Source organism: Hibiscus syriacus, unplaced genomic scaffold (assembly GCF_006381635.1).
Source record: "Hibiscus syriacus cultivar Baekdansim isolate YM2019G1 unplaced genomic scaffold, ASM638163v2 tig00111614_pilon, whole genome shotgun sequence".
NCBI classification, from domain to species: Eukaryota; Viridiplantae; Streptophyta; class Magnoliopsida; order Malvales; family Malvaceae; genus Hibiscus; species Hibiscus syriacus.
This window is the reverse complement of record NW_024063134.1, coordinates 799814-870910: the sequence shown is the minus strand read 5'-3', so window position 1 is coordinate 870910 and position 71097 is coordinate 799814. Positions and strand designations below refer to the sequence as shown.

The following is a 71097-nucleotide window of genomic DNA, read 5'->3' as shown; positions in this document are numbered from 1 at the left end:
TATATTACAATTGATTGGGGGAATTTTGATGCCTGATAAATCCGGTAGTTATGTTCACACTCAGTATCTTCTTTTTTTTTAACAAATTTTGAGAATTGTAGGCAATATAGCTGGGGTTCGGCGATATTGGCGTTCTTGTATTGTGAGATGTGCAAGGCGTCATTAGTCGTGAATGATAATAATACAGTAGAAATCGGTGGATGTCTGTTGCTGCTACAATCATGGGCTTGGCATAGACTTCCGTTTTTGACACCGATTAGTCGGACTGCGGTTGACTTTCCACTTGCCGGAAGGTAATATGAATCCTCTATTTTAATATAAAATATTAATTAAAAAATATTTATTTTGATTAAAATTATTGAACAAAATGTCTCTATTTTTGTTTTGATTGATATACAGATGGAGGCATAAAATTGAAGGCACAGGGTTGGTGCATAACAACATTAAAGAGTTCAGGTTGAAGATCGACATTAAGGCCAAAAAGGAGGTATGCATAATCTGTATTTTTTAATTATTATTTAAATTAACTATATTATTTGATTTAAATCAATTTTATTGTTTTTGTAATTTTACAGTTTAATTGGAGACCATACATGAATGAAGAATTATTTGCGTTGATACCGCACGATATTTTAGATGGGTTTCAATATTGGTGTGCTGTTACACCATTGATCAATTTTGCTTTTGTTGAGATCCAATTTGGGGATAGAGTGCTGAGGCAATTCCACTTCCACCAACCTATTCCGCGGAGTCCATGGGATCATGACCTCCTCCAAAACTTAGATGGTCGTCGTCCAGTGAATTGGGTTGAGACGCATGACGACCTGCACAGATTTGATGGTCGTCGTAAAGAAAGCGTTAATTGGGTTGAGAAGCATGCAACCTACATTAATGCTTGGAACAATAGGGCTTCATTCATGCCAACTCTTGACGCCATTCAAGACGACGACTTTAATTTTGAGATTTCGGCTTACCTTGCTTATTTTTTGGATAATGGAAAGCCATTCCTCACAACAATAGTAGAGAGGCGACAATTTTTGAGGTTTAAGAAAAGATTTGGTAAAGCTGAATACTCTCTACCGAGTGGGAGTGGGAGTTCATCTCTACAACCTGAAGCGGAAATGACCGATGTGGATAATAGCGCACCATAATCGTTGCATCACGCAGTTGATGATTCTACTGTCCCGGCATACATACCAGAGTTTGTGCAGCCTGAGGCACCCATCTATTCTCCTACGTTTTCGTCGACGTATGACTTTGAACACATGACAGTTCAAATACCCCCAATGAATGAGGGGGATGGGTACAATACTCCTGAGCCACAACGGCCACAACGTATCAGACGTCCGCCCGACATTATCATTCAACAACACCCCAGCATCGACAACAATTGTAAACTCGTTTGCTATTTATTACAAATTATTTATTGAAATTAGACTAGTTTTTTTAACCTTAACAATGATTTTTAGTATCAAATCATTACTAGTATCAAATAATTAAATATTTAGTAAATCAACTATTTTAAATCATTAGTATCAAATAATTAAATATTAACAATAAATCCTTATTAATAATAATTAGTAAATCATTAGTATCAAATCATTAAATATTTAAAAATCATTAATAAATTCGACTATGTATAAATTTAAACTCAGTAATCCACACTTGTACACTCATTTGTTAGTATTTTATAATTATTAGTAATAATTATTAAATCATTAGTATTAAATCATTATTATAAATAATTACTAAATAATAACTAAATAATTATTATAAAATCATTATTATAATGATTATTATCAAATCATTACTAAATCATCAAATCATTAAATATTTAAAACATTATTAAATCATTTTTATAATGATTATTACTAAATCATTATTATAATGATTATTATCAAATCATTACTATAATGATTATTATCAAATCATTACTAAATCATCAAATCATTAAATATTTAAATCATTATTAAATCATTTTTATAATGATTATTACTAAATCATTATTATAATGATTATTATCAAATCATTACTATAATGATTATTATCAAATCATTACTAAATCATCAAATCATTAAATATTTAAATCATTATTAAATCATTTTTATAATGATTAATAAATACATAGAAATACATATATAATTACTAATGATGAGGCCTATATCTTGGTAAATTAGGACAATTGTTTTTTGAATGGCCTTCACCCTACATAATCCGCATCTCTTTGCTTGACCTCTCTCTATAGCATGGAAATCCATACTGGTATGAATTCGAGTGGACTCAGGTCGACCCTTTGGACTTCTGCGAAGCATTGGATTTGGTAGCCATTCATCATGATCCTTTTTGGGCCAATATGATTTATTCGGGATCTGTCTGAACACATAGCTGTAGACATTTAATATCCTACGTATGTGGAAGCATTCATCAACATAAGTGTATGCGCTTACACCAGCATACATACATGCAGCGACTGCATGAGCACATGGATATTTCCATGCCTGAAAACGACCACAATCACACCATTTGTGTCGTAAATCAACTCTAAATGTTTGGTCTTCTCCTCCGACGTTACGACGTATGCACGACACGACAAAAGTATGACCAACTCGGTCGAAATTATGAACAACCATTGATGTTGCCAATCGCTCATTTGCTTCCATTGATTCCACCACTGTAGGAGCCCAAGTTTTACCTCTATTTATGAGACTCTCAATTTCCTTGCCTTTGTCCGACCAAACTTTACCCAGTCTAAAGTACGTCTCTTTCACCACACTCGCTATTGGGAGATGGCGTGTACCTTTTAGTACCGAATTAATGGCCTCAACAAGGTTTGTGGTCATATGTCCGTATCTCCGACCTTCATCGTATGCTTGCGACCATTTTTCCCGCGGTATTTTTGAAGCCCACTTCCAAACACGCTGATCATCATAAAATACCTTCAAATTCTCCAATCTCTTGTCAAAATTTGGTCGACGTAGTTCGTATCCTGTTCCATAATATATTATGTTAAACCGCAATTAAAAAAATCACGTAAAAAATACACAAATATTGAAAATAAAACTTACCCATGTTGACTATCTCGCTACGAATATGTGCGTTATGAAACTGGTCGATACTATTCTTGCCAATATGACGGATACAAAATGTCGGATATGCATACGGAGGTATCCAACGACTTCCTGGTCGTTCAATTGCCGCCAAAATACCCGTTCCTCTATCGGATATCAAGCAAACTCCATCTTCACGAACGACATATTGACGTAGATTGGTCAGAAAGAAATCCCAAGCCTCTGTTGTCTCTCCCTCAACAATGGCGAATGCAATTGGGAAGATATTTCGCATACCATCTTGAGCAACTGCCATCAAAAGTACATGCCTATATTGACCATACAACCACATACCATCTACTTGGATCATACGTTTGCAAAATGGAAATCCTTCAATACATGCCTTGAATGCCCAAAATAGTCTATGAATTTTTTTTCCCTGGCAGAAGTTGACCTTCTTCGTCATATGCGGGCATGGTTTGAGACTTCACTATAGTTCCTGGGATAAATCGCTTCATTGCTTGTAGCAAATGTGGTAGCTCATTGTACGATGTATCCCAATCTCCATACGTCAACTTCATTGCCTTCATTTTCGCATTCCACACCTTGCCATATTTTACTTGATATCCAAATTGGCTTCGAATAGATGCAGCTAACACTGAACAAGATATCCTTGGATCCTTTTCAACCATCGCCTTCACGTATTCACATATTACATCGGAGTCCAATAGTCGGTGGTCTTGTTCGATGGAGTTTCGCAAACATGTGTGCGAACCATTGTACCTCGTGATGACCCAAATATCGTGCATTTGATTTTTCGACACTCTGATCTTCCACTTGCACTCTGGGCCATATTTTACACACTTTGCGTATAGGGTTTTCTGGTTGGACTCTGCAACATGGACATCAACATGGCATTTGATGCAGTACTCTTTAATCGCCAGCGTAGCTTCATTTTTTCCTCTGAATTGCACCCCAACTGAAAATTCACCAGAATTATCGAATGATTCAGTCATTTGGTACGGAGGTAAATGTGGCATGTCTGGGAATTCAGGTGCCCTCATTGCATCATAGTCTATCTCGTACATGTGAGGAGTAGCTTCATACGGTGTCGGAACTTCATCAATTGCACCTCCACCAAAAATATTTTCGTCGCCGCCCAAAACGGGTTCTTCAGTTTCTTCATCTTCGCTTGAATCATCATGAATTTCTCCCCATCGATTTTCAGCGTCAATATCAACAACAAATTCCGGTATGTTTCTCGTCTCATACTCTGCTGCTGTAGATGTCCCCCCGACTTCATTTACACTTTCCAATAGTGCCATAAAACTGTTCGGGAACCTGTATGTCGGCTCCTCAAACTGACTATATAAAGCCATTTCAGATGGATTTTGAGCCACACCTCTTGATGACCCAGGAACATCACATATGTTACGCACATCAACAAATAATTCAATAACTGCTATATTGGTTGACTCATGTAATCCAACCATGATTCCAATATCATCATCTTCTTCAAGTGGAACTGCAGCATATCTGACTGGGTTAGAGCATATCATAAACCTATACCTCAAACCATCAACTGCAGCTCGAATTTTTCTTTCTATCTTATGCTTCATTTCTATAAATGTGATGTATTTTTTGAACATCATATTTATTGGTTTTTCAGACTAAAAAACTACTCCGACCTCATTTTCCATAATCTGTCCATTATAATGGACAATCGTGAAAAGTTGTTGCTCATTTTCTCTACAAATAAAAAATAAATTAATTTAGATTAAAAAATTAGATAAGATAATTTCATAAATTATTAAATATAATAATATACTATTATATTAATGATCAAATAAAATTTATTATTTAACTTGATTGATTGCTTACTAATAAACCTAATAATGATTTGATAATTACTATTAATCTAATGATTTGATATTTAATGATTTAATAATAATATGATTTAGTCATAATCACTAATAATTATTTATTATAAATATTTAATGATTTAGATTTGATACTAATCATTTAGTAATTATTACTAATAATAATGATTAGTTTGATAATATTTTTTATTTTTTAAAAATATCAAACAAATTTGTTAGGCAAAACTGTCGAGATAATGTTCTCGAAATAATTATTTCGCGAGATAATGCGTTGTCCGGATTATTTCATTCAATTAATTTTTACTTCTTACTAATATACACATACAATGTAAATTAAACAAAATATTTTTAAAACAACACTAAATATTTTAAACACAATATTTTTTAAAACGGAAATTATCTCACACAAATTAGTTTATATAATCTAATATAAACTTACTAACTAACTAATTTACACATACACAACAACAAAAAATGGACAACAAAAAATAATAAATTACTCACGTCTTTATGCCTTCTTCCTTTACTTTCTTTTCCTGCCTTGTTTCTTTCTTCGAATCAATCTGTACGTGGGCAAATGTTGTGAAATAATGTCCTGTATGTGTAAACAAAATATTTATTTAAACAACAATAGCTCCCACAAAATAATTTTATATAATCTAATATATTATAATATACCTTAAACTAATAAACTATTTCTTTATTATAATATAACTTAGTTAAAATAACAAACTAATTAAGCACTGATTAATTTTTTTATAATATAACTTCAACTTCAACGAACAACCTAATATACGTTTAAAGACACTAACAAATTAATTAATATTTTTTTTATATTTAATAACTTAAACTAAGAAACTAATTAACTAATTTTTTATATAATATAATATATAACTTAAACTAATAAACTAATATAATATAACTTAAACTAACAAACTAATAATTTATACTAACAAACTAATTAACTAGATTTTAGTTTTACCCTAAACCCGAAACTAACAAACTAATAATTTCATATAATAAACTAAATTAAACAATAAAAAAATTACCTCACGAACTATGTTTGAGCCTTTATCTTCTTTTCTTCTTCTTCCTTTTCTTTCTCTCGGCAAAGTTTATATGTGCTTATGCTTCTGGTTCTGCTTGTGCTTCTACCCTAAACCCCATATCCTTTATATAAAGCAACTGAGCGTTGGACAGAGTCATTAAATTTGACTGTTGAAGCAAATAATATTAGCATTGCATCGTATAACTATTGAGCATTGAAAGGCTGCAATTGAACAATAATATTTGCTGCATTTGGCAGCTAAATTAACGCTGCAATAACGCAACTATAGATGCAACACATGCAGCTACGGTTGCAGGAATCTCTCAGCTATGATGCAACGCATGCATGCAGCTACAGGAATCTCCCAGAGCTTGGTCGCCGAGACTCCATGGCGACCTATCTACCACGCCGTGACTCAATGGCGACCTACACCGTTCGACGTGCATGGCCCATGCACAGTTCCAACGTCCCATGCACAGCATGCATCCCACAACTCCCCCATGCATTCCCACGTCCCATGCACAGCATGCATCCCACAACTCCCCCATGCATGCTCCAATACTATTTGATTGCATGGCGACCTACACCTGCTCCTTTGCAAAACACCACACAGGTCGCTCGGATGCCATGGCGACCTCCAAGGTCGCCCGGATGCCATGACGACCTCCAAGGTCGCCCGGATGCCATGGCGACCTCCAAGGTCGCTGTAGAATTCACCCCATTTTAGCAATTAATCTGGGATGTGCATTATATCGTGAATAAAAAAGTTCGAGAACATTATCTCGTGAATTCACCCTATAAATAGGTGTATTTTCATTTAAATAATAGAGTTTAAAAAGAGGACGAAACGAGAGAAATATCAACTCCTTTATTTGAGAAAACACTAAAAAAAAGAAGAGGAAATAGAATAAAAAAATAATTTCTATTAGTTGGAAAGTGGTTGAGGGTACAATGGAAATATAAGAGGATAACTTGAGCTTTGCAAATTCTATGGACTTATCCATATTATGTATATAACTTACAAAATCTCTTTATTAGAAAATGAAAAGTATTGGTTTCTAGGTTTGAGCCGAAATCGTTCACATACGTTTTATTATTTTATTATTATTGTAATTTTTTTCAATCTATGGTTAGTTTTTTAAACATAGGGTTAGTTTGTTTATAATTTATTTAATAATATATTCAATACAGCACTAACCGAATGACCTCGGTAGTAAAAGAATTGTTGTTATTGTTATTTTTGGAAGTCACGAACAGAAATATCAGGGATTTGAGAGTTCAATACCAAATGATTAAGAGTTATCTTTGAATAGATATTGCCTCGTAAGATTAATAATAAAAAAAGTAATATATTTGTTTTTTTGAAAGATTTTCATGTTATTAGATAAAGTTATTTAAAAGTGTGTAGCCATTCAATTATCCTTATTGTTAGTGACAAATAGATTAAAAGTGGTGTAAGATAAAATATTGAATTTGAGCAAAGAGGAGGGATTATTTTCCTTCATGGATGGAATCCAATGATGGGTCAAATTGGAGATACACCGAAGAGGGGTCATGGAGCTTTCCAAAGTATTGGTTGCAACTGAATTCATTGTAGAATTTAAAGTTAAGATGATCGAGTCTTCCAAGCCAAAGCTAAAATCCAAGGAAAATATGTGGAAACTAGGTGTTTAAACCAGATTCTCAGTTTTGAGTAATTTATATATCTATTGATAAATGTGGTTCTTGCTTATAGATTATAAAGAGAATCTAATTTATGAAAATATACACAAAATCAACATCTACATTATAATAAATTCTCTAAAAGTCAGTAGCTATAAATTAGGGAATTATATTCCCAGATTTTAGCAATTTGTTCCAATTTACAGCCTACAACCTACACTTTCCCTCAAGCTAGTGAGTATATGTTGTAGAGTCCCATCTTTATTATACTTTCATCAAAAGTAACTCCAGGGAGGGCCTTGGTGAGAACATCGACTAGTTGATACTTGGTAGAGACAAACTTGAGTTCAACAACTACATTGTTCACTTTCTCAGAGATAAAGAGTCTATCTATCTCAACATGTTTAATTATGTCATGATACACATGTTTTTTTTTCTATGCAAATGGTTTATTTACTATCAGATTGTAGCTCAAAATGTTTGGAACCATCTAGTCTCAATTTTGTTAGAAATATTTGTAGCCAAATTCTTTCACAGATTCTTAGTGCAAGTGCCTTGTATCATGCCTTAGAACTACTCCTTATTACAATCAATTGTTCCTTACTTCTTCAAGTTACTAAGTTTCTCCACATAAATGAGCAATAACCACTTGTTGATTACCTCTTACCTGTTAGCTCTCCTGTCCACAACTTGAATCAGTGAAAATTTTAATTATTTTATCTTTATTTTTCTTGAAAAACAAATCATGTCCAGGAGTAAACTTAAGGTATCTCAAGATTCTTTTAACTGCTTCAAGATGTTCTTCTCTAACATCACATATGTGTTGGCTCACAGTACTAACTGAGAAACCTTTAACTGTTCTATCTTCATTTTTCAAGATATTATTCTTGAAAAATAAGATGATATAAATATCAATATTGATTATTACATAGACATTATTATAATGACAAATGTAGATTTACGTTAGCAATTGTGAGATTGCTACTTACAAAATCAAATAACAAAAATTATCTATTTTTTCACAATCTAATATAAAAAATCCAATTTATTTATTGATCTTAAAAATAAAAAAAAAGTATTATTTTCTTCTGAGGTCTTTAGTTAAAGTAACTATATATGTACATGGTATGTGAACGTTGTAAGACACGAAGGAAAGTTTGAACATATATTACCTTGTAACAATGACGAAACTATAAATATTTTAAAATTAAACACGCTTCTATTTATATATACTACCTTATAATAATAGATACATTTATCATTATCATGTAATTACTTCAGGAAACTATATCTTTTCAACGTAATCTTGATTTTGAACATTATAAAATTACCTCTCTTTTTAAAAACACGAGTTTGGGATATGAAAGTGGACTTCATGTTCACGTGAAAAAACAAACTTATTTTAATTTTCTAGAACAGCCTAAATAAAAGTCATGACTCGAATAGAAGCCTCCACGTTTCTTTTTGAATGAATTAGAAACTTCCTTTGGACCGTCTCATATAGCAATATTGGTCAATATATGATTAGAAACTTCATTTGAGAGAGTGGTTATTCCGAGTCCAAGTAATTATCATTTAAAATAAAATTTGATAGATTTTTAATAAATTTAATGCCAAATTGACTTATTACGAGTTAAACAATCATTTTATCTAGTTTTCCTTTTTAATAATCTGGGGTAAGTATAAGAAAATATGTGTTCAAAAATAACTCTTAATCATTCAACATTGAATGTTCACATTCCTGATCCTCGGGAATAACAACAATTCATTTACCAAGAAAACTACTTGATTTGTGCCATTTTATTTAGTATAAATTAGAATAAACATAATACTTAGGGTAATAAGTAAACTTTAAAAATTTAAATACAAATTATTTTAAAATTCGAAAGAAAAATATTTATATCTCTCACCTTATACAAAAATTAAGTTATCTTTATATTATCTTACTCAACTTATAATATTAAATTTAAGGAGATAATATTAAATCTAATGAGATAGAAACCATTGAGTGGTCTTAATGGTTAAAGGGAGTGTTATTCTTCTTTAAGATTTTGGGTTCGAGCAGTTATATTTGTAGGATGTGTGCGTTGTCAATAGGTAAGAAACTTTTTGAACATATACTACCTTATAATCACTTCAGGATATTAAAAAATCTAATGATATAATTTAGTGTCGAAAGAATCCAGCATATTAAATCTGGATCATATTTACCCAAAAATTCAAATGTTATAAAAATAATTAATGAATATTAAATTTTATAGAAAAATATTTGAGTATTTATAAATGTATATTTGTTTTTCAATTCCGTTAAAAGAATGATCACTTACTAAAGTTAAATTAGAAAAATAGGATAACTCGAAATATATTTTAAAAAATATGAAATTTATTTTAATAATTATTAAAATTATATGTAATTAAGTAAATATTAATGAAGATTATAGTTGTCGATATCTTTGACAAGAATCAAATAGAAGAAAAAAATTACAAATAGTGTAATGATAAATTATATAAATTAGTCTATAAAAACGCATGTTATGAATTATCCAAAAAAAAAAAAAACAAATGGATGTTATGTGGTGTAGCACATACTAATATGAGCCCAAATTAGGACAACGAAAAATATTTTTTAATCTTTTTTCTTTTTGAAAATTTAGTTTTTTATCATTGGTATATCATCATCTTTTTTCTTTTTAGTCTTTGTTGATAGACAAGGGCAAACAACTTTAATGTTAGTTGTCGATCGTCGGTATTTCTTTATTGTCTTTTTTCCTTTCTTATAGCGTATCTCTACGTTCTTTTATTTTTTTATTTTCAATAAGTCTACATGTATGATATGTTTTCATCTACTTTTGTGGCACGTTTTCTTTTATCTTTTGACATATTTTTCGGTAGTTTAGATGTTTTTTTTCATTTATCTTTTTTAAGGATTTATTTGAGGAAATTTCTGCATAAGGATTGGAGACATTATTTACTCCCATTTCAATTCCTTGATTTACGTGTAGCCATTACAGCAAAATTGGTCTATAGTGACATTTTTTGTCATATAGCGACGTTTAAAAGCGCCGCTAAGAATACTGTCGACGCAAAAAAAAGCGTCGCAAAAAGTGCCACAACTATTAGTGGCATTTCTACTAATAAACGCCACTAAAAGTCAAGTTACATAGCGGCGTTTGTATACTAAAATGTCGCTAAAGGTCAGGTTATATAACGGCGTTTTAATATACAAACACCGCAACAGGTTCACCATTTATCAACGTTTTTGGGCACAAACTTCGTAATAGGTTTGATATTTATAGGAGTTTTCCCTCAACAAATTTGATATTTAGCGGCGTTTCAGGCACAAACGCCGCAATAGGTTGGTCATTTAGTGGAGTTTTCCCCCTTAAAAACGCCACCAAATATGCACTCTGTTAGTGGCGTTTTACCCCTAACGCCAATAATGAAAACTGATTTTCAACATATCTTCTTCATATTTACCCAAATTTAACCTGTAACAATATTCAATAACCATCTTGAATTTAATTACGATTCGAATTAAGTAATAATACATAAAAGCATAAATAAATAAAAGTTTACAAACATCCAAGTTAAATATAATGTAGTTCAACATTTTTTAATAACATAAGCAAAGCATTAATCTAAGAAAACACCTAGGATGATGGATTCTTCATTTGATTCTGCTGCATCATCTGCTTCATAGCTTCAATTTGATTTTGAAGTTCTTCATATTTTTTCTGAAATGTTGTTTCTCTCGCTGCTCTCTAATTCTCTCACTTTTCTCTATGCTTCTCTCGCTTTAGCTTCGGTTTTCATTTGAGTAATTTTTTCATCAACTTGACTCAGTTGTTTTTTTAATCGATTAACTTCTTGTTGAGAAGATTGGATGTGTGATGGCATGTACTGAGACGAGTTGGATCTAAAATATTTGGTTGGAGTAACGAATGATCATTGACAACGAACTCGACCATATCTTTCAGGACCGAAAACTTCGACAATAACTTGATTTTCAATCTCGTCTACATTAATAGAAGCATGGGATGAAGTCGTAGCTTTATACTCTACCCTTTTATCGCTCAATTTTTCCTGATAATCAGTTAAGAATTTAGAACAAATTCAAACATTATTTAAAATAAAAATGTTATACTATAAATATAACATAATGAAAATTTTATGTTCAGTAAATATACCATAATTTCTGCAGTTTTAGGAGCCATATGAGAGCCATCTTTCTTTGTATGTGTCATTTCGAAGAGCTTTATTTGTCCAACTCTATTGTCGGACGTGATTTCCTACAATGTAGAATATAAATTAATACTTACAAAAATGTAATAAATAATAGAAAAAACGTTAATTACTATATGCTACCAACTTAAAATGACTATATGAATAATCATAATTAAAAAAAGAATACATGTTCATGAGCTACACGAGCAAAGCTCTTCGATCCAGCAGTGTGAGTAAACTTTTGTTGTTGTCTGCTAACAATACCAACGTGCTCTCGGTCCTACAATTTGAACTCCACATGACTTATAAAGTCAATAATATAATGACATAATATTATTTTTAAAGTGCGTCATACCTCTCATTTCTTTGAACTCCAAAATCTGACTGTATCTTCCCATTGATATTTGAGCATTCCAGGTGGGACAATTTGCAGTTTTCCTTCAAGGCTGAGATTGTTCTTGAAATATTTCTTTTTTAAGAAACTCTTGTGGTCTCTCCATTTATTTCCTAATGCTTGCTTCAAATAATCATCTGAGACCTCTAAAGAAAATTTCTCCTATAAATTACACAAGTGTTGAAAGTAAATATATATTACTATTGAACTACAATGAATTATTTATTACAATGAAATTATTACCTTAATGCAATCTACAACCTGGTTTTTGCTACTATTCGACATCCCACACCATGACTCATAATTGATCAGTAGAAGACTTGCATTGCGTGCAATAATGCCTAGGTAACCTGATAGAACACGTGCTTCTGTCCCAATAGGTTGACCGACATCGTTACTTGAAAATCTCATGCGGTACCCAAGAGGAAGTTGGTACAATTCCTTCATTATCGTACGACCTCTACTCTTGCGCCTTTGACCACTTTCAGCTACATAAGAAATAATTTAGTGTAGGTTTTCAAAATCAAGTCAATAAGAAAATCAATCACCAGTTAAATAAAGAGTCGAACATTACCTTCAATTTCTACAGTTTCTTCAACTATATTTCGAACTTCTGTAGATCCAACACCAATCGACTCTTCATTATTTGTTTCTTCCTCCTCTTGAGGATCTCTAACAATCCGCATATCACTTAATTTTCTCCTATGATAATATCTGCAATAAACAAACAACAATATTAGTAACTACCTACAACAATACTATTAATATATATATTCGACAAATCAACATATATAAATGATAACATTATAAATTAATCAATTAAGATATAAAATCTAACTACATTGTTATGTCATACAAATTTTCATAAATATCTTCATCCATGTTATCCTGAACCCATTGGAATTGTGAACTAATACCAGTAATATGTTCATCTAAATTTTGTACTACAAAAGGCAAAGTTTCTGATCTTGTTTCAATGTCATTTCTACTTCCATCCCCGATGTTTATCAAGTCTCTATGGGTGTTACGAAGTACAACATATCAACCCTCATCCATTGGATCGTTGCATATAAAAACTTGTTTGACATGAGAAGAAAATAGATATGGCTCGTCCATCAATTGTTGACCAGTGTGAATAAATCGAAAAAAGTTCACCATTGTAAAACCTAATTGATCTCTTTTAATACATCGGGTAGTATTTACATCAACCCAATCACACCGAAATAAAACAACCTTTTGTTTTCCATAATAATCCAACTCAATGATATCCGTAAGGATTCCATAATATTCTACATCTCCCTTCGCGTGATGGTTGTCTCTAGCACTAGCATAACTTGTAGTTGAAGAAGAAACATCTACTCCACAATTTTTTGTCCTCCTTAATTTTTCTAAGATAATGTACATTGGCATAAACTTACTTTTTAACATTTAATTAAAATGTTTCTAGACGATATGCTTTACTTTTAGTGTCCCCCATTTTATCATAGTTACACTCACCAGTTGAATTTTGTAGCATATAATTAAAATGTTTTAAGGATCTTAAGTGATGTTTATATGAGGGGAAGGAAATACGTATTGTACACTTTTTCTCTTAATTAAAGTTTTAATTACATTTTCTTGATAAAACTTTTAATGAGACAATATGTTATGTGTATTAAAGATGTGTGTACTCTTTACTTCACTAAATTTTTTTCCTCACATAGTTTTTATTTTAATAAAGTTTTAACGAGACATATTATCTTTATAGACATTTAAAGGGAAGTGTTATAAATATTTATTTATATAAATGTTTATTTTTATTTATAAGATATGATTCTGATGTATTTTATTATAAAATCTTTAACATTTTTTATTATTAAAATTATATATTATATCTACTATTTATGATTATAAATATAGTTGTCAAATAAATCTATCTACGCACTTCACATAGAAAAGACAATATTACTAATATTATCTTTAATATTTGTTAATATAATTTTTCTCCCTCAAATTACACTTAAAGTAAACGAGTAATTTTTGATAGTATAAAACAACGGAATTGATGTTAAGGAAACATAAATAGACTAATGATACACTTAGACTACAAGTCTTAACACTGCAATATACCTTGCTGCCTGCTCACTGTTCTTTAAAATTGCATGTGAATTGAAGGACCATTTTGCAGGCTGAAATATAAAGATTGCAAAATACAAAATAAAGGAGGATTATTAATCAGATATTGCTAAGAGAAAGAATCTCCTTCTATCAATATGTTCAAATTGTCCTTCCATTTTATGAAACAATTTGATGCAAGTCTACGAAACTCGAACATACATGCTGAAGTTACAGTTCACATCAAGTTGCGAGTTTAGATGGTTGATCATCATATATACATGTACCAAATGTAAACCCCCTCCTTGGTAAATTGGAGTATGTTGATGATAGAAACAAGTTGTCATCTCAAATAGCAACTAATAGGGTGTCAACTATATATATCTTAAACTTCATAAAATCAACTCCATTTGTTAACTAAAAACAATGATTCAAACTTTGTTTCCTATGTTAACTAAAAACAAAAAGAACCAATCACACAAAAAGAGGGTTATTACTTATGGGTTATTACTTATGTTGATTCAACACTTAATTTTTATCAAGGTACCTTGTTTCTGGCACTTGTGTTTGACACACAGATACGACCTTTAAAATTCCTCCAAATGCAACATAACAAATATACCATGCTTTTCATGATGCAAAACCAGAATCAGCATGCATGTATAGATCAAGTTTACTTCGGAAACATACACACAAAGATTAGACATATGACAAAATCATTCATACAATTCAGAAGATTGGCCATAACAACATAAACAAAAACACTCAAAATTGTGTGTATGGATAAAGAGGAAAAGAAGTAGAGCGTGTTACCCGATAGAATGATGAACGACGATGGAGACTGGCAACGGTGGCGTTATGCTTTGCTGGTGGTGGTGGTTGCGCGATGGTGGTTGGCGTTGGTGGAGAAGAACAGTAGGAAAATCACAAATTTCTACTGTCATTGCAATCACCAATTTGAATCAACATCGGATAACTAAAATTTGGGGGGAAAATCAAAGTTGTGGATTTTTTTTACCTAGAAACTGTAGCATTTGTTAGACAATGTTATCCTTTAAAATCCTCAAGTTGAGAAAATAGATAGAAAATGAACGTATGGTATTCTTATTAATTGCTTATGTGCCAAAATTATCAAACTATAAAACAATTTGCTGAAGGTTCGATATGAAGGAATTGCTTCAGAGCATTACCAATAATTGCAAATGTGAACTAATTTGGAACAAGCACGTGCAAAAGAATAGACCCTAAATATACTTCAATTGGCAGTAACCATGGACCTTTTTCTTCTTATCTAAATACCCATTTAGCAGTTGACATGGCCTAAACTTGAATGTTTTAACAATACCTTTCTTTCCCTTAATGAAATAGACTATAACATGAACAAATCCAGTTTGGTTTCTTGATAACACAATAAGAACTTGCAGTTTTCCAAACTGTAAACCAAAAACACATAAAACCAATTATACAACATACATGATGACCTTAATTAGTTTTCTATGTACAAACAAATACTTTTACAAGTGTTGTCATTTACCACGACATCAAAGAAAAAACAATTTCAATCAAAAGCATGTCTTTTCAATTTGTAGACAATCAAGAGTTAAACAAGTATGAGCTTTCGAGTTTCAATGTAATAATGATTCCAAGGTGAAGGTTCCATGTTATGATATATGCAAGCTGAAGGGAATGCACACAAAATTATCAATCTATGGATCAAGTGAAACCAAAACAGAAGCAAAGTTCATGGATTCCCCAATTCATTCATTTCATATCTTCTTCTTCACCCAACAAGGCCCAAAAGAAAATGCATGGTGGTTGCTTATGAAAAACAGAGAAATGCCCAAAATTTTCTCTTATGTAAAACAGAGAAACGCCTAAAGTTTTCGCGTATCAAAAACATAGAAACACCCTAAAAAAGAAGTGTGCGGCGAAGAAGAAAGGCACACCTAGTGGTTGGCCGGAAGAGTGCGACGACGACGATGGTGGCTTATGCTGGTGGCTACGGTACGGTGGTTGTACTGGGTTAGGGATTAGAAATGTGTAAAGGAGAAAAATAACGGAGACTGGGAGTGAAGCCCTCAAAACATGTAAAGGAGAAAAATGGAAAAGAAATAAAGGTTCGGGGACTAATAACAGCATTTGTTAGCAAAAACGCCACTAATGTCCAGACAAATAGCGGCGTTTATTTAATAAACGCCACTAAAATATGAGTATGTTGTGGCGTTTGTAAAAAAACCACTAAAGTATGAGTTTTTAACGGTGTTTGTCTAAAAATGCTACTATAGTATGGTTCTGTAACGGCGTTTTTTGAAAACGCCACTAAAATATAGTTCTTTAGCAACGATTGTAATAAAAACACCACTACAATGTGAGTTTGTAGCGGCATTTTTATACAAACGTCGTTAATGTTTACCATTTTGTGGCGTTTCTATTAAAAACGTCGTGTTATTTATAAATTTAGTAGCATTTACATTCAAAATGCCGCTATAAACACCGCTATAGATCAATTTTGTTGTAGTGAGCTTTCCATTCTTGTGGATCATTGAATCGAGAATTAAGAATCTTGATCCAGTTTTCTTTTGTGTTCCAGATTGAGTCGTTGCCTTGGTCAGAGCTTGATGTTATCATCGTCATTGTTTTTCCACGACCATCCATGGGTCGTACAGTGAGGCTTTCGATGTTTCTGAGGTAGCATTATTCGCTTGCATAATGTGTAACACAGATAGATCAGCTTGAGGATTAACGACTTGTTAGGAATTACCTGATCTGGCTTCCGGTGTAATCGACAGAATGTTCTAGGGATTAGCATTGATACTGCAGGCTTCTTTCATATGTTTGAAACGCCCACATAAGACAGATAAGAGGGAGGTCTTCATACTCCACCACTTGTAATAGGTAAGAGAGAGGTCTTCAACGTAGACTTTCAAAATCAAGGTTTAGTAAGGTCTACATATATAGACTGTCACTCTAGTGAACCTTTGCCTATTGTTGGTTCCATTATGAAAGGCAAGTTTGGCCACTTGACCAATGAGGCTACCAATCTTGCTATGGATATTCTGATTGTATAAGTACTCTGGTAACCCAGGGAATCAGATCCAGGCTATCACCATTGTGGGATAAGGTTGGGATATACGAAAGTCCATTGACCAAGGCTGCACTGTGAGGTATTGACCAAACACGATCCAGGAACCTTCGTCGAGAACCTTGAGATAATCGTCCTCAGCTTGGAATTCAGTGAGAAAATACATGTTTTCGAGGTCTATGAGTGTGAAGGGATTTGCTTTGATGGTTTCTATAACGTGTAGACTTTATTAGTAAGGGTATTGAGGCTTATATTTCATCCCATTAGCTTTAAGACTGTTGTTCTGATCATATTGTCCGCCATGAGCTTATAGACTCTGGTGGAAAACTAGATGGAAGGTTGTTGCGTATTGTGAGTACTATAAAATTATATGCAAATAATGTGCAAGTATACACAATCACTCAAGTAATAAAGTGATGAGTGAGTATCGTCTCCACAGGGATTGGAAGGATCTTGAGTAAAGTTTATACACTATTCTAAAGTAATTAAGTATAGTTAATGGTATTCACAAATGATTATGCTGAGGCAAATGAAATGTGTATGAGTAACAAAAGGAAATGTCATGGCAAAGGAAAATGGTAAAGATAGCAAATAAATTAAATAACCTGATAATCCTCACACGGGAAACTACTTCGGGAATAAGTGATGGGGAATGATTTAAGGATGCTAAACTTATCTCTCAGGCAGATTTAATCTATCTAAACTTCACTTGCTCGACAGGGTTTTCCTAAAGTGTTCTCGCTATCTCTAGTCAAATGAACCTAACATAATAGGATGTCATGGCATCTGCTCTCACTCTACGATGTTGGCAGCCTGCACTATTGATAAAAACACCCTTTTTGGTCGTTGAAATCCTATCCTAGTCTATCTCGAGTACTAAGGGATTAGGTTATAGTATTCCTAGACCGGTTCAAAGCCCTTTGAAAATACTATAGCCCATTGCTTATGAGGATCTTGTCTTGTGTTTCTCTCGAATACTACAAGTATTTTAGCTTAGGTTTCTCTCGAACACCTAACCTTCATCTAAGAAATGGACACTCTCATGCCTCTTACAAGCCTAGATGGTGAAGTATTCATAAGCAAAACAAGCAAATAACCAAGATAAACATAAATCTACCATTAAAATAAAGTTTAAAAAACATTAAAACAACCCCACCAAATAAGGTTAGTTCATGGTGGGGTTCGAATATTCCATGAAATAAAACATGAAAATCATTCGTTCCAAACAACCCATTAAAATAAATGAAAGACAACATCAAAGGGATGGAGGAAAAAGCCTTCGACGCGAGTTATCGGAGCTCCCCTCGGCCACCACGAACCGCCTTAGCTTGCTAGCTCCTCTCAGATGCCTAGCTCGCCACTCCCTCGAGCTTCACCAATGGAGGAACACCAAGAAAAATAAAGGAAGAAAAACGGTGGAGAAGATGATAATTTTCTGGGTTTGTAACCTCTCTTTTTTCTTCCATATACTCTCTCTCTTGTGAGGTGTAATATATAATAAAAATATATAGGGGTAATGATGAGGTTGTTGGGTGATGTTGGGTGTAAAATACCCCCATACCCCTAAAATCACACCTTGTGTGTGAACCTTATCCTCCAGGTGGCAGTGGTCCTCTGGCAGGCTGTTACAGCCATCATTTCACTTGCAGAGCCAGCTGTCCTCATACAACTGTATCTTTTTGTCATTTTTTGCGCCATTCAGCAACGTGTGATGCCACAACATTACTTCCCAGTTCGCCTATTTTGCTTTTTATTTCCTGCACATCACTAAAAACCATACCTTTCTCTTCATATAGCACCTTAATAAAATAAAATAACACAACCACAAAAAATGTAATTATATGCTGCTACATACAAATAAAATGAAATATATGTACCCTTAAATAAACAATAACTTTAGTGAAAAAGACCTTAAAAGTAGTCTTTTTATGGAGTTATCACACCCCAAACTTAAGTTATTGCTTGCCTCAAGCAATGGATAACAATTAACACAATCAAAATGTCATGGCAATTTTCATCAATAGGACAGCAAGACAAAAATTGAATTTTAACCCTCAGAAAAATTGGCTTCAACATGCTAGACATATCAAGAATTCAAGTACTTTTCCCTATGTCAAGATTCTTTATGAAGTTGCGTGTGCGTGATTGTATCTAATCTATACTTAATGAATTTAGGCAATTTCTAATTGAGTTCCCTAGTTTCGCCACGACATTAACTCATTCATTAAGCACATTTATACTCCCTTTTCACTTACTACATATTTTCACTTTTTTCCTTTTTTTACGCTGCTACGAAGGGAGTCAGCTCATCACATCTACTATCCCACACTCTAGGTGAAAGGGAGCATACCTTCCACCCCAAGCTACTCAGGTAGAGTCATCCCGTGACTACTTTCATTCACTCGTATGCGTATGGCAGTCATTTATTAAAGAGAGTTCCAGGTAATGCCACGACAAAGAGGAGTGTCCCTCTATAGTTATGCCGAAGCATTTATTCATGATTAAATAAAATTCATACATAAGGGAGTTCTTAAACAGTGATTTATCATTTAAGCATAATACCACATTTTAATGCAAAGGCTAACCAGAGTTCTTTCATAAAAACTTCCTAAGTCCCTTAAGTATAGAGAACATACAAAACGTGTAAGAATAATTCACAAAGTATCAAGCCCTAGAGTCAGTTCTATCATTCTCAACAGTCATTTACATTCAATTTCTAGCCTAAAATATTCATCATCATCGGGTATCATTAAAACATTTCATCTAACTGTCCTATCATTTACTGATGCCATGGCATAACATTATGCTAATATTATCATGCACATGTTCTGCAAAGAACACTACCTCCCCCAAACTTGAGAGAAACATTATCCTCAATGCTGAATAAAAACTAAATTAAAACTAGACTACATGCTATGCGATGCAATGCAAGGTACCTTGTCTTCCTAAGATGGTGGTGGAGTCACGCTGGCAGTGCTAGTAGTATTGCGCCCGGTGCACTTCCTCAATGGGGTGGGCTTGCATCAGGCTCAGAATTGGGTTCAGCAGGTGGTGTGATAGGGCCTTCGGTGTGCTAGGGCCTTCAGTGTTCTTGGATAATGGGGTGACTTCAGACGTCATCTAGTCCGTGTTGACTGGGTTAGCATCATTTGGCTTGGGTGTACTGTCTTGCTGTGTGACATTTGTAAATGTCGCGGCATCCTCAAGAGCTGGCAAGATTGCGTCCACGATGACTGGAAGATTATAAGCCAAATGTAGGAACATCTCCTTATGAACAAGTTCCATGACTGTGTCTTGTTAGAGCCTCGATTGCATTTAGCTTTGCCGTAACATATTGGTTTGTAGCAGCCTGTGAAGTTCCCTCATGAGATTTCATCATATTCATCCTCCAAAACACCCTTCGTCCTAAAAAGAACTAATATTCAAATTAAAACTAAAGAAATAAAAAAAAGAAAAATAAACAAACAAACACTCACAATAAAACAAAACAAAACTTCTAAAACATAAATTAAAAAGGGTTGAAGAGATGCAAACTCCCAAAATATCATGAATTGTGATGGCATTTTTGTCGCGTTCGATTGGAGCACCAGTATAGACCAAAATGCTCCACACATATAACAGCGCAACCTTCAGTGTAAGTCGATAGAACCCAATTTGTAGGACCTTTGCAGTAGTCATTTCTCCTCTTGAGTGTTGTTCACATAAAGCTAATTGGTAGTGGATTAGGATCTCTTTTCGCTCCCTATTGTTGTGGCATCTTTTAATTACTTGGACAACAAAGTCTTTGAAGAAGTATGGGTCATCATCCTGCATCAACTTGTTCTTGCCCTTGCTATTCAAGTATGAAAGCAAAACACCACTAACGAGAAAATTGATAATGTCAGCATACCACGACAATGCTGTGGCAAATAATAATTTCTCATTAGGGAATTTTTTTCTCCATTTTAATCTGTAGGTCTTTCACAATTTCTAGCCTAGAAAAATGGGCAGCTAATTGGGGTTTAAGATGAGTAAATTCAATGAAATCCAAATGTTCAGATTTCATACCTGGTCTAGCTAGTAAGCTAGATTGACCCGTCTCCTTTGAAATATCCTTAAGCTCATCTTTGTCTTCTTCATCGAGCTTCAAGTACTCACTAGTGCCTACAAAATTATCGTGGCATAATTTTGTAGCTTCCCTTTGGTCATCAACTTCTGCTAGTGGGGGGTTTTCTTTTGTTGTGGCATTATTTTTCCTGTCATCATTGGGTTTACTCATTGAACCTTCAACTTTGTTCTCTAGCAAATGTTCTTCCTCTTGCAAATGAGATTCTTCATGCACAATCTCATAGCTAGGTTCTTCGAGTGTTTCCCCCCCCCAAATTTAGCATCTTTGTAGATCTGGGTACCACTCCCTAAGGTGAATGTACTAAATTGCTCACTGCCTTTAGCCTTAGTGACTTCAGTATCACTAGGCAATCTGTCTGGTTGGTATTCTTGTAATGTCGTGGCCATTTTATCCACTTGCATTTCCAAAGCTCTCAAAGACAAATTATGACTTTGCAACCATGCCCCTTGACTTTGTAATAATTCTTCTTGACTCTTAATAGATTTGTCGTGATCTTGTAATAGAGCCTTTGTAGTTGCTATAAAGTCTTGCATAGTGGCCTCTAGAGAAGATGTTGTCCCCTCATTATGTCATGGCATATTTGTTCGAAAAGTTGGGGGCTCATCCATATATTGCTGCTAAGCGAGATGACTGACATTACGAGCTCCTTGATTTTCCTATGAGAATTTGGGATGCTGACTCTATCCATTGAATATTCCCGCATAGTTGATGGACTTTTGATTTTTCGGGCATTCACATTCATGGTGATTGTCACGGCATAACAGACATGCCGAGCTAGCAACCTTTACTTCTTTCACCTTATTAGGATGTTACAAATCCTTCAATATATTGGTGATGGTAGAGAGTTGGGCCGACACTGAATCTTCAACTTCTAACTTGAATATCCCAGATGCCTTCCTTCTAGTTTCAAACCTTAAAGAGGGAAATTGGTAATCATGGCTAGCAATTCGATCAAGAATGCCAAAAGCCTCTTCAGGTGATTTGTCAAGCAAAATGTCATTTGTCCATGCATCTAGCATCATCCTCATGGGTGCATTGGCTCTATTGTAGAACATCACGACTTGAGTCCAGTCGTGGAATCCATGGTTGGTACATTTACGAAGCAATTCTTTGTAGCCGTCCCAATACTCATACATTGACTCGTCATCAGCTTGATGAAAAGATGTTATGGCATTTCGAATATGGCTGTTCATATTGGGCGGATTATGCCGTAGCAAATTTTTTTTGCATAAGTCAGCCCAAGACCTTATCGATCCGGAAGGTAATCCATTGAGCTATGCCCTGGCACGATCTTTCAAAGAATATGGAAATAACTTCAATTTCAGCACATCTTCATACACACCTTGTTGCCGAAAGAAGTCACAAACCTCCAAAAATTCTCGAACATATTTCCTTGCATCCTCATGAAGAGCACCTCCAAACTGTCCAATCAAGTCCAACATGTCAAACATAACCGGTTTGAGCTCGAATTGGGTTGATTGAATCTTGGGAGCTATAATAGCAGGTTTTATGTCATCCAAGGTGGGAGCTAAGTAATCTATAATAGTTTGTAGTCTAGCAGTATTCCCGACATTAGGAATTGTCGTGGCATTTAGAACTGCATGATCCTTCACTTGATTTTGAACAACATGAGCCTCAGGTTCAATATGAAATAATGGTTCTTTGGGTCTTTTATGTGTCATGCGACAACGTAACACCTGAAAAAGGTAAACACAAAAACAAGTAACTATGTACAAAGAAAAGAAATAAAACGGTGCAACAACTAAACTCAACATCGACAATTGTAAATCCCCGGCAACGGCGCCAAAAACTTGTTGCGTATTGTGAGTACTATAAAATTATATGCAAATAATGTGCAAGTATACACAATCGCTCAAGTAATAAAGTGATGAGTGAGTATCGTCTCCACATGGATTGGAATGATCTTGAGTAAAGTTTATGCACTATTCTAAAGTAATTAAGTATAGCTAATGGTATTAACAAATGATTATGTCGAGGCAAATGAAATGTGTATGAGTAACAAAAGGAAATGTCATGGCAAAGGGAAATGGTAAAAATAGCAAATAAATGAAATAACTTGATAATCCTCACACGGGAAACTACTTCGGGAATGAGTGATGGGGAATGATTTAAGGATGCTAAACTTATCTCTCAGGCAGATTTAATCTATCTAAACTTCACTTGCTCGACAGGGTTTTCCTAAAGTGTTCATGCTACTCTAGTCAAAGGAACCTAACAGAATAGGATGACATGGCATATGCTCTCACTCTATGATGTTGGCAGCCTACACTATTGATAAAAACACCCTTTTAGTCTTTGAAATCCTATCCTAGTCTCTCTCGAGTACTAAGGGATTAGGTTATAGTATTCCTAGGCCGGTTCAAAGCCTTTTGAAAATACTATAGCCCATTGCTTATGAGGATCTTGTCTTGTGTTTCTCTCGAATACTACAAGTATTTTAGCTTAGGTTTCTCTCGAACACCTAACCTTCATCTAAGAAATGGACACTCTCATGCCTCTTACAAGCCTAGATGGTGAAGTATTCATAAGCAAAGCAAGCAAATAACCAAGATAAATATAAATCTACCATTAAAATAAAGTTTAAACAACCATTAAAACAACCCCACCAAATAAGGTTAGTTCATGGTGGGGTTCGGATATTCCATGAAATAAAACATGAAAATCATTCGTTCCAAACAACCCACTAAAATAAATGAAAGAAAACAACAAAGGGATGGAGGAAAAAGCCTTCGACATGTGCTATCGGAGCTCCCTTCGGCCACCACGAACCGCCTTAGCTCGCTAGCTCCTCTCGGACGCCTAGCTCGCCACTCCCTCGAGCTTTACCAATGGAGGAACATCAAGAAAAATGGAGGAAGAAAAACGGTGGAGAATATGATAATTTTCTGGGTTTGTAACCTCTCTTTTTTCTTCCACACTCTCTCTCTCTTATGAGGTGTAATATATAATAAAAATATCTAGGGATAATGATGAGGTTGTTGGGTGATATTGGGTGCAAAATACCCCTATACCCCTATAATCACACATTATGTGTGAACCTTATCCTTCAGGTGGCAGTGGTCCTCTGGCAGGCTGTTACAACCATCATTTCACGTGCAAAGCCAGCTATCATCGTACAACTGTATCTTTTTGTCATTTTCTGCACCAGAAATGCCAAGGCATTTCAATCTGCTTCAGCAACGTGTGATGTCACAACATTACTTTCCAGTTCGCCTATTTTGCTTGTTATTTCCTGCACATCACTAAAAACCATACATTTATCCTCATATAGCACCTTAATAAAATAAAATAACACAACACAAAAAATGCAATTATATACAGCTACATACAAATAAAATAACTTATATGTACCCTTAAACAAACAATAACTTTAGAGAAAAAGACCTTAAAAGTAATTCTTTTACGAAGTTATCAAAGGTAGGCCATTACGAGTTTCGGTGATGAAATCTTCATCGGAGAGATCCAGGTTATCAGTATTGTTAGCAGTACTACCAGTCTTCTGGGTGTCTTCAGTAGAAGTCCCGGCAAGGACAGCCGCATAGGATGGTTCATGTGGAGAAGAATCTGCTATTTCTATCTCCGAGTCTTGTTTCTCGAAGGCGTCCGACGGCTTGAGCCAGACTTTCTTAATGGCATCTCGTTGATCCTAAGGATCCAGGGGTTCTCGCTTTCACTCTTCTCCATAAAAAATAATAATAATAATCTTTTGGTAACATAAAATATAAACTTATTGCATGGAGTAAGAAATGTATAAAAATTAAAGACCTCTTAAATGGAGATTTTACACCTAGGTACTAAATTAGGCTTGAAATTTATTATAATTTCACCCTAACTTATCTTTAAATTTATTAAATAAAACTAAAGAAAATTATTTTAAGCTAAAAAGGGAGGGATTTGAATAGGGACGGTTTTCGACCCGACCCAACCCAACCCAATCGGGTCAGGATTTAAAAAAAAACCAGGTTCAGGTCGAGTCGGTTGGGTTTTCTTAAAATGTAATGTTCGGGTTAGATCAAATTCGTATTTTATCTCAAAAGATCAGATCAAATTCAGATCAGACAAACAATATATATTTTTAAGACGAAACCGACCTATGCCTATCCTAGATTTGAACCAAGAGCTCGGAACTATGTTGGCCAGATCTGAAGAAGTGTCAAACTTTCTTATGTTTAGATAAGTGGGGCCATGGCCTCCAATACTTGAGAAACTTATCATTAACCCCTTGAAATATTCAGAAATTTTATTTAGCCCTTAAAAATGTTAAAACACTACTTTATCTTTTTTAAAATTACTAAAATTTTACACCATTATATATTTATAAATTAATTTCTAAATTTTAAAATTTATACGTACAATTTAAATTCTCATAAATAATTCTTTTAAAATATTAATTCCGTTAAAATTTTAAAGCTAATAAAAACATTGATAATATTTACTTAATATATATACACGCACAAACTTCGCTTTTTATTGGTTTTTATTTTAATACTATTTTCTATTTTATAAAATTATAAGTTTTCTATCTTTTTCTATTTTTATATATTTTTAAATATAAATAAAATAAGAGAGATTACAAAGAAAGAAACTAAAATTTTATATTCCTTTTATAATTTTAAATTGATTAAAATTGATCTTTTTAACAATATCACATAATATTTTAAATATCTTGAGTCTCGTATTTTATTTTAAAAATAATTTACTCAATATTTTAAGAGTTTTTTTTACAATTTAAGTGTCAAAATTTACTACTAAGTTTTTTTATTTTATTTTTACAAAAAATCCTAATAAAATTTTAAAAAATATGTTGTAAATTTATATTTATTTTATAAAATCATATATAAATATATATGATTTAATGAATAAAATAAATATTTAAATCAATTTCAACAATTAGTATCTCTGAATAAAATACTGGGTAAACTACAATTTTAGTACCTCAACTGTCATTTATGTTCTATTTTGATCATCCAATTATTTTCTTTCTCAAGATTATACTTAACGTTATGTTTTAATTTCATTTTGGTCGTCCATCATTAAAATTTAATAGAACTATTGACGTGATACTTTTTGTTTTTTCAATGATGATATGAAAATGCCCTATGGTGACACATCATTAAAATTGTTAATTTTTTAAACGATAGATTATCAAAATGAAACCAAAAATAAATGTTAAATATATCTAAACAAAACAAAATAAAGTGATAATTCAAATATTAAATATCTGAGTTATTTTAGGATAATAAAAACTACCAAAATCTTTAAAAACTAAGTATCAATTAAAAAAAATATTCGTTATCTTAAATAATTCTCTCTCTCTCTCTCTAAAAAAAACAATCCTTCCAGGAAATTACGTTTTTTTTAATAAAAAAAAACAGCCCTTCCCTAAAATTAATTTACATTATCTTAAAAAAATATTAAACTGAAATTAAAAATAATTAATTTTAAATTGAAGTCACAGAGTCCCAATCTGACCACTCCACCTGCAAATCTAATCACTTTCGTCATCTAAAACTACAAGCAGCCGTCATTTCCGCTTTTACCCCTCAAACTCACCTTTCGGTCAAATTGTTAAATATTAAAATAAAATCCTCAAAGTCGAATTAAATTAGAAGAGTGGGAATCCAAAATCGACAAGGCAGACGGTGTCGTTTCTGAGTCTTAAAAGAAACCTCCTATTTAAAGCCCAACCTCCATCCTCAATCATCAGCTTGCTGATGGCGGTTTCGTTGTTGCATATTTTCATCGTCAGATTTCTTCATATATAAATTCATCAGTTTTACTTGTTTCTGGAAGGACTCTGAGGAAAAGAAGAATTTTGAGAGAGAGAGAGAGAGAGGAGAGATGGGGTTCATTGTCGAAGGAGAGGACAGTGGCGACGTCGTTTTGGAGCCGCCTCCCAATTTTTCGATGGTGGAAGAAGGCATTTTCAGATCCAGTTTCCCTCAACCCTCCCATTTCGCCTTCTTGGAAACCCTAAGCCTTCGATCCGTCATGTATGCTTAAATCGGATTGAATTGGATTTCTTACGCCTCGCATTCTTGATGCCTTATTTACCTATTATTTTCACTTTTTTGCATGTTTATGTGTAAAACGATTCTTCTTTTTGCCTTCTTGGTTGCCAAGAAAAAGGGAAATTGGGTATAAAGGGCAGTTTGGAAGGATTATATTGTTAATTTCTGACATAGCGTGTTATTTTTATTGCTCTGAATTATAATGAAATTGAACTTTCACTGTTAATGCCATTTTATGGACTGAGAATTTACTCTCTCTCTTTTTTCATGCGAGCAGATATTTGTGTCCAGAGCCCTATCCAGAGGAAAATTTGGAATTTATTCGATCCCATAATATCCGGCTTTTCCAGTTCGGAATTGAGGGGAAAACGGTACTCTTTTGCCTACGCTCACTTCTCTGCTTTTACCGCTATTCATTATACTAAATTGTGGCTGTAGGAGTAACGGCGTGCTTTGTTTCCTAAAAGTAACTATGATTTTATATTGCCGTTGTGGCATCTTAGGTGATGCGACCACAATTTAATATTATGCTGCTAATTGAAAAGCTTTTTGCATGCTGAACAATGCATGTATATAACTTTCGAATTTGAGTTGTTTGCATCTTTCAATAGATGAATTTGAATTCGAAAAGTTTCTTCTTTTTTCAAAAGAAACTTGTAGAATTATCAAAATTTCATCAGTTATTGGTCAAGGTTTTTGAGTTATGAGTTGCTCTCCGCAACATATTGAAAATTTGGTCAAAATTATATTTCATTTAGTTCTTTGACTTTTACTAGGCGATAACGATTCATCTACCTGCTGGTCAAGAAGAATATCGTTCCATATGGATAAATCGTAAATGAATGAAGAAAGTCAACTGTATCTTATCTAATAATTGAATACACGATATATATATATATATATATATATATATATTTAGCCGTATTTTTTTACTCCTAATAGCGAATTTGCTTCTGGTTCTGTTTTGGCTTACATCATTGTTTATCTTCATTTCAGGAGCCTTCTCTTGCTACACTCAGGGATGCCATCAGAGGAGCTCTCAAGATCTTAATTGGTATCGATTTCATAAACTATGGAGTTCACTCTCTTAGTTTCGTATTTTTTCTTTTACCAGTATGTTTTAAGTGTATGGATATCTGACACGTTTATATAATTCGTGTACAGATGTGAGAAATCATCCTATTTTGATCCATTGCAAACGGGGAAAGGTAATACTCCAAATTCAGCAATTACTTGTGCTCCCTTTAGATTATAGCTTTACTTGTGGAACTGGATTTATGAAGGATTGGTTGATTTTTGAATTTCTCATATATATGGTACATTAGTGTGGTAAGACATGGTTTTCGTATAAAGGTCCTTATATGATAAGATACTACTATATATATGTATATATTGATATATGAAGATTTTTCTATTATTGATATATGAGTTTTGTTTGGACATAGGAACTAATTTGGCAGATAGTTTTAAGGGTACAAGTAATTTATTGGGTTTAAAATTGAGAAATTTTTTTTCCCTTTTGATTTTATTTTTAAATAATGCAGCATCGTACGGGTAGCCTAGTTGGTTGCTTGAGGAAATTGCAGAATTGGTGCATGCCATCAGTATTCGAGGAGTATCAACATTTTGCCGGAATCAAAACCAGGAGTGCTGATTTGAGATTTATAGAGACATTTGACATCATATGCCTGAGGCAGTGTCTTCACAGCATCATTTACCAGTACCAAGGATATGGTTCGAAGAAGAGGCGGTTGCTTTATGGCGAAGAGAGTGTACAGAAACCTCAGATTACTTCGATTTAAAGAGAGGATTCATCGGCACGTCAACAGAAAGGATTTCACACTTGGTTTAAGAAAGCATTTTTTTTCTTGTCTAAAGTTGCTACCTGAAATTAGTTTTTGCAATTTGGTCCCCAGAAACCCATTGTGAAAAAGCACATGTGTTTTGTTGGAGTACTTATTTCCAATTGGGACATTAGCTGCAATCGTATTATACATACATACATACATATGAGGAGAAGCATAATATTGAAATAGGTTCTGTGCATATGTTATTCGCATTTACTGAAATTTTACACCCAAAGAAGGATCAATGAAGAAATTGATCTCTCCCTCTATGGTGTACTTTGCAAGAGAGAATAAATTTCAATCATTAGCTATTAATTATATTTGTCTTCTTTTTCTCCTTTTCTTTCGGAATTTAATGGTTCAAAAGGTTTCGAGAATGCAACACAACTACATATTAATATTTAAAAAATGAAGCTCTAGTCTGAAAATTTTGGATCCAAGGGATTGAATTCTGAGTTCAATAATGTGTTTTATCAGTACATGATGAGCTTAGTCGATTTGGTTAAAACATCTTCTGGTTATATCACAATCACATTATCTAATATATATTATTTTTTATTTAACAAAATAAATACCTAAATTTATCACTTTGATCAAAATAGGGTATATTATTATTTTCATTTAAGTACCTGAAGTATTTTTTAATTGAGGTAATGTATTGAGTACTTTAGGTATTTATTCTCACCAAACAAATATTGTATGTATTCATTGTGATCAAAATATTAATTTTAAGAATTTATTTGAACTTTAATTACTTAGATGAAAAGATGATAATATTTAGGATATAAGCCCTCAACTAATGATAAAATCAAAATTGTGATCGAGGTCTTAGAAATGGCCACACTTTTATTCTGATAGCATTAAAAAAACATTTTTGATTAATAATGTTGGATATTGTGTTAATCTTGTTTTAATGATTTTCATGTAAATGGTAATCTTCTTAATGAAAATGCTATAGAATTTTAGTTTTCTCTATTAACAAAATAAGCTTTAATCTTCTAGAGTTTCAGATTAGAATCCATAAAATACTCTTTAATGGTAAAAAAACGATTTCTTATTAAATAAAGGGTAAACTACTATACAAATGGTCACTAATATTTGAGTAAGTTTTCGTTTTCCTCATTGAAGTTTTAAAAGCAATAAATTGATCACTAACTTTATCGATTTGTAATAAATTAATCACAATGTGACGGAAAACTGAGTTGGAATTGGCGTTGACCACCGACCACCTCTTTGACCTTAAATAGAAACCCAATCTGATTCTATTCATTTTTATTTTAACTCAATATTTCCACATTCAACACTGCACTTTAAGTCATCTTCAAGATCCAAAACCCCATGGACACTCTCTCCTTTTTTAACTCCTTCACATGCTCTCCTCTACCAGTGCATCGCTTCTCCTCATCGACAGAACAGTACTATCCAAGTACAAAGAATAGGTCTCTTGAAGTCAAAGAAAAGAAAAAGTGCTCCAGTGAATTGTGTCTGGTTCATATACACAAAATGGAAACATTCTGATGTTGACAAGGTAAACGATAAGAGCATAACAAGAAATAAAGGTGTCCATTTTATAGCTATGAAGGTGTCGTGGAGCCAATACCTGCACAAAATATTGGCTTGAAGAATCTATGGGCTAGTTGAGTTCAAAAGATTTTTGACGATAATTCAAGCTTTGCGAGAAAAGACTAGTATATTATTTAAGCATAAAACACTTGTGATCTTCTCAAAGCTGAGACTAATGCTCAAAAAAGTAGCAAAGCTCTAAAGATTGAAACAGTAGATCCTCTTAGGAAGAAGAGCAGTCAAGCTACGTTGCATGAGCAAGACAATATGAAATTGCCTCATGCCAAGAAACATACCTCTTCAAATAAATCAAAAGGAAGTCACGGTCAAGGCAATCTAGCTGCTGAGGTACCTCTTCTTGATGATGAAAAATAAGAAGATTCCTCATGCGAACAATAATACAAACAATTAGATTGAGATTTGAGTTTGGAAGCTGCAAAGGATATCGAGAGCGGAATCCAGCACTCAATTTTCATTCATTAAGTTCTAGAAAAACCCAGGACTCTTTCACGGCTACTACTTTCAATTGAGATCCAGAAGTTGGAATCTCCATTCCTTCTCCTCCTCGAAATCCTTCCCCGGGTAGTGTTCACTTATTTATCTATTTCTATGATTTTCAATCTTGCTCTCGTGTGTTTGCTTTTGTTATTTGTTATCTGCTTTTTTTCAATCTAGATGCATCTCGCTTAGCTTAGCTTAGCTTATCTGTTTCTTCTTAATCCCATCAACACTTTCATTTCAGTTGTGGTGGTAGAGACAGTGAAGATGAAAGAGAAAGAGTGAACTTTTAGCAATGATATAAAAAAAATTAACTAACGTGACTCATCACCATTCTATTACTTATGCTATTGATGACGAGTGACCAAATTATTATAAATTAATAATTTTAGTGAACGGTTTGTTACTTTTAAAATTTTAGAAAATTTACTGAAATATTATTGATTATTTATGTAATTTACTCTTAAATAAATGATTTTGTATCTACATATAACAATCGATTTTCTTAAAAATAGTAAAAAGAATAAAATAATGATTTCAATAATTATAAAAATAAAAGATATAATATTAATCTGTTTTATGTGCAATTAAATAATTTTAATAATTTAATTACCAAAAAAAATTATAACACACTAATATCAGTACAACCAACTAAAACTAAACAACTTGTGTATCTTTGTGCAGCACGCCTAAGACCGCATCCGGGGCATTGTAAACTCCACACACTCCGGTTGATTCCTTTCAGCGATCGACGCCAGACAATCCGCGACACGATTACCTTGGCGAGGCACGTGTTGAACTCGAACTACCCAGTCCCATTTCAAAACTTCAGCAATGTGCTGCAATAGAGTGACCCGAACCGTACCCACACCATGCTTCTGCACAACCATGACAGCCTCCAAGCTATCAGATTCCAAGATAACCTATCTCGTACCTAGCTTCCAAGCAAATTTGAGACCTAAATACATCATTTCCCATAGTTCAGCTTCAAAGACCGAGCAATTGCCAAAGAATCTTGAAAATCCTACCTGTCATGCACCAATATCATTCCGAGCCACGCCTCCACAAGCAGCGGCTCCAGTCTCCTTATGTCTTGACCCATCCGTATTTACCTTAATCCATCCCACCGAAGGAGGCAACCAACGAGGCGATCGACTTTCCCGTATCATCCCTGTTGTCTTACAAATCCTCTCCTTCTCCATTATTCGAACCATAATGTCAAACCTTTGTCTACTCCGATCTAGCACTGTCCTTGTATCTGTCATCAGATTATCAAAAGCAATCGCATTCCGATGAAGCCAAAGATTCCAAATAAAAGATCCCAATGCTCGACATTCCCATCGATGCCTTTCAGATTAGCTAGATTTCCGGTTATCTAATCCTTCAAATCTATGTTTAAAAAACTAGATAACCGAACCTGCCGCACTATCACACTCCAAACAGTCCGGGCGGATGCACATAGCCTGAGCAGATGATTCACGTCTTCTTCCGGTGCCGCACATAAAGGAAAAGACCTATCAACCGTAAAATGTCTCCACTTTCTTTCCGCATTCACCAAGACTCTATCGCAGCCCACAAGCCAAAGAATAATATATGGTGGCCCTCGATACTTCAAAACCATCGACCAAAATGGATCACCATCAACAGGCTTAGAGTTGCTTTGTATATCATACGCTGACTTCAAAGTAAAACAACGATCAACCCTTGGTCGCCAACCAATTGCATCCGTTGGGAAATGCGACTTTGGTCCCATTTTCGCAGCTATACGCATCAGAATATGGGACGGAAGCATATCCTCAAACAGACCCCAATGCCATTGGCCCTGATCATCAACCATGTCAGCAATTGTCACCCATTGCATCCCGATCGCTCCAGCCGTCAAAACATGATTTATTAGTGGCCCGTATTCATCTAACCAATCATCAAACCAGAAGTCCACCTCTCGGCCATTACGAATACACCAAGTTACATTCTATCGAACATCCTCCCAAATATAAGACAATCCCTTCCAAAGCCTAGAACATCTCGCACGAGCTATGTCATTCGGAATGCCATCCCCACACTTGTATTTTGCCGGAGAGATTGGACCCAAAGTCTATCCTTTTTGGCCAAAATATGGAAAGCAAGTTTCATTAAAAACGCATCATTCTGATCCTTTAACCTTCGAATTCCAAGGCCACCAGATTTAACCGGTTGACATACCACCTCCCAAGGAACTAAATTAACACCTCCATTGTCCCCTTCATTTTCCCATATGAATCGTCTGATAAGTGCTTCTATCTTATCGCAAATCTTCCGGGGCAAAACTTTCGATTGCGTCATGTAAATTGGTAGCGCGTTAAAACAGATTTAGCGAGAGTAACCCTTCCAGCAAAGGTAAGAGTTCGCATCTTCCATCCATTCAATCTGTCACAAACCAATTGAACTAAATACTGACAGGTCGCGGTAGAGACTCGTTTATGTAACAATGGCACTCCAAGATATTTCCCCAAGTCTGTCACCTCTTGAAAACCCATATCTGAGCAAATTTGATTGTAAATATGCGAACACACATTCTTAGAAAAGAATATATTAGTCTTGGAAGCACTTACTTTGTCTCGATGCCTCACAAAACTTCGAAAGCACTTCCATAATAACCTTGCCCTGCTCCGTAGTAGCTTCCCCAAAGAGGACCGTATCATCCGCAAACATCAAATGTGATATACCTGGCCCAGAAGGTGAAGTCTGGAATGTCTTCCAATAACCAGTCGTAACCTCCACTTGAATTGCTTACGCCAACCGTTCAAGGCAAAGCACAAACAAGTAAGGTGACAGAAGATCACCCTGTCGTAACCCTCTAGTTGGCCGAACCTCCTCCGAGATCTCCCAATTCCACAAAATATTAGTACGAACAGATGTGATACATCGCATAATCAAATTAATCAAAGCTATCGGAATACCCAGATCTTGTAGAGTATCTTCCAAAAAATTCCATTCCAACCTATCGTAAGCCTTCTTCGGATCTATCTTTATCATCGTCCATCCTGTCAATCCCCTTTTCCATTTCATAGAGTGAATTACCTTCTGTGAAATGATTATGTTATCCATAATGGACCTCCCTGGGAAAAAACTTGTTTGATTCTCAGCCACTCACTTTGGTAAGAAGGGCTTTAACCGATTTACTATAGCTTTAGTTATGGCTTTGTATACAACACTACAAAGGCTAATCGGTCGAAACTGACTAATCAATTTCGGTACCTGCACTTTGGGGATCAATACGAGCAATGTTTGGTTTAAATCAGGATGCCAGTGTTCATTCTCAAAAACTTGCTGAATAAATCGACGTACTGTTCCACCCACAATCGACCAATTCTTCTGAAAAAGACTGCATGTAATCCATCCCTGCCAGGAGCTTTCAATGGTGACATAAAAAAACATCGTCTTAATCTCCTCATCTGAAAAAGGAACTGTCAAGACATCCAATTAAGGAATACACGAAAATCGACCCCGAGGGTACACAACCACGGTTCGTTGTTCACTGGAAAACAAACCCTGATAAAATCTTACCATCATCGCTTGAAGCTCATCATCAACTGTACTTCACTCCCCACTTTCCAAACGAAGTTCCGAGATCCTATTACAACATCGTCTCACCATAACTGACACGTCAAAATACTTCGCATTTCTATCACCATGGATTATCCAGTCAGAACAAGCTTTTTGTCTCCATAAACCCTCCTCTTGATCCAGAACCCCTTCTAACTCAGCTCGTAAGTCTTGCTCAAGAGCACAAAGAAATTTCGAATTTGTTCCGCCAAAGCTCGCGCAATACCACGGATTCAATTTATCAAAATCCGCTTCCTCCTTCTAATATGTCCAAACACTTCCATATTCTACGTCCTCACCTCTGTCATAAAATTTTCAAAATTAGTACAAGACTATTGGTCTCATTCCACTGCGCTCGTAAAAATCTTGGAAAGAATGGTGATCATTCCAAGCAACAAGATATCGAAACGGTTTGACTCGAATCACATTAACTTCCTCCTCTGATTTGAAAAAAATTGGCCTATGATATGATCCCAATCGGTGCAGATGCATCACCTGGAAAATGGAAAATGCACAGAACTTGCCATTAACAAGGAGTTGATCCAGTCGTTCGTGAAGATTACCTCGAGACCAAGTGAACGGTGGTCCAGTATATCCCAAATCCACCAAATCAACCGCAAAAATAAAATCTTGCAAAGCTAAACTGCCATGCCGCACCCTTCGACTACCATCATTCTGCTCGTGCACATGAAGAATCGAATTGAGATCCCCTCCTAAAATCCACGGTTGGTCTGGTCCAGGATCCAAGGATAAGAGTAAGGGCCACAAATGCTGTCGGATAGTCTGGTTCGGGCTAGCGTAGACAGCCGTCATGAACACCCATTCATTCTCATCTACCCCACGAACCTGACCATGAACAAATTGATTCGACACCGTCATTATTTCAAATTCCAACGTATCATCCCACATAACCCAAACTCCGCCACTAAATCCATGAGCTTCAATACGAAAAAAGTGAGGAAATTAGAGTTGAGTGCTAATCGGATCAATTGTCCTACCATGAATACGAGGTTGAAATAATGTCAGAATATTAGGTCTAAACTCCCGAGTAAAAGTTCGAAAGACTCGTTGAAACCTGGGGCTTGTCGCCCCCTAAAAATTCTAAAACATACAATTCATAATGAATATCAATAAAATAAAATTCCGGTAATACTATCAGACCAGGTTCTGCTGCTCTGACTCATCCATCTCATCATTCTCTTCCATCAGCTCATTGTCGCTAACTAATTCCGCGTCTATAAGTCTAACATCAATCTACGCTTGCAACTGCGAATCAGTGGCTTGTCCTTCCTCGACAATCTATTGTGTTAAATTATCCACCCATTCACTGGCCTTAGTCCAATCCACACTATCTCGACCACCCTGTCGTAAATAAATGTCGTATATCGTCCATAGACCCTCCGTGAGAACTTTCACATAGTCATTTCCATTGTTAAACTTCACCAAATAATAATTATTATCTAAGTCAACTAATTGAATATCTCCCAACGATTTCCATAGTGCCATCAACCTGTTCATTAACGCCTTATGACTGATCGTTTTATCAAGCAGCCTAACAATGAGCACGTGTTCCATGCATTGATCGATTTTCTTATGCACTCTCTCCAAAAACCTAATTGTCGTTATGGGACTCGTCTCATCGACCACACAATCCTCATCTAACACCCCTACATCATCTGTGTATCAGCAAACAGTTGTAGGGATTTATCAAGCTTCGATTGTCCACTCACCATATGAGCATATGACGATTTCACAACACCCAGTTCACCCTGTCCAGGTAGATTTGGAACACCTTCCCTCTGCTCCTCCACCATCTCTGTCGAAATATCAGTGTCCATGACGACATCACCGTCTCCAATAATATGAGCAGGCATCTCACTATTATTACGTAGCTTTTTGATCTCCCTATCGTCAACAAGCGGAGAGTCGGAGACCCCGGCCTCTCCAGGACCTGCACGTCTTTCATCACGCTAAGATTATCCGATTACATGACCAGAGTGCGACAAAAAACTAGGTTTCAAGGTAGGGTTCCCAAAAAATAATTTTAATAATTTAATCTCATATTATATGATAATAGTCAAATTACAGTTTTTATTTTTATATCACTCAATTTGGTAATTATTCAGTGCGCTCATGTTATAAATGGTTAGTTCGCCAGTCATTACCCGATGTTCAGGAATCGAGACTCTGGCTTTACCTTTCGAGAATATCCACGCTGCCACAGGTTCGTATAGGCCCTTCCTGTGGGCTGTCGGCTTGCTCAGGTTGGTGCTACAGGAATATAGTATTGTCTGTATGATTCAGCTGATGAAACTGTCGTGTCACCCATGCGTTGCGTGATTGTCCTATGGTCTGTCCTATATTTTATGATGCAGGTTTTCGTGATGTTCTGATCACTGGTGGCTTTATTTCATTTGGTGCATGGCTGTAGCTTTTGATGCTTATTTTACCAGCCGAACGTTTTATTTTCCTTCTAGTGTTGCTGAAGAAAATTTGGCATTGTCGGAACACGCTCTACCATGAAGATTCTTTGCTCCCAGGATGGCAAGTTATTCTATCGGCTAAAGCACTTCAATCGGCATATATTATTGATGTGACTACTACTGGGGCTTCTTCGGCGTCCATTGTAGTCAGGTTTCGACCCCAACGCTGGTCGAAACAAAATTAATGCGGATGGCGAATGTCCTCGGACACCTGCTACTTCGGCCATTGGTGTAATTCTCCGGAATAGTGATGGTGGAATCGTTGCTAGTCGAGCGATCCGGTTCCGCATTCTCGACACTGGTATTGTCGAAGCTTTGGCCCTCTCCTATGGTGTTCGTTTGGCAGTGGAGCTGGGGCTACATGCAGTAAAGATAGAGAGTGATTCCATTAACACGGTCCAGCATTTCCAAAACATGCATTCGGATCGTTCTGTTGCCCGGTTTTACCTCCACGAAGCTCGACAACTTCTTGATTGCAAATCCCCACACATTACCGTGGGATTCATTCAAAAGGAGGTAAATGGAGCGGCTCATGCTCTCGCCACCTATGCATCTATTTCAGCTGTTCCTGTAAGATTTCAATCTATAACACCCGAATGTTTTGCTCGTTGTATCCTCTGATGCTAATCTATATTAATGAATGCAGTTAATTTCAAATATATATATATATATATATATATATATATATATATATATATATATATATATATATATATATATATATATATAACTTTTAACATTTTCAAAATCATTGTTGGTTGTTAGTTTGTACCCTTAACATTGTTAAAAAGTAAACAATTGTTAATCGATCGATTTGATCAATCTGTAGAAGTTTATGACATTAAATAAGTAAAAAAAATTGGTTCAATGATTACTTAAGAAAAGATGGGTTAGATAAGAAGTAATCCTTTAACTTAAAGTTGGTTCTTTTATCAGAGTCGATGGAAAATAACACAAAATATATTGCACATACACTTCATTTGAAGATATAACAAAACCATTAATCATCGACATCAAACCAGGGGGAATGGGGTTACAAGAATAAGTTTTTTTTTCCACCCAAACCAACCCCCCTTTTTTTCTAATTCCCATCTCGACTGCTACTGTCACAAACAATTAAAAGATGAAAAAAAGGAACCAAACCCAGATTTCCAAACATCACAAAACATCAAATCATGAAGAAAGCAGAGATTTTTTGTTCATGTTTTTCTCACTTTTTAATGCTGCCCCTAACACCAGGACGAGGCTTGCTAGGCTCAACCACATGAGAAGCATGTAGATTCACAAGCTTCGACTCTTCAAATGGAATCTTCGGATGCTTAGCCTCGTGATGAATCTGCATGGTCTTCAAATCCGGAGCCGTTATTTTGCAATGAGGACACTCGAACTTGGCGTGTCCACCTTTTTCCACACCCGAACGGTCGGCTAATCCAGCCTTGCCGCCGCCTCGATTGGTTGTGGCGGCGTCGACCTTGGCGGCTATTTCCTTGGCAGTGTGCTTCTTTGGCTTGGCTTTGCCCGTCATGATTGAAAGGTGATAAAGATGAAAAACCAAAAACCCTAAGTAAGATGTTAGAATTAAGGTGGAAAAAGGGTGAGAATGAGAATATAAAGGCTTTTTCTATATTTTGATGGGTTTTGTGGATTACATGTTAGAATACACATATTTGGGCTTTTAGCTTAGTGGGTTTCATTTAGTGACCCAATTTACATGAGTTCCTTTTCTTTGTGAACTTGCTACAATAAGATACGACTACATAATTTTCATTTCAAATTTAAATTTGATGTTTTTTCGGGGTTATTTTAAAGGGTATATATTTAGGGATGAAAATTTCACCCCGCATCCGATGAGTTTTTATCCGATCTGATCGGGTTATATTTTTTTTAAATCGAGTTCGGGTCGGATCGAGTTGAGTTTTTTAAGGGGTGAAGTCGGGTCGGTTTCAAGTGGAGGGTGAAAAAAATCCGACCCGACCCAAAGATAATAATTTGATTTCCTTAAAAATCTATTATTTTTAATTAAATCCTTAATTTATACCGGATCGGGTTGGACGGGATTTATACTCTAAAAATCGGGTTAAGATAAGAAATCATGTAAAAGGATTTGTAAAGTACTATCCTTGGATGATAAGTTTAGTTTGAGTACAATTGACATGTTATAGAGTTCATTTAACCTAATGTCAAAGTTTAGATTACAATCTTTATTTAACGACAAAAAGATAATTCTAAAATTTTAAATTTTATCGCGTAAATTATCAAAATAAATTTGACTAACTTATGGTAGTTTCATTGTCATTAACTTGTGAGACAAATTCTGATATAAAAAGTAAAGCTCAAACTTGAATCGAGTTTTGATTATCTCAATCAAATTTACATACATTATGAGCTACATATTTGGATTATATGTTTAAAGATAATATTAGAAACATAGTAAGCACGAAACTAATAAAAAGACATTAAATATTAAAACATTATTTAACTATCTATAAAATTTTTAAATATTTAATTAATATAAAATAAGAATATTTAATAAATTTGCAGTTCAAATAATTAGTTATCTGGTTAAAAATATGCAACAAATGGACTAATATGAATAAAGCCTATTATTTCAAGGACAGTTCTATAAAAAAAAATGACGTGAATTGACAAATAATTGAGTGTACATAATATTCCCGAAGAGATTATTACTTGGGGTAATAATGTTTTCCATGAACCAAAAGATTATTACAATTTACTGCTGCATGAGATCATCCAAAAGTATCATCTTCAATTTAGAATCAAATGACTTTGAGCCATTAAATACAGATTTGGGGGATTATTAATTTATTGTTTATGTACAAAGGCCATTCCCAAATCTGCACCTCAGCCTATCCTACTTTTTTTATTTGATTCAATCAAAAGAATTGCAACTTTTTATTGTGATTACCAAAATGAAAGGAAAGCTCTGGTGAAGCCATGCCAGAAAGTCCCTGTAGCATCTTCATCTCTTGCTCTCATTTTTACCACCACATTCTTCCTTTTCATTATTTTCTCCACCCAAGCAATGAAGGTACCCCCATTTCATAAACGGTTCCATACCTGCTAAAACAAAAACAGATAGGTTAATACAATAATTACTTAACCAAGGCCTAAAAGTATACAGCTTGATCCTAGAACTCCACTAAGATATATGAAATTGCAGACAACACTCTGAGGATACGTGGCATTAAACCACTTGTGCGAAAACTTAATTACAACCAATCAAACCCAATGGCCTCGGTGGTTAAATGAGAGTGTTGTTCTCCATTGAGGTCCTGGGTTCGAGCAGCTGCGTCTGCATGTTGTATGCTTGTTGTCAATGATTAACTAAGATTATGAACAAATATTACCTTATAATCACCCTGGACTATTCAAAAAAACAATTACCCCAATCTTTCTCCCACTCATGCACAAAGCAATAGATGCAACCAAGTTTTAACCTATATTGGCTTTTCTATGCATAAAAAGTGATGTGTATATCACTTAGCAATTTGCAAAAGAAACAGCATAGATAGATATTACGAAGTGAAATTGCAAGAGAAGGAACCTTCAATTTTGGAGAAACTCGTGTTGAAGCAAGCACCATCTTATAAATAACATGATCTAGGATGAAAATTTTGCAATAGCCTGCTGATAGATTGATGATGACGATGTACTTGCATGGTCAACAATGGGAAGGCAAGGATCATAAAGGTCATCATCCTTTATCTCCTGCTTAATCCCATGGAACCTCGCTCCATTCTCTTTTAACTGTTGCCCTGGAAGGAAAGCATGAGTTGGAACTGTCGATTTTCCACCATTATTCATATCAAAACCAGTCAATGATAGATTTGCAGGTGTTGAGAGATTCAAAGGCAAAATTGGAAAATTTGGAACTGCAATTGAGCCAGATGAATGAGTTGCAATGCAGTTTGGGTTCAGTCCAAAAGAGCTATAAGGAATAGCTTTCTGTATGGAAGGAAACTTCATTTGGTAAACGGAAGAGAGAGAAGCTGCACCAAGCTTCATATCATTACTGAAATCCCCAAGAAAACTAGGCCTCACATATTCACTTTTAAATTCAGGCTTTCGATCAAAAGGTGGTGCAAAATCTTGGATTGGCATTTCAGGCTTTATAGCATGGGCACTTCTGGATAATGAAAGGGAGGCTTGAGTGTTGGGGCCGGTAGGGGGAAAATTACAACCACTAGAGTTAGCATGACTGCTATTTCTGGCTGCTGGAACTTCATGATTGTGCTTTCCATCATATGTTGTGAGCACACATTTAAGGTTATGGGAAGCTCTTTCCACATGCTTTCTCACAGGACATCCAGGACTTGTGCATTTATAGTAACTCCTATAAGATGGACAACAAAAAATCTCAACAGGTTTTATATATGGAAGCATGAAGCTCGATATTTCTTCTCTGTGCTTTGAAATAAACAAGGATATAACTAATAAAGCTATCAGCGAAATGATGGTAGAAGCATAAACATAAAATTTACCCCTGCATCTTTAGATGATTCTTTCGATTTCACATGCAAAAGAAAGACAGCTGACAAGTTTTGGTACCTAGGATTAGGGTTTCCCTTGACAACCTTCTGTCCATACTTCCTCCAACGATAGCCATCATCGAGTATGTCCACATCACTTTCTATTTGCACAACTACTCTTGGTTCACGGGAAGTCCCAGATGCCACATTCATCTCAGTGATGCAGCTCTCTGTCTTCCTGCAATGAAGGTGGATTAAAAAAATAAATACAAGTTGGTAAAAGTTAAAACAAATCCTCATGCATGCCAATACAAAAATGTACCTTCTTTTTGATTCAGACTCATCGTCATTAGCTGTATCATCACAGAGTGATATACTTCCCTGGGTTGGCCTATCATCATTATCATCATCGTGACTAGCAAGTGTTGATGAGAATTCAGGAGTTTCAGCTGATTCAAACAAACCAACAGATTTCCCTTGGGCAGTTGATAGCCGATCAGAAATATCAGTTACAATAGATGCTGATAATGTTCTTTCCAGACCATCAGCTTTCGAATCAGATCCAAGCTTCATATCCTTTGAACCAGCTTGGGAATATCTCCAAATTAAACCACCTTCAACTTTGACACAAGTTCCAGTGCCTTCTGCACTCTCTAACATTTCCTCAGATGATAAAGTGGACCCAAGTGATGGCCGACGACAAAGCTGAGGCATTGAGTGATTATGAGCACCCTTGTAGATGATTTCAGTAATTTGGCCATCAAGTGAGCGTTCTACCTTCTTCTTCACCTGACAATTTGGATGGGTACATTTATAATAGCTTCGTGGATATTCACTTCCTTTTACCTGTTTCTGTCCATACTTCCTCCAATTATAACCATCTTCTGATGTTCTTGCTGTTCCTATAGCAATGTTTCCACCCTTCTGATCGACTTCCAGCATGCGTACATCTTGTCCATTAAGAGGTTCTTTCTGAAAAGATGTTCGATCACTACCAAACTCGGAATGATGGAATCCCAAAATAGAGTTATTGTTTACAATGTTATTTAAAATTCCAACATCAACAACTGAATCTGCTGCAAAACTCCTCGAGATAGCTTCTTTTGGAAAATATGCAGAAAATTTCAAATCCATATGGACAACAGGTTGATAATCAACCTCAACATTTTGAACAAGATTGAAAGAGGAAGAAACCTGCATAAACAAAAATTGATCACTAACTCAAATAGCATTTTAGATGTAAACCTAATTAAGCATGATGCCAGTGACATGAAGTGTATCTTTTATATTTAGAAAAATACTTAAATTAAAGGGATAATATAGACGAGAAAATGGAGACTTGAGGATACTGTGCAAGAACTGTTGAGAAAGATTTAGGTATATTATGTATGTCTGGGGTTCTTAGTTATATATAGTGTTTAAATCTAGGGCAAGAATAAAACTTTATTTGCAAGAAAGCTTAATGACTTTACTTGCAGAACTGTGAAATATTCACGGCCATAACTATTCTTATTATTTTCTTTGAATCAATAGGGTAACAAGAGGTTTTTATGAACTTAAGTTTCTAAAGTTGCATATCATTTCTTACTCGTTTGGTAAGCCCCAATTCTATTGATTCACTGCTGTTTTCACCCCTTAAGCCACATCAAAATCTCAAATGAACAGAATCTAACAACAAGGAAGGCACTAATCTCATGGAAAGCTGTAGAAATCTACCCAAAAGAAAATGCCACCAGTTCAATGTACATTAAAAAGAGGCTGTTGCAATATCCTTCTTGAGCTGTAAACCTAGTCAGCTTAACTGGTTTTGACAAACAAAATTGAAAAACATCAAAGATAACAAAAAAAAAAGGAAATGGAGAAAAGTAATTCACAATGAAGAACACTAAATAGAAAATAGAGAAAGTAAAGTTGAAATGAATTTGAGTTGCAACCGAAGGCTGGAAAATAAGACATAGAATTCATAATTCATAAATATACAAGCCAAGTTTTGGTAAGTCATTGCCAATGCAATTTGAATGTATACAAATGTGAAGGATTAGAAACAAATCAAGTTTAGTAATCTAGCAGCTATCAGCAGAAATTTTAACTTTATGACAAAGTAGAACCGGGATAGAAGGAAATCACCTGATCTTCTATACCGGAAAAACTTGGTTGAGAATCCATATTCCATGTCTTTAATGTGAAAGAAGAAACTATACTGTTGTCTCTATCACGCTTGATATGATTCACCACTTGACCATCATGATTGTGAAATGTTCCAGTGGTGGGAGATGTCTATGCCAGAAACAGAAGTCATTAGAGACCATACTAGTGAATAAACTACAGAGCTGAACATCAGCAGAAATTTTAACTACAGCACTTTTTTCAGTACCAATTTAAGTTTAAGCTCAATTGAGGGGCTTTTAATAGTTTATTTCATATAGTCCATTAGCAATTTTTTATCCTAATTTCTAGTTTCCTTCTGCAGCTGATTTATATAACCCCATACACCATGAATTCGATATTACATTCCATGATATAAAATTTTTGTACAATTTAGATGCCAAATCCTTGAATTGCATCAAAATGCATGTAAGATAGGCATAATCCTGACTAAGCCAAAGGGCTATTGGTTATTTGTTACATTCCTTTTCTTATTATAAATTTTCTTTCTTCCTGTTCTCAGTATGCTAAAAGTAAAACCAATCACAAGCAATAGTGAAATGAAAAATCATATTCCATTAGAAATAAACGAATAACTAAAAGGCGACACCACTCATTTTTAATAAATCAAACTCGATATTTCATGTGTAGAGCCTTAAATTTGGCATTTCCACTAACAAAAGAAGCATTAAAGATGATGTTCTGGCATTCACAATAAAATACTATATATTTATAGTAAAGCTGTGACAGTCATAATCAATGAAAACAAAATGATTAATCAAACAGGAATAGTAGGTACCTGAGCATTTGGCAACATTACAGGAGAATCCAACAAAGCAGTAGGGCTGATCCCAGGAGGAATAGTGAGGTAAGGCGAGCAGGGAGATGGGGGATCCAGTGCGCTCAACCTGGTTGAAGTTATCGCCTCGGCGTTGAAACCGGTCGTCGCCGCCCTCCTCTCGGCAATGGTGGCGCCGCGTCCTCCGCCGTTTCCGAGGGGTTTGTCATCGTCGTCGTCGGCGGTAATGGATTCATGGGTCACATTGTTTTCCATGAAAATAGAAATGAGAAAAGAGAGAGAGGGGTTAAAGTGAGGGAGCAGTGAATTGGGAATGAGGCATTCGGCTTCAGCTCCAGTGATTGGGCGAGGATGGAGCTGAAACTTTTCAAGTTTGGGTTTTGGAAACAAAGGGAGAGAGAGAGAATTTGAGGACGAAGACACATATCAAATAGAGAGAGAGAGAGAGAGAGAGAGAGAGTTTTTAAAGTTTCTGCGTCCGGTTTGTTTGTTAGATTGTTGTGTTGTTTTGTCTACTTGTCTTGTCCTGCCATTTACAAATTTATTTTTTATCCTAAATTATTTACTCATAAAACAATTTCTCTTAATTCTTGAACAACTTCTAGATTATTAAGTGTACCAGATTTGCTTTGGTTTAATAACAAAAATAGTCCCTAATATTTATACAAATTGTCTTTACCTCTTATTCTTTTTGGAGCATTTTAGGTACATAAAAATTATTACTTGACTAATGATTAATATATGTTGTTGACGTAATTTTTTCACATATGTTTAATTAATGATATAAAATATGTCATATCATTATTTTGATGATGTGACATGTATGTATGTAACATAGGCAAAATCCTAACTAAGTAATATATGTTGAATGTTAATTAACTAATGGATTTCATAATTTTGACCAAAATTAAAGTATTGAGATTAAAATGTTCAAAAGAATAGAAAATTAAGTGCTCATTTGCACAAAACGTTGAGGAGTAATTTATACTTATACCTTTTATTTTCTATGTTTCCAAAAAAAAGTAGAAACTATGATTTTGTTACTTTGGTTTTTAAATTTTATGTAAAAAAAATCCCAACAAATGAAGTTAAGTTCATCTCATCAGTTTTATTTGTTTTATAATAATATTAGAATCTCATCTTAAATGTTAGAGCTTTCATTTGCACCATTAAATTTAATGACATCATTTTTATTTACATTTTTGAGGGAACATGTTTGTAAATTAATACCCTACCGAAAATATTAATATTTTTTAATATTTTTGATAAAACGTTACCTAAAACATTATTTTTTTTTATCGGAAATGTTAAATTTGTTACCTAACTTCCGGTAAAAAAATAACATTTTAAGTAAAGTATAATATTAACATTTTCGGTAGAAAAAAATAATGTTTTAGGTAGCACTTTACTGAAAATATTAAAAAATATATTAATATTTCCGATAACGTCTTTTCTTAACCGTATATTAATACTATTGTATCTTAAACATCCTCAAGCTATAACCATTGATGATATTAAAAGTTACCAGAAGCAGTTATTTATTTGACACGTAAACTAGTAATATTACGTGATAATCAAGGACACGCTGCGAAAATCAGCCTCACAACCTTTACCGATAATATAATTATATATCTAAAATACGTATAATTTATAAACGAGAGATACTCGTACTTTATATTAAATAAATAAAATAATCTTTTTATTTCATCTTTTAACTATGTCACCGGAATTTAATCTCCATCCACCACAATTAAACACATTATGTAATCAATCGTTTATATCTCGAATCGAAAGAAACCATTTGTGACAAAAGGGTTAATCGGCCATCCACATCGTTAGATGTTAATATTGATAACCGTAGATGGTCATCATTCGGTTTTATATTTTATTGATCGCTTTGTTAGGATTTTTTTTAGTTTGAAATTGATTTATATTTTGTTAGAATGTGTTTCAAAGTCCACGAATAGAATATTAAAAGTAGAAATCGAAACGTTTTAGTTTAAATTTATGAGAAATATTTTTCGATGAAATATTTGAGAGAAAACACCCATTGATTCTAAAGCCGGAAGTGATGGACGGTAACGATAAGCAATGATGATTATTTTAAGTATTTTTAAATCTAACAATATTTAAAAGATATATATTAGAAAAAATACTAATAAGAAAATAAAAAGTGATAAAAAAATGTTTAATATATTAAATTTAGTGAATAAATTAAAATAATTAACAGTATAACGAGTGAAATAAAAGAAAAAGTAAAGTTAGTTGACTAAATTTATAGTTTAGCCTAAACAATTGTAGAAATAGCTTAAGAATGGAAGGCAATATTTGTTTAATATTACAATTATTACTTTTATTTTATTTTGGTTGTTTAGTTGTTATTACGTTTTAATTTTATTTTAGTTGTCTTATGTTAAAAATGTAATAGAATTTTGGGTGATATTTTTAAATTTTTCTCATCTATTAATTTGAGATTTTCTTTTAAAAACAAAAAATATGGTTCAAGGAATTACCACTTATCTTTGATTAGGGTGTGATTGAATACCCAAAAATTACATGAAGTCACATTTAAATATCTGAAATGGTTTGAATCTAATATAAAATAATTAAAATTAGAATTGATTTAAATTTGATTTAATCCAAACTTGAAATAATCCAGATTTAAAAACCATTTGAATCTGAAAAAGATCGAACTCCAAATGGTTTGATCCTGGCATAACTCGTACATGAAATGATCGTAAGTTAAAATCAATCAAAATATGAAGTGATCCGAATACGAAATCAAGTTGACCTGAATCTGCCCAAACCCAACCTTTGACCACATCTGCATCACCGAGGTTCCTTTTGAAGCTTCTTGTGAAGGCCCATTTGAGCTCTTGCAAAGCATTCAAAGCCTTGATAGTCTTCAAAGTGTCTACAATCGTTGCAATGGCAATAGGGGATTACATGTAGGGAAAAATCCGATCTTTTCAGAGTTTAAATGAGAAATTGATTCAAATATCGTTGAGAAAAACATGGAACCAATTGTTGTACAGTACAGGTTGTATCTTTGGGTAATGTTTGTAAACAGGTCACATGCTTCTTCCTTGTTGATTGCAAAAGGTTTTGGAACACCCATGGACAATAAAACATCACACTTTCTGGATGTCAACAAGATCTTGCACCCCATGTTTTCACCTCTACTGGGAATTCCAAGAGCTTCCAATTCCAATGGCACCAAAATGTCATCTAAAATAACAAGAACCTTCGTTTGTTGAAGTCTACGATGGAGCCGGATTCTCTTTTCATCCGAGTCTAGGCACGGATCATCGAAGCCAAGGCCGAACTTTGCCGCAATCTCCGTCTGGATTTTTTCGATGGTGGGAGTTTGTGATACATTGGAAACGACCACATTATCAAACAATTTCCCCTCGGCAAACCTAGCAATATCATCGGCCAATGTCGCCATACGTGCTCCATACACCCCAACTATGATATGGTCATCATTTTAAAGGCCTCCATGATTCTACTTAAACCATTAACGGGTCTGATACATACACTTCGTGGAGCAGGGAGATAAGAAATGGATCAAATCGGCCTTTCTCCAAGAGTTGAGCAATGGCGCCTGCCTCCTTCCCAGCTTTCTTGCTGAGCCAGTAACGTTCTTGAAGTCCGGACAGAGGCCGACGAAACGCCTTTCGTTTGCTCTCTCTTCGTCCTCCTTTAATTTAGATTCGGCCATCTCGGAGATCTTGTGATCAACCGTATTCAACCATTTGTCGACATCTTGGTAGATCTTCCGGCCTTGCCTTCTAGCAGCATCAACGGATTGCTGCAGTCTGTGTCTTACATCTCTAAGGTCTTCGACTCCTTCCTTTAGATTATCAAGGTTGGTTTTGTAGTTGAGCACGTAAGTTACCTCATGTTTGATGACATCGAATGCTAACTCCCCAGCTTTTCCACCAATCGAACTGATTACAGCTTCCATTTCTTCTGCGTTGAAGGTTACCCATGACTGGTTGTAAACTAAATAGTAATGATATGGTCAACAGTCATAATTTCGTCTTCCAAAACGTGTGTGAACAACGAAATTTCGAAGGTTGCCTCTGACAATTGTAATTCTTTACTTTTTCAATGGCTTAAAGTAAAAATGAGTCCTTAAACTATGTCATCTTTTTGTTTTAAGCCCCTAAACTATTTGTTGGTCAAACTAAGTACTTAAATTATTATATTTAATCATTTTAAGTCATATCAATTTTTCACTTAGAAAAATGTTTTTTCAGCCAATAAGATGTTGACACGTCACGCAAAAATTTGGTACTTGTTTTGACAAAAAATAATTTAGGGGCTTGAAGCAAAAAAGAGACATAGTTTAGGAACTTATTTTCACCAAAAATAGTTTAGGTACTTAAAGTGATTACATATAATAGTTTAAGGACTTATTTTGATAAAAAAAAATTAGGGTGTAACACTTTAATCCGCTCCGACCCGAAGATCAAAGGGCTAAAGCATTATACGTGACCACCGAAGTGGTTGATCCAAGAATTTCTTTCAAAGCATGGTTAAAACAGAAATCCATACGATAAATATGAGTTTATACTTTTAAATACATCGTTTACAAAATAGGAGCTCACATAAGTGAAATCAAAATACATAGGTTTAATAAGTAAAGTTTATGATTCAAATACAAATAAAGTCTCTGTGAAGTGCATGTCAACTAATATGTATCCAAGATGTACTTTGATCGAAAGATCCAAGCTGGAATTCACGAACTGGCAATAACTCTTCGATCTGTCCCCATAAGAACCTATGAACAGAAACAAATTCCAAACTCGAGCTCACAAGCTCAGTACTCGAGCTCACAAGCTCAGTGCCACACAAATAACTTTAACATACTATATGCATTCATCACATAGGCATGTAAACAAGTATAAACATGAACATGCAATCACATTGACACACAAAGGTAAGCATCATGATGTAGTAAGAGGATCACATAGCATCTCGGGATTCACACCCCTTTATTCTACCTAAGGTACCCTAGATAATACCTAGGTCACATAACATTAGAATCTTCATCTAGAAAGGCCCTCATTGCCAAGTACCTAAGACGCCTCCTGAGTCACATAGTATCAGAGCATATGTCCAACTAGCAATTAAAGTGCATAAAGATTGACTTAACACATCCGAATGTGTAACCACATAAGACAATCGTCTTACATCTAAAGTAATTCGAGTTTCTTGATTGTTTCTCGAATGTCACACAAGGGCTAGTTTTATGTCACCTTAATTTACGCCGTTCTCAATATAATGATGTTTATTAGTTGTTCTCTCTTGTTGTCTTATTAGAGAAGTCCCAACGACACCTAATTCCCTTTTTGAACACCTGAAATTAAATTGGGTTTCTTACTCAATCTAAGACAAGGGTACCAATACTGAGCCCTTTTGTATCAATATTGACCCTTGAGTACCGACATCACCCTTGGTATCGATATCAAAAATGACTACTGGATTCTGAAAGGACTAGGTAGTATCGATACTCCTAACTAGAGTATCGATACTCTCATACTAGGGTATTGATACTACCCCGAGTATCGATACCGAATTTTACTTTGATGTTTTGAAAACTAACATAGTATCAATACTCTTACTGAGTGTAACATCCCAAATATAGGGCTAGTGACTAAAATGTAAATTTTGGAAACTTTGTGCTCAATTTTAAAATAAGTCAAAAGTTCAAGGATTTAATTGGAAATTATGTGAGTATGATTGATTAGTAAAGATGGAAAGAAAGCAGGGTAAAATGGTCATTTGACAAGAAAGATTTGTATTTTTCTTTTGTGGGCTATAAAACACGTGGGGATTAAGAGGAAAAGGAAAGTCAGGAGATGGGTGAAGCTATCTTTTTCTTCTTCATGTGTCACCATGAATAAGGTAAGTTGGTCTCAAGTTAAGATTTCCTTTCATTTTTAAGTTGGTTTTGATTCTAGAGATGATAGAAAAGCTTAATGGAGGCTTTAGATTACTTAAAACTTAAAGAATGATAAGTTATGAAAGATTGAATATAAAGAGTTTTTAAGTGAATTGTTGGAAAATAGGTTGTTAATGGATTTAGAAGTCATATTTGATTTGTCAAAGGTATAATTAAGAAGTATGAAGTGATAGAAATGAATTTGGAACATGTTGAATTATTGGCTTGATTATAGAATTTAAGTATGTAAGTGGGATATTGGATATTAGGATGAGTTAAAGTGATCTAAGTTGATTAGAATAAGTGTAGTTAAGCTTAAAGGACTTAAAGAAGGTTTTAATATAAGATATAAGTAAGTTTGGGTGAATTTTCGAGCTAAAAAGATGAATTCTGGGCATGGGGTATCAATATTGTTCATCAAATACCGATACTTCCAATAGAAAAAGGGTCAAAATTTGAGTGAGGGTATCGATACCATATGAATGAGTATCGATACCTTAAGGCAGAAATTTATAAATTGTTCATGGGGTATCGATACATGGGAAAGTAGTATTGATAGCAAGGGTACCGATACCATAAGATCAGTATCGGTACCAGTTTTGAAACAAGGATTTTGAATGCAAAAAAGGGTATTGATACCCAGGCTTGGTATCGACACCACAGCTAGGGAATTATCGATACCCTACAGGGGGAACCAATACTAATCCAAGTAGAAAATAGAATTAAGCCTTTCTTCTGGTCTAAGAAATTAATGATCGAATTATGAGATTTAGAATGTTGATATGTATATTATATGTATGATTGTGTAGATATCGATCGAGAGCAAATTCCAGACAAGTCAACAAATATTAGTCAAAGAGATATGATTGATCAGGAAAGAGTTATAAGTGCTCGAATTGACTAATAAAGTCAGGTGAGTGCATACTAGTGATGTATTTTGTTTAATGGAAATAGGACTTGCAATGAGTCTATTTCCTATAATAGTATGCATGAATTCATTAATATAAGCATGTGTTTGAGTATATGTATTGTTGGTTATTGTACAAGTTACATGATATATGTGAGTATATGTGAATGAACATAGATGATGCATGTGATGATATAAGAATAAGATATGAATCATATGATATGAGTTATATGGGAAATATATGTGAACATGATATGACATATATATTTAGGTGAAACCATGCGAAGTGATATGAGCTATGTGACATATGAATATGAAACCATATGAAAAGTGACATGAATTACACAAAAACAAACTACGTGATTACATATATATGTGAATATGCCTATGTGACATGAATAAGTGAATATGTGACAAGTATAAAGATAATGCCCATGTTATGCGTCATGAGAGCTAGAGGTATAGTTGACATGTAAAGAGTCCAGGGTTACCTTTGTCCTTCGAGACATATGGATAGGTCTTTCAGGATATAGATTTCACATGCCACTCAGTGGACCCTTATACGAGATGTGGTGACAGCATATGTGTGCACAACCTCAAAGTAATAGCATACCTTAAGTTCTCACATGTGTACATGGGCTAATAAAGATATAATATAAATAAACTTAATATGATTGTTATGTGGTTGTGTACTTGGATATGAGTATGTTGGTTGCATGTATTACATATGTTATATTATCTATATGAAATTATGTTTGTTTGATATATTTGAATATAAGAGAATATAATGAACTTATATGATATGTTACAAGTAATTACATGAGAAATGTTGTGAACTCCATAATTATATGTATATGTAATAAGGTAGTGGACTATAGAATTATATGAATAGAATAATTATGATCATACTGTGAGAATATACTTTGTGGGTGAACTAGTATTATGGAATTATATTAATAAATGAGAATAGATATAAAATAAATAGTATATATATGATATAAGTTGTATAGGAAGGTCTATATGTTTCAATGAAATTGTAATCTAAAACTCGTTAAATTCTTAGTAGATATGAAATATAGTACAAGGATCTAGGAAATGAAGTCATATGAGAATATCATAGGAATTATATCATGATAAGTTATGAAAATATATGTTTATGTAACAAATTATATGAAAAATAAACTAATAGAATATAAGGAATTAGTATACAAGAATATGACACAGAATATGTAACAAGAATCTATGGGTTACATGATAAATAGAAGCATATAGAAATAAGAGATAAGATATGTGAATTTGGGATATAAATTATATGATTAAGAATTATGTAAAAGAAATTATTTAAATGATAACATGAGAATGTGATATAAGCTAAGTGGGTAAATATACATGATTATATGGACATGAAATAATATACAAACATATATGATATGATGATATATATTCGTATATATATAGTTATTACGTGAAAGTGTATATGAGGTTGTTTGATATGATTGTATGAAACATGCATTCATTGTTAGGAGTTATAGTTTACCTATACGTTTTATATGCCTCACTAAGTCATAAACTTAGCGTGTGAATGTTTTACACGTAGGTTTCGAGAAGACTAAGGAGTATAAAAGAGCAAGACAGGTCAGATTCTCCTTTCCAAAGATCAGATCAGAAATGTATTTGAATACATGTATTTTATTCCATAGAATTGAGTTGGCATGCAGTCTAAAGACTTGAATTGTATAAGCTCTTATATGTTTTGTAAAACCAATTGATTTTAATTAATATAAAATATTCATTATTTTAAATTTAAAATTTAAAATTTCGCTGATTTGTAAAGGAAAACGTTTTGAAAAGTCAATGTGACACCTTAGATTCGAATCCTGGTCGGATACGGGTTGGGGGTGTTACACTGAGAGTATTGATACTCCCATGAGTACCGATACAAAAATTGACTACTGGAATATGAATTGCTAAGATAATATTGATACTATGCTCATAGTATCAATACTCATTGAACAATAACGATATCATATGAATGAGTATCGATACTCACAACCCAAAATACCCTTTGTTTTGGCTACCCGCAGAACAATATTGGTATTGTTCATCCAGTATCGATACTCAAGCCTAGAAAAGTATTGTTTCCCATGAAAATACAAACCCTAACCCAACAATTTGTCCCACTAAGGTCATTAAACATTATGAAAAGCTTATTAGAGTTATCAGGGATCATAATAGATCATTTATCATGCTTTATTCACCTTAAAACATCTAAAACTATAAATCAACGAAAATGTACATACGTTCTTAATGAATCTAACACAAAAAAGGAAACACGTGTAAGACCTATATATGGTATAAGAGAGTCATAGATGTGTTACCTTACTCCTAAGCTATAAAATAACACCTTGAGTTCACCCAAGAATAAGCTTTTCCTTGCCCTTACCCTTGGAGCTTTCCTCCACTTCTTTCACTAATCACATGAAATTAAATGGGTTACTAACTCATCTAAAGGCTTAAAAAGATTAAAAATATGATTCCTAATCTCTAGAAATATAATGGACACACTAAGAAACCTAAAACCCAAAATTCATCCTAAACCCTCACTTATGGTTTTCCATGGCCAAAACTCAAAAGAATGAACTTGAAAGGAAGCTTGAGAGGCAAGGATTCCACTTTTTACCTTCAAAAATCGTAATTAAAAAAATGAGGACCAATAATTTCTTTACCTTTGTTTAAGCACAATAAGAGGAAAAGTTTTGAAAGTAGAGAAGAAAACGAGGTTGGTGTGGAAAATGAGATATGAGAAAGTGCCCAGCTTTCCTCTATTTCTTTGCCCGGTGAAATCACCAAAATTAAATGAAAATAAACATTTGTAACAATTGATGGATTATTTTCTCTCCTAATACTCATCATTTTATGGTCAATTCAAAAACATCCTTTTTAGGTTTTAATGGGCTCAAGCCCAACCATAACAGGCCAAACTTAACCCAACACTTTTAAATGGTCTTTTAGCCTACCCAATCTTCACCTGGGTTCACCTGAAACTACTAACCCAGAAGTGGGGGCTTTACAACTTTCTCTTCTTACAAAGAACTTTTGTCCTCGAAATTTACCTAAATAGAAAAGATGCAGATACTGAAGCTGAATAACCTCCCCGATTTCCCAAATTTCCTCTTCGACACCATAGTTCCTCAAAAGGACCTTCACTAAAGGGATTTGATTGTTTCTTAACTCATTAACTTCGCGAGCCAAGATCCTTAAAGGCTCTTCCACGTGATACAAGTATTAGCTTACATCATTTTTTTCTAGTGGAATGACGTGAGAGGGTCAAAATTGTACCTCCTGAGCACCGAAACATGAAATACATAGTGGATGCACTCTATCTAGGGTAGTAGGGCTAGTCGATAAGCCATGAGGTTAACCCTCTCAAGTACTTCGATAGGTCCAATGAATCGCGGAGTCAACTTCATTTTCAGTCCAAAATAAAGCATTTTCCTCCAAGGTAACACCTTAAGGAATATTTTTTCTCCCATAGAGAACTCGATTTCATTGCGCTTCAAGTTTGCATATGACCTTTTCCTATCAGAGGCTTCCTTGAGTCTACCTTGAATCAACTTGAATTTATCCTGCGCCTCTCTGATTAAGTTCAGGCTGACTATCTGCTTCTCACTAAGCTCAATCTAACATAAGGGAGTCCTACACTTTCGACCATACAAAGCTTCATAGGGAGCCATTTGAATACTAGCCTGATAGTTGTTGTTGTAGGCAAACTTTACCAATGGAATATAGTCCTCTCAACTACCCTCTAGGTCTAGCATGCAATACCTAAACATGTCCTCTAAAATCTATATCACACTCTCGAACTAACCATCAATTTGTGGGTAAAAAGCAGTAATAAAATGCAGTCAGGTGCCTAAGGCCTCATGAAGCGCTTTCCAGAATCTCGAAGTAAAACACGAATCTATATCTGAAATGATTGACAATGGTACCCCATGCAACCTAACTATGTCCTGTACTTACAATCGAGCTAATTTCTCTAAGGTGAAATCCATTCTAATAAGAAGTAAGTGAGCAATCTTGGTCAATCTATCCACTATCACTCAAACATCATCATTATTCCAACGCATCAACAACAAACTTGTCACAAAATTCATGGCCACTCCCTCTTAATCTCATAGTGGGAGCATAGTTTAAGAACTTTTTTTAGTTTAAGCCTATTTCAATACATTATATACTTTGAAGGTTTGGTAGTGTGTGCATATAGACAATTCCCTAGTCTCAACCTTGTTCCAAGGCAAGTAACCAATATATAATAGGGCATAATGTAAAAAAAAATATCTATAATGTTTGACTAAATAATCATTTTGGCTCATATTCTTTTTTCTTGAGCATTTTGATCTCTGACATATCATTTTGGGGAAATAAACTCATTTGTTGATGGAAATCGTTAGTTAACAAACGATTAATGCTCTAAAATAGGAGCTTTTTATCTAGAAAAAAAAAGAATAATGTCCAAACTAACTATTCAATCAAATATTATGGGTTTTTTTGCCCTAAAATGATATGTTGGAAGGTCAAAAATACTCCAAAAAAAAAGAATATCGGCCAAAATAACTATTTCGATAAACATTGGATTAATTTTGGTATTATGCCTATACATATTTAGTCATTGAATTTGTTCACTTTTGTCGCTTTATCACTCAACTTTTATATTATTAACACCATCTATTTCAATTAAAATTTGCTATCTAGATTTAATTAAATTAATTTAACAAATTCAAAAGTTAAAATTAAAACAGATTTACTCTTTTGGCCAAATAGCCAATTAAAAAACATTTTGGTTGGCTAATTGTTCTTTTTAAATGAAATAGACGTTGTTGAGCGGGTAAAGTGATGAGAAATTTCTCCAAGGACCAATTAGATAAAAGTAGGAAAGTATAGTGTTCAAATATGCATTTAACCAAAACACACCATTTCTATTGCTTGTTTGACTTAGTAACTGGCTACATGATTTTACTAATTCTAATTAAGTCCATGGGCACCTTTTTTGTTGTATTCTTTGAAAAAAGTGGACAACCTTATATAATTATAATGCAATAAAAAAATTTAGCTGACCCTTATTCCCATATGTAATGGGGTAAAGGGGGGTAGGATAGTAGGCTGTCCCCAACGCCAGGTTGAGAGCAGCTTCCGTGGAGACCTCCAAATTATGAATTGCCCCCCGTGTGACTCGATCCCACGACCCCAAGATTAAGAGCCTTGTGCTCTACCAATTGAGCTGGACGAGCAAACTATCAATATTGTTTTTAACTGTTTGTAGGATAAACAAACATTTTGGTACCTAGATTTGGGTTTAGGGTTTAGTTTAATGTTTAATTTTTTTTATATCAATTAGTATTTAAATTGGTCTTTTTTTATTCAAATCAATACATGATTTTGATTTTCATATTCAAACAAATCAATATAAGTTTATATTTGAGTAAGAAAGTTAAGTTTAAGGCTTGGGTCCAATGAAATTTTTAGGTATTAATCTAAGCCTTAAAATCAAATTTAAATATCTAATTGAACACAAAAACTTAACTACCAAACTGGAAATTAAAGTCAAGTTCAAGAACCAAAATGCATATTTACCATATTTTACTAGGGTAAACTACGTGTCTACGCATCCACCTATGTTGGCGGTTCCATTTTGGTCATTCAATTATTTTGTTTCAAAATATATTTAATGTTATGTTTTTGTTACATTTTGATCATCCACAGTTAAAAAATAAACAAAACTAGTGATATATCAATTTTTTTATTTTTTCAATGATAATGTGGCATTACCTTATGATGACACGTCGATATTACCATTAATTTTTTAAAAATTAATATTAAATATTAAAATATATAAAAATCACAGCATAGTAATAGATAGGATAAACTACACCAGATACCACTAAATTTTAAGCGTTGACTCGTTTGTACACCAAACTTTTAATTTTGAAAATTTTAGCACTAACGTTTACTTTTAAATGCAATTATGTCACTCCGCTGCTAGTGATCTAACGGGACTATGACTTAGAAGCCATGTGCCATGATGTTACGTGTCTACCTTAGCAAAACGACGTCGTTTTGTTAATGAAAAAAAGATTCTTTCTATAGGAATTGAAACCAAAGATCTAATAGAGTTAAAGAGAAGCAACTAACCACTAAGCTAACTTAATAAGTTATTAAAATTTTAACAAAAACTAATATATATTTTAAATAACAGTGAATAATGAAATTGCAGATGCTTGTTCTCAAATAAACATGTCTGATGGCAGGCAGATGGAGCATTTTGCTGAACCGAGTATGAACAGAAACACATGTAAAAATAGGATGCAATTTGTGAATGAATTGCATGATATTAAGAATCCTCAGAATCATGATAATCATGAAGTCAAGGTCACAGAACAATCAAGGTATTCCCCCTCTTATTCTCAATCAAGCACTTTTGATGATCATGATGTTGTCTCTAATTTAAATTCGCAAAAATAAAAATAAAAATAAATCGTTTTGGTAAGGTAACCATGTTAGCAACATCACAATGTATAACTAATATGACATCGTCTTGTTAGATCCTTAACGACGATATGACATAATTACACTTAAAAGTAAACGTTGGTGTTAAAATTGACAAAATTAAAAATTTAATCGTACAAATGAGTCAACGCTTAAAGTTTAGTAGTATCTAGTGTAGTTTATCCTAATAAATAAAATATATATAATAAAAAACAATTATCATAATAATAATAATTAATAAGATGCGTTAATATATATATATACATGAAGCAATAATAAAAGACATACATAATAACTACTATAATTGTACGATATCATTGAAGTGATTAATCAATTTTTTAAAACATAGTCACTTTTAAAATATTTACACAAAATATGAACCATATTAATTTGTAAAAACGGAACTTTAATTAAAAAACTCAATACATAAATAAATAAAGGATAAACTACAAAACATTGTCACTTTTGTTTCAATTTTATAAACATATGGTCACTCAAATCAAATAATATAAATATATAGTCACTTTCAGTTCGTTCTAATTAAGATGTGGTCACTGTGACGTTAGCTGTCGTGAGTTGGATGACATGAAAAGTTAGTAAAAATGTTTAATTTATATATGAACCCTTAAACTTTAGATAAATCACTAATCATGGATCTTTTTATAAACCAAAAACAGTTTAGGGATGGAATATCAATTTACCATTTTCTTTCATATATTTTCTTCCCCAAACATATCTTCCGCTCGCGTCACACACCTCCTGTTTATCTTCTCTGTCGCTGGTGACCACCCCTTCTTTTAGCAACACTTCCCCATCCTAAAGGAAACCCTATTTTCATTCCATCTGCTGGGACTCGATGTGGCTATAGAGCTTTAAATGCAGCAAGCCAGTTGCCCAACTATGACTCCAACACGCAACAAAAGGCGATACCATTGTGGGTTCACATTCCACTTAGGCCCGTTTGATTCAAGAAATGTTGTATTATTGGGGGAATGAAATCTTCATTCCCCCGTTTAGTTGGCCAATAATCTCATTACCGGTAATATTTTATTACCAACAGTAAATTTTTTTTGTATATTACCGGGAATGTGAGGGGGACGGGTGTTTGGTTTAAAATAAGAAGAAATTATTATTTTTGTTTAAAAGGGGTTATATATACGGAGGCTAAAGTGTAAATAGTAGATTCTTCAATTATTTTCGCAGTCTCTGTAAGTTCGAAGTGTAATTCATTTTGGTCACCAATTGTAATTTTGCCCCTGAATTTCAAATTATTTCAATTTAATCATTGTTTAAGATTCTTATATTTTACAAATTAGCCCCTCCTAACTTTATATTATTTCTTGCAGCTTTCAAATAATATCAATTTGGTACTTAATTTTAAATTCTTTATAGTTTAACCTTTTTAGTTTAATTTTTTTACTTTTTTCTTTCAATTTAATTTAATTTTTATTTGTTTTATTTTAACCCTTTTCATTAGTTAACTTTGTTTTTGATACCTTTTATTAAAAGAGGAAATATGCATCGATCAGAAGTAAATTATTCGAATTGAGTCTTTAAATTTCAATTTAACTTTTAATTTTCGCAATTAAGACAACTGAAAAATTAAATTGGCACCGAAAGGGCAGTACAAGGGTGCTAATCATTCCTTGACTATAACCGAATCCCGAACCCGACATATTTCTGGTAAAACGTAGATTAGGTAAGAGGATAAACCGAGGTGTCCGGTCAACCTAACTTTTTGCCAAAGGAACTCTGGATTCAGTATTGGGAGTTGAATGTGTTTTGGATAGATTTTATACGAGATTGAATATGAATGATGCCAAGTGCGAGGCGTTTGCATCGAGGGTTTCAAATGTTGAATTGATCAGAATCAATGAGAGCTTGGGATTTAAGGAAAATAGTGCATTAATGCACCGAATTCATTCGGTGCAATTGTCAAAAGTTTCAACTAATTTGTTGAAAAATGGTAAAATTTTAAATTTAGTCATTGTACTTTAGGATATTTACAAGATTAGTCCTTAAGCTTCAATTATAAATACCCTAACCCATTTAGCTTCAAAACCATCCCAAATCATTCTAGATTTCTCTCAATACTAGAGAATTTAGAGAGCTTTTTTTAGAGTTGTTTTCTTCTTTTTATCAAGAGATAATTGTTATTGTTTTCTCCTTGTTAGATCGAGAGAAGTTGTAATTCCTATTTTCTCATAGTGAAATTCTTCTACTGTTGCCCCTGGTTTTTACCCTATATTATTTAGGGATTTTCCATGTAAAATTTGTGTCTTCTTTATCTTTATTTTTATTTTCTCAAATTATCAGTTGCGATTTTTCTCTATCCGATAACCGTTTTCCGAAACAATTGATATCAGAGCCATATTAGAGTGTGTAATATCTACTTATTGTCTTTATGGTTGCCACCAAAAGGTGGATCCTCTAACATAAAAAAGTAAGAAGGTATTACCCATTCTTTGAAGGTTTTAAAGAACTATTCACGATAGTGAAATAGAGGGAGCTATCCGTAATAAAAGCTATGACAACGAAATTTGATATTGAAAAGTTCAATGGGAGAAATTTCTCATTGTGGAAATTGAAGATGAAGGCCATCATGAGGAAAGACGGTTGTCTAGCAGCTATCAATGAAAGGCCGGTAGATTTCACAGATGACAACAAATGGATCGAAATGGACGGGAATGTTATGGAAAACTTTCATCTAGCATTAGCAGATGAAATATTGTCAAGCATCGAGGAGAAGAAGACAACTAAGGAGATATGAGATCATCTCACCAAATTGTACGAGGCCACATCGTTGCACAATAAAATTTTCCTTAAGAGGAAATTGTACACTCTCCGTATGTCAGAATCTACTTCAGTGACGGAGTACTTAAACACACTGAACACTTTATTTTCTCAGCTTACATCCTTGAGATGTATAATAGGAGAACAAAAACGTGTTGAACTTCTACTTCAAAGTCTGCATGTTTCGTATGATCAACTCATCATCAACTTGGCAAACAGTAATATCACCAATCTAGTCTTCGATAACGTTGTAGATGTTATTCTATAAGAAGAAAATCGGTGCAAGAACAAGGAAGACATACAAGTAAATTTGTAACAAGCAGAAGCGTTGACAACGATGAGAGGGAGATCAAAAGAACGTGGCCAAAGCAGCAATCACAAAAATTGTAGATCAAAGTCGAGAAGCAAGAAGAATTTAAAGTGCTGTAACTGTGGAAAGAAGGGTCACTTGAAGAATGATTGTTGGAGTCTAAATAAAAACTCCAATCTATAAGGTAATACCGCAAACACTTCAGATGATGGAGATGCTCTATGTTCCGTGGAAGGCAAAAAATGATTTGTAGATATATGGCTCATCGATTTGGGAGCGACATATCACATGACCTCAAGAAGAGAATGGTTTGATCATTATGAACCTGTCTCAAGAGGATATGTGTATAGTTGCAATGATCATGCCTTATATATTGTTGGCGTGGGAACCATCAAATTAAAGATGTATGATGGAACAATTAAAGTTGTTCGAGATGTGCGGCACGTGAAAGGCCTGAACAAAAATTTATTATCCTACGGATTGTTGGATAATAATGCAAGCAAGATTGAAACACGGAAATGAATCATGAATGTGTTCCGTGGAGCGCTTGTGGTGATGAAAGGCGAAAAGATATCAACAAACTTGTACATGCTGAAGGGAGAGACTTTACTAGAAGCATAAGCCTCTGTTGCCTCATGTAGTTTAGATTCTACAATGTTATGGCATCAGAAACTTGGACACATGTCAGAACAAGAAATGAAAGTCCTTGTGGAGCAAAAGCTACTTTCAGGCTTAATAAATGTATCACTTACTTTGTGTGAGCATTGCATAACAAGTAAACAACACCGGTTGAAATTCAACATGTCAAATTCTAGAGGCAAAAGTGTTCTAGAATTGGTTCACTCTGACGTATGGCAAGCACCAGTTACACCCTAGGCAGAGTAAAATACTTTGTCTCATATATTGATGACTACTCTAGGAGATGTTGGGTATACCCTATTAAGAAGAAGTCAGATGTGTTTTCAACTTTCAAAAACTTTAAAGCGCGGGTGAAACTTGATTCTGGAAATAAGATCAAGTGTTTCAAAACAGATAATGGAGGAGAATACACAAGTGAAGAATTTGATGACTTTTGTAGGAAAGAAGGCATTAAAAGACAGTTCACAGTGGCGAACACTCCTAAACAAAATGGAGTGGCAGAGCGGATGAACAAAATCTTGTTAGAAAGAACAAGAGCAATGTTGAGGGATGCAGGCCTAAAAAAATTATTTTGGGCAGAAGTAGTCAATACCGCCTGTTATTTGGTGAATCGAGCTCCATCAACTACAATAGAGTTGAAGACACAAATGGAGATGTGGACTGATAAACCTACTGATTATTCAAACCTCCATGTATTTGGAAGTATTGTGTACGTGATGTACAACTCCCGAGAAATTTCAAAATTGGATCCAAAAATCCAGGAAATGCAAATTCTTGGGGTATGCTGATTGAGTAAAGGGGTATCGCTTGTGGGATCCCACTGCCCGCAAAGTGATCATCAGTAGGGATGTTATCTTTGTAGAAGATAAACTAAAAAGAAAAGAAGACGATGATAGCGCTGAAAAGTCAGAGACTACACAGATACATGTGGAAAAGGAGTTTGAACAAAGAGATTCTTCTGAAGCAGAACCAACACATGATGAACAAGAACCAGAGAGTTCTGAAGCTACAATAACTTGTCAATCAGATCGTGTAAAAAGACGTCTCAATTGGCACTCAGATTATGTTATAGAAGGAAATATTACATACTGTCTTTTAACAAAGGACGGTGAGTCATCAACATACCAGGAGGCAATAAACAACTCAGATGTTTCATTGTGGATGATGGCGATGCAAGAAGAAATTGAAGCCCTTCATAAAAATAATACATGGGACCTTGTGCCACCACCACAAGGAAGGAAGTTAATTGGTAACAAATGGGTCTTCAAAATCAAGCGAAATGGTGACGATCAAGTGGAGAGGTATCGTGCAAGATTGGTGGTCAAAGGATATGCTCAAAAAGAAGATATTGATTTCAATGAAATATTTTTTCTTGTGGTTCGACTAGGGCTGTAAATGAGACGAGACAGATCGCGAGCTACTTGAGATCGACTTGATCAAGGCTCGATAAATACTCGGATCGAATGGACTCGACTCGAGCTCGAGCTCGACTCGAGTTCTTAACGAGCCGAAACGAGCTACTCGATAATCGACTCGAAAAGCTCGTGAGCTACTCGAAAAAATTTTATATTATAATTTTAGATTTTTTAAAACTACATTATTAAAAATGTATTTAAAATACATTATTGATAATTATAAAATTTTAAAAATATATAAAAAATTCTATAATACAACTACCATCAAATTTTAATTAACCAGCCCAAGTCCAATTGTTACATTGTATATTACTAAAAGAAAAATAAAAGTCCATTTAATTAAGCACATGTTAAATTACACATTTTTGGTTGATTTTTTTCTTCATTTTTTTAACTTTTTACTACACAAGTACTTGACAACGTAGAAAAATAAAAAAAAATAGACAAACAATAGTAAAATTGAAAATGGTTAAAAATTATTTTTGAATAAATATTCTTATATTTATTCTAAATTAATAAAAAATTATTTGTCTAATGACAAATATTTAATATATTTCTAATGATAATATTTTTAATAACTAATTTTTTAAATTGTTATTATATTTTGAGGTTTCGAGTTCAAATATCAAGGAATTTAATATCAATATACTATATTGTACTTACCTCATAAATTATTACCAAGTCGATTAATTAATGTATTTGACTATTGGTAATGAACCTTAAACCCTAATTTCTAAACCCTAAGCTATAAACCCTAAACCCTAAACCCTAAACCCTAAGCCATAAGCCATAAACACTAAACCTTAAACCTTAAGCTATAAACACTAAACCCTAAGCCCTAAACCTTAATCTTTAAACCTTAAACCATAAGTACTAAACCCTAAAACATAAACCCTAAACTCAGTTATGTGATAGGGATTAAGTTATGCACATGAAGGTAACATACAAATTATGCAAAATGATGTTATGTGACTCCTAAATAAATCATTTGCATACTTATACATAAACATATCATCATGCAAAATAAATATACACAACTTGCTGATTGAGATATGATTTTATCATATCTTAATGATGACTATCGACACTGTTTATAATCGTCTGTTTATTTTAAATTATATCTTTCAAGTAATTTCTATAGATCTACCTTATAAAAAATGGGCGAGAAAGCTAAAACCAATCAACCAGCTTTTCTCCATGGAAAATACGAGCTTGGTCGAATGCCATGAACTTTGCCATGAAAGTTATCAAGAAAGTTTTCTACAAATCAGTAAGGAATCCATGTAAAACAATTAAATGGATTAAGATCTACAGAGAGAATCAATCTAATAACTTACGTGGAAGGAGCCTGCAGCAAGAAATAAGCAAGAATAACTACAATCATTGCCCATACACCCCTATAAAAAAGCACATGGGAGATACTTGATATATGTCAGCAAGTAAAAGGGCTAAGACATTACAATGGCATTAGAAATATATAGAAACCGTTTTACAGATGTTACAAGATCACCAGATTCGTTGCTCTCAGGATCAAGGGCTCCACTTGCCCAACTGTTAAACATATAGAGACCAAACAAATGAGTCTTAAATATAATTTAAATTTAAAGGAGAGAAAGAAGTTTATTCTTAGAAAAAAATGACGACCAAATGATTCACACAACTCAAAACAAAAACATAAGCACGAATTCAAACCAGGAAATACGAATTCTAGCAACAAAAGAAGAATTTGTGTGTTATTAAAAGATAAGTGACCAACAATATAAAAGATGTCTGTAAATCGAAAAAGGGACAAAATGCAGAATTTACAGTCAACCATATGCTAAAAGGAAGTATATATTAAGCAGGGAACTTACATAAGAAAGCATGAACCAATGAACCGGCATCTTCCGACGGGGAAGAGCGTTGCCATGAAAGTTGTCGGCAAAGAGAAGGTGATTAGAGTCGGGATGATGGTTCCGTCATGAAGATGGTGAAACATCTCTATGCTGGACAAAATTGCCACCGCCAATAATGCTCGGGACCTCGCGAACCAGAGTACCAGACAATCCATGGGAGATTTTTGAATAAATATTCTTATAGCTGCTGACACCTTTCTTTTTCTTCTTTATTGTAATTCATGGGAGATCAATTGGAAGTGGAATATTTGGAACCATGATTTATTAATTCAGAGCGTTGAGTTTCGGGAGAGAAGAAGAGGAGGAAGAAGAAGAAGCACAACATACTATATTTAGCTTGAAAGAGGGATATCCTACATCGGTAGTTTTGGGGAATAAGGGGTAAAGTCGAGTTTATAAAAGGGATGGATTTTAGCAGTTGAAAATTAACCCGTTTTCGAGCTTGAATCGAGTTTAAATTGAGCTCAAAATTGAGTTTCGAGTTTTAATTGAATTCTTGATTTTTTTTTGAATTCGAGCCTTTTTGAGTTCGAGTCGAGTTTCAAAAATATATTTCGAGTTCGAGTCGAGCTTAATAATTTTTAGCTCGCGAGTTTTCGAGTCGAGTCGAGCTTGCGTTTAAAGTTTTCGAGTTTGAGTCGAGCTTAGCAATACTCGAGCTCGACTCGGCTCGTTTACAACCCTAGGTTCGACTAACAACAGTTCGAGTAGTCTTGACAATGTGTGCTACATTGAACTTACATCTAGAGCAGCTAGATGTTAAAACAACTTTTCTTCATGGAAATCTTGAAGAAGAGATTTACATACTCCAGCCTGAAGGTTTTGAAGAAAAAGAAAAGAAGAACTTGGTTTGCAGGTTGAACAAATCTCTGTGCGATCTAAAGCAGGTGCCAAGGTGTTGGTATAAGAGATTTGATTCCTTCATCCTTGGATACAACAGACTAAATGCAGACCCTTGTGCTTATTTCAAGAGGTCTGGTGATAAAGATTTTGTTAAATTGATGTATGTGGATGACATGTTGGTTGCAGGACCCAACAAAGATCATATTGAAGAATTGAAGCCACAACTGGCTAGGAAATTTGAAATGAAGGACTTGGGATAAGCAAAAAAGATTCTAGGGATGCAAAATCACCGAGACAGAAGTAATTAAAAGGTTTGGCTTTCACAAAAGAATTACTTAAAGAAGATATTATCACAATTCAACATGCAAGATTGTAAGCCAATTTCTACCCCTCTTCCTATTAACTTCAAATTATACTCTAGTATGAGTCCTAGCAGTGAAGAAGAGAGGATGGAGATGTCTCGAGTGTCGTATGATCGGCAGTGGGAAGTTTAATGTTCAGTATGATATGCACAAGACTAGACATTGCACAAGCAGTGGGAGTGGTTAGTCGGTACATGGAGAATCCAGGCAAAGAGCATTAGAATACAGTAAAGAGGATCCTGAGATACATCAAAGGGACCTCAAATATTGCATTATATTACGGAGGATCAAACTTACTAATCAATGGGTATGTAGATTCTGACTATGTAGGGGACTTGGATAAAAGCAAATCTCTACAGGATATGTGTTCAAAGTTGCTGGTGGAGCTGTAAGTTGGGTTTCAAAATTGCAGTCAGTTGTGGCTACATCCACAACAGAGGCAGAATATGTAGCAGCTACACAAGCCAGTAAAAAAGTAATATGGTTGAAGATGCTATTGGAAGAGCTTAGGTACAATCAAGAGTATGTCTCTTTATTTTGTGACAGTCAAAGCGCCTTGCATATAGCAAGGAATCCAAAATTTCATTCAAGGATAAAACACATACGAGTTCAATACCACTTCATTCATGAAAAGGTGGAAGAAGGAACGGTAGATATGCAGAAGATCCATACCAAAAACAACATAACAGATTTCATGACGAAGGCGATCAATGCTGATAAATTTACCTAGTGTCGATCGTCTTGTGGCCTGTCAGAGATGTAAGCTACATGAAGGTACAAGGTAGAAAGAATGGTATGAAGATATGATTGTTCCAATCAAATCTTCAAGTGGGAGATTGTTGAAAAGTCAAGGAAAGGAAAACGATGCATTAATGCACTGAATTCATTCGGTGCAATTGTCAAAAGTTTCAACTAATTTGTTGAAAAAAATGGTAAAATCTTAAATTTAGTCATTGTACTTTAGTATATTTACAAGATTAGTCCTTAAGCTTCAACTATAAATACCCTAACCCATTTAACTTCAAAACCATCCCAAATTATTCTAGCTTTCTCCAATACTAGAGAATTTAGAGAGTTTTCTTGAGAGTTGTTTTCTCCTTTTTATCAAGAGATAATTGTTATTGTTTTCTCCTTGTTAGATCGAGAGAAGTTGTAATTCCTATTTTCTCATAGTGAAATTCTTCTATCGTTGCCCGTGGTTTTTACCCTATATTATTTAGGGGTTTTCCACGTAAAATTTGTGTCTTTTTTATTTTTATTTTTATTTTCTCAAATTAATAGTTGCGATTTTGTTCTATCCGATAGCCGTCTTCCACAACATGTGCCTCACTTGAAATTTCGAATAAGAGAGGTATACCTATCATAAATGTGCATGGAAGTCGATTCGGTAGAGTTGTAAAGCGCAACATCACCGGCTAGCTAGACTTAGCCATTATATCTCCATTAATTGATACTAATTCTGTGCTCAACTGGTCAAACAAATATATGAGACAAAATCGTAGTGAACATAAATTATCAACGAGTATAAGAGGCCTTTATCGTTCTGTTTTGCTCAGTCATTTTTTTGTTTCAAAACAATACCTATCGTTTTATTTTAGTTTCATTTTGATTACCCACCGAAACTGTTGGTGTAACCTTTCTTAAATTTTTTGAATTTGAATGTGAGTGATCAAAATGAAACCAAGACCAACATGTACCATTAGATATAATTATCTAATTTTTGAGAAAATAATAGATAGATGACAAAAAAAGAACAAAAGTGATAGTTGAAGTGCTAAATGTGTAGTTTAGCCAATAAAAAATAGCTAAGAAATAAAACCAGAATACCTGAAAGACTCCAATATATCTGTTGAAATCAGATTCAGGCATCAAAAGGACCAAATAAAAATGAATGGTATGACCAACCCAAACAGTCATCTGCTTCTTCCTATAACCGCTGCCATCGAATCCACCACAAGGACTGAAACACGGCCGTAGGGTTGGTCTCGGTGCAATCGAAGAACAATTTCTCCCTAACGAAAACCGGCTCCTCCACCCAAATTTGCACCAAATTGATCCCTACGAAAGCGGCCAAGACCAACAAAAAGACCAGCATCATGCACACTTGAGCAGCTCCAAGAAGTCCCAACCCAACTGGCTTCAGCAAGACGGAGCTGCAGTGGGAGATGCTGGAAGGGAGCTTTTGAACCGCCGTCTCTTCGGCACGATGGTTGGAGTCTAAGGCGGCGGATGAGAAGGTGAAGAGAGAGTGATGAAACAGTTGTAAAGGATATCAGCTTGAAGAGATAATAAGGCGGTGAGGCAGTCTGCTGGTTTTGGTACAACAGGGTTAGGTTCTTTGTGCTCCATTTTCATGCGGATTGAGAGGAAGCGACCGTGATGAGAGTGAATTTGTGCTTTGGGGTTGGTAATGGTATGACCCAACCGCTTCTATAGCTGCTTTTGCATGTGCAGAGATACGTGGAGCCAAGGGAAGCTGGGATACCCACACGTGTTGCTGAATCTTTCATTTCTATTTTATTTATTTTCTTAAAATTAAAAACTTAACATAATTATTTCAAATTCATTTTTTTTCTTGAAAAATTAACGATTATCTGAATTAGATATTTATTTACTAACTGAAATATGATATTATCTAATTTCAAAATTATTTAAATTGTATAGTTATTTAAGATTTTAAAATCAGATTTATAATATTTTAGTTAAATTTTAAGATTAAATTTTATCATATTTTAATGTGCATATTAACATAATGTTCAAAATACTATCAAATTTTTAACAATAAAAGCTTTTAATAGTTTGAGACTTAATAAAATAGTATCTTATAATCAAAGAATTATTTTATAATGTTTAATAACATAAATATTTAATCAAATAATGTTATATAATCAAATGATGATTTGTATAATTTTACCTTTTATTAAATGTATTTTTTCAAAATATTTAATTATTTTTATATAATATTTATTTAGTGATATTGTAAAAAGTAATATTTTATTAAAAAATTGATTTTGGATAGGTGTAGTTGTATTGTATACATTATCAATAATGAAGTAATTTAAATAAATATTATATTATAATTTTAGTTTATTAAAAATATTTTTTTTATATTTTAATTCTTTAAAAAATTATAAAATATTTAATTAATAATATTTTTATATTTTTAAATATTTAATTAATTTTAATTAATATTTAATTTAATATTTTTAAATAATATTATTTTAATTTTCCAAATATCTAACCTTCATTCAATATTGATACCTAGGATATTATCAATACCCTAATAGAGAAATATTGATACTCAACATGAGGGTACCGATACTATAAGACATTCTTAGAACACCAAATATAAATCTTGTATCAGTACCAAGGAAGGGTATCGATACAACGACCTCAGTATTGATAATAATTCTTATCGATACCATTGTACAGATTTGGTCAAGAAACCTGACTTGGTGTTAAGGACTCGGGAATGGGGTCTAAGATCGTTAATACTTTTTCAATAAACTTACATGTGAAAACAACTAATGAATATAACACAAGTTAATAGTTTTATGAAATAAGATGTCATAAAACTAGCTCTTGTGTGATGCTTGGGAAACAACGAGGACACGCGAGTTACTTTAGCAAGTATGACAATTGTCTTGTTTGATTAGAATATTCAGATATATTTCAACTAGTGTCAAGGCACTTAGTTGTTAGTCGGATACAGATGCCCCGAGTACTCACAAAGAGTAGGTTGGCCAAATATATGTTTTTGATGCAAAAATTTTGGATCTCACCCTAGGTAACCGAGGGTACTATAGGTGGGATAGAGGGATATGAGTCTCGAGATGCAACAAACTCTTCAACCACACCATAATGCCTACCTCAATATGTGTGTTTAGTATGCTTGTATGCTTATGTCTTTACTTACTAGCATGATCATGCAACAGACAAATATAGTGTAATACAGTTATGAGTGTGACATTGAGCTTATAAGCTTAGCGTTCGAAATGTGTATTCGTGCAGAGGCTTTTAGAAGGATTATCGAATGACTTATCGCGCAACTTGCATTCCAGATCATTCGTGACACCAGAGTATGTCTTGAATTTATTTAGAGTGCATGTATTATGCATAAACCTTTATGTATTTAAGTCATAACTCTATTTTAAAATACTTGAAATATATTATTCAGAGAAGTATTGGGAGCTTCCCACTTTTGTAAACTTAAATACTTATGTTTTCATGTATGATTTCATATAATGGAATCTTAATGAGTATTATGATGTTGCTTAAAAGAAAATTTGGGTTAGCCACTTCAGTGATTTTGTGTAATGCTTTAATCCTTCAATTTTATATTTTACCTAGTGATACTTCTATAATCTTATTTGCTTTAGACATAATGCCAAAATTATCCCCCAATATTTACCAAAATGGTCATTTTGTTCTTTATTCTATTTTTTGTGTATTTTGGCCC

At 34.1% G+C, this 71097-nt stretch overlaps 3 protein-coding genes and 1 pseudogene across 3 annotated transcripts; 1 reads left to right on the top strand and 3 right to left on the bottom strand.

Annotated features, from left to right (window-relative positions):
• The first annotated feature begins 27350 nt into the window (after positions 1-27350).
• Positions 27351-29415, top strand: LOC120165840 (tyrosine-protein phosphatase DSP5-like). Its single transcript, XM_039175278.1, has 5 exons — positions 27351-27553; positions 27849-27942; positions 28568-28625; positions 28736-28779; positions 29116-29415. The coding sequence occupies exons 1-5, from the start codon at positions 27402-27404 to the stop codon at positions 29371-29373; spliced, it is 606 nt and encodes a 201-aa protein (XP_039031209.1). The 5' UTR covers positions 27351-27401; the 3' UTR covers positions 29374-29415.
• Positions 29416-38489: 9074 nt separating this feature from the next.
• On the bottom strand, positions 38490-39124 carry LOC120165768 (protein METHYLENE BLUE SENSITIVITY 1-like). Its single transcript, XM_039175210.1, has one exon. It carries the CDS (start codon positions 39070-39072, stop codon positions 38758-38760), a length of 315 nt encoding a protein of 104 aa, XP_039031141.1. The 5' UTR covers positions 39073-39124; the 3' UTR covers positions 38490-38757.
• Positions 39125-40233: 1109 nt separating this feature from the next.
• Positions 40234-45391, bottom strand: LOC120165824 (WRKY transcription factor SUSIBA2-like). The gene is made up of 6 exons (XM_039175262.1): positions 44982-45391; positions 44165-44314; positions 42360-43231; positions 42117-42275; positions 41113-41901; positions 40234-40625 (listed from the first exon to the last, which is right to left on the bottom strand). Exons 1-5 carry the CDS (start codon positions 45234-45236, stop codon positions 41169-41171), a joined length of 2169 nt encoding a protein of 722 aa, XP_039031193.1. The 5' UTR covers positions 45237-45391; the 3' UTR covers positions 40234-40625; positions 41113-41168.
• A 21969-nt stretch (positions 45392-67360) lies between these two features.
• LOC120165801 lies at positions 67361-68987 on the bottom strand (annotated as a pseudogene).
• Between the last annotated feature and the right edge of the window lie 2110 nt (positions 68988-71097).

Coding starts and splice junctions, on each gene's coding strand:
- LOC120165840 (XM_039175278.1), top strand. CDS start 27,402: ATGGGGTTCATTGTCGAAGGAGAGGACAGTGGCGACGTCGTTTTGGAG. Junction 28,626..28,735: donor AGCTCTCAAGATCTTAATTG/GTATCGATTTCA, acceptor ATTCGTGTACAG/ATGTGAGAAATCATCCTATT. Junction 28,780..29,115: donor TCCATTGCAAACGGGGAAAG/GTAATACTCCAA, acceptor TAAATAATGCAG/CATCGTACGGGTAGCCTAGT.
- LOC120165768 (XM_039175210.1), bottom strand. CDS start 39,072: ATGACGGGCAAAGCCAAGCCAAAGAAGCACACTGCCAAGGAAATAGCC.
- LOC120165824 (XM_039175262.1), bottom strand. CDS start 45,236: ATGGAAAACAATGTGACCCATGAATCCATTACCGCCGACGACGACGAT. Junction 44,315..44,981: donor TAATGTTGCCAAATGCTCAG/GTACCTACTATT, acceptor TTTCTGGCATAG/ACATCTCCCACCACTGGAAC. Junction 41,902..42,116: donor AAGGGAAACCCTAATCCTAG/GTACCAAAACTT, acceptor TCCATCTTATAG/GAGTTACTATAAATGCACAA.